Here is a 72089-nt window from a genome sequence, read left to right as displayed (position 1 = left end):
GCACAGGATTAGGGTCGCTGTTGTTGTCAAGAAGTGAATAGTGCCCTCCAAAGAGTGACTGGCGCAGGACCCCTTTTAGGCCATATTTTGCTGATACACCTAGTTTGTCAAGCCACCTGGAATAAAGATATAACAATCAACACTATTATATTACATGCACACACAGTGATCCTTTCTTAATGCTACCCGTGACGATCCAGGGGAAAAATAGGTCTTCAGCAACCCATGCTTGCCGTAAAAGGCGACTACGCTTGTCAAAAAAGGCGACTAACGGGATCGGGTGGTCAGGCTCGCTGACTTGGTTGATGCAGGTCATTTGCGTGGATCGATGTTCATGACGTCAATCACTTGATTGTCCAGACTCGATTATTTACAGACCGCCGTTAAATAGCTGGAATATTGCTGAGTGCGGAGTTAAACATCAAACCAACCAACCAACCTTTCTTAATGCGCCGTTTATGTAACAGGGAAAACCAAGTGAAAAATATTTGTGTTACACAGTCCTCATGGATATTATTAACGCTATATCATATCCATGTAAACTTGAACTTCTGCACGATTTACATTTGATTCTCGTTATATTGAGTTTCAACGGATCATAAACAATCAATCGTCACAATTTGACAAGTATAGGCAATATGCATCTACATCAACGTAAGCTTCACCAACTCGAGATGCTCCAGCTGACATTCGTATGCTGTATTAAATCTTTGATTGCTGTTCATTTAAGAAGTCAGAAACTTTTAAAGCAAGTTGATTTAGTTAACTTAAACGTAGAAATACTCACAGATTTCCGGCTATATATCTATCACCTATGCCAGGAGTGCCAGACCCATAGCCGGACGATGTCTCTCCTAACCACGCCACCAGACCATGATGGCTTCGGGTCGTATTCATCACTGTGTGTATTTCATGTACAAGAGTATCCATTATAGAATACTTCGAAAAGTCTTCCAGCTTGGCGGTTTGTCCATTAAAGTAATACCTGAAAAATGTAAGCTAATTCGTACGGAATTTTTTAACCACGCGTATAAAAAAAGATATGACATCCAGCTATACCAAATGTTCCTTTCAGTTTTTGTTCCACTCATTTGAAATTGAAAATGAAATGAAAGTAATTTATGTGGAGTGGAACTCAAACTAGAAAGATGATGTTTTCGCTAAACCGTTTTACTGTATTAACAACAATCAGCTATTATATAAATATTCCTTTATATGTTTTCAGCTCTCATTATTGTTTCATTAATACATTTCTGTTCTTGTTGGTATAGAAGTTCTACACAGAGGTTAGTCATCTATTTAATCCATAATCCATCCATATAGAAATCTAGGTAACTATCAGTTTTTAGCATTTACTATCCTATTTCCACTTCTACCTATCACTTCGGCATATATGTGTTATTATCTGCAATGTGTTGACTTTGTTCGGTGACCATTAAAACGTCATTGTAGCCTAGTCCCTGATACTTCACCCGGAAGGAAGTATACTCACTGATGAATGGTCAAGACGTCTATGACACTGGCTCCCCCATGGGACAGGAAGCTGAAATACACATTGGACAGATAGTAACTCTTTTAGAAATAAACGACCAATGGGAGTTGTTTATCCTACAATATAACACTGTAGGGAGAATAAATCATGAGATCCGAATATTCGAATCTCCAAAAAATAAAGTCATGATAGAACAAGGTTCTATCGTGAAATAAACCACGCTTTGTTCTTCATTGTTCTTTGCGATTTATGGCGTAGCTATCTCATATCAGGTAATATTAGCTGTTAAGCTATTGAGTTGTTCACGGTGTGACGGCTTGATGTGAGAGGAAAACCGGAAGTGATGCAGGTCGCAGAGGTTTACTGCTTTGGTGAAACCCACAAGCACGGGCAAGGTGCTGACAAACCTAAGGGACACAACTCTGCATAGCGGTTTGCAACGCCTTAGACAACTTGGTCGACCGTTCTCCCTTGTGCGCTATTGAATCAATTATTCGTTTAGGTTCTGACATATAGCGTGAGAATAACAGTGCACGCTTTGCAAAAATATGGCTAAAACTGAAAAAATACAACCTAACGCTCGGTCTGTAGTGAGTGAGTGTGTATGGTTTTACGCCGCTTTTAGCAATATTCAGGCAATATCACTGCGGAGGAGACCAGAAATGGGCTTCACACATTGTACCCATGTTGGGAATCGAACCCGGGTCTTCGGCGTGATGAGCGAACGCTTTAACCGCTTGGCTACCCGACTGCCCCACTTGGTCTGTAACCACAATGAAGCTTATTCCCTTGTTTAGGGGATGCAATGTGTAATATGTACATACTTATTAATAAACGTGTCTTTATAACCGGCTATGTCAGGTCCAAGGATGAGGCTGTCCTTATAGGTCGTTCCGTGGAGAACTTGTTTCAACTCCTTGTAGTCGCTTCCAATCTGAACATCACTGATAGTAGTTTTCCAATTTCGGAAATACCAGTTCGGTTCTCCATGAAAAATACGTACGACGATAATAAAAACATCAAGCATGACAGAAAAAAACTATCTATATACAAAAGTATATCAATTATGGCCCATTTAACACGAAGTGAGGTGAAATGGGGTTTAACGTCGCGTCCAAGATTATTGCACTTATATAACGACGTGCATGTACGTGTGTGTGTTTGTGTCGCTGCTTGTACTAGTCCGGACTGAAGCCGATTTATAGTGCTAGCTCACTGAGATACCATGCCGCAGTTTCATTTAACGCGAAGTGAATACATATACGGAGCATATTAATGTCGTCCTTCATTTCTTATCACTGACACTACCCTGTTGCATTTAATGTCAAAGTAAGAAGCAGATAACCCTGTATTTATATATCGCGTTTGCCTATTGTTTAACGACTCACAATTCTACACAATAATCGAACCAGACAAACAAATCATTAATACAATGTGCAACATCCGATGGCCTGGTCGTTGGGTCTGACCACATTTAGTCTTCTCATACACGTACAGGTTGTTGGGGACCCCTTCTGATCGGATTCCGTACTTGGATATTATTTATGTGTGATAGATGTGACTTATACATGGCTTCATACCTACCATTTCCTAGTTCAATCCCTGCAAAATGATACCCTTTGTCAGAGGAATATTTGAGCAACTTCTTAGCATTTGATGGGTCCCACTTTCTTCCATCGCGGAGCATTAGGTTGAGACCAATCACCAGTTTCAGTCCGGTCTTGTGAACAAACTTGTTGAACTCATCCCAGGTGTTTGCTGAAAATAGGAGTTTCTAAATCGGATTTGGCTACATTCAAACAACATATTGTTTCAGTTGTATATATTTTGATAATGAGTCAAACCTCACTTGCACGTGTCTGTATCCTGAATCGTGACGAATGGAATAATTCGTCAATCACAAGGTTATTACATACAGTGGCAAACCGTATCACCCGGTACTGTTTCCCGTTAAGCAAAGTCCAGATTAGCGATTTTAGGGGAACAAAAATGTTCCTTTCTTCACATATGAGCATCTTCAAAAGTAATGCTCGGAAGATTTGGCTTCCACATTAACGAGAATATTTCGTTCCAAACCGGTATTTCCAAATGTTGTTAGATATGGATTCGTTTGTATTTAGTAGCTCGGAATAGCCGTTATAACCTCTGTAGTAGAGTTTGGAAGTAGATTGGAAGTCTTTTTAATTATTTCTTTTCTTGGAAGACATAACAATCTTATTCAGCTGTCACCTTGGAGTTGAAACTGCTTCCCAGTAGCTATGTTGTGAGTCGGGTCAAACACCATTAGGTCCTGATATGTGCCTCCGACTCTCAGATATCCAGGTGCTAAAGCTTTTCCAAGAGTCACAAGTTTGTGAGAGCTGTTAAAACAGACAAGCTTTCTAAGGTTTTGATAGTATATACTAAAAGTCAGTTTGAAGTCCCTGGGTGAGTTGGATTTTACGCCGCTTTTAGCAATAATCATACAACATCCATGGACCCTGGCGTGGTGATCTACCTTCAGTTGTTGGTGATCTATAGCCTGCTTTTATGTTGTGTTGTAAAATGTTAATATTAATGTTAACAAGAATAGGCATTTTTAGCACTTGCAAAGGTATATGTCATGTGTTCTGCAGGAAAGTGCAACATCAGTTCAACCTCTTGCAGTTATACAGTAAAATCAGCTTGTATTACGGTTATATCACGGTGTGTCAGTGTGATGTCATGTCACTTTGGTGAAAGCAACGAGTACGTGTATGATGTTAACACGCCAAACATTATCAGGGCGAAGCTAGGAATCGAACCCACAACGATATGTTTCAGACACACGTAGGTGACACAACTCTGCACAGGGAAATAGCGGCGCCTTTGACGATTGATCCATAAAAGTCCATGGTGAGTAAGTGGGCGAATGTATACTCAACACCACACTCACTGATATTGATGATATATTTTCACAACCCATAAACAATCGAGTCTTCAATAAAAGTGAACGTGGTAATTAAATACAATTTGCAGTATAATCATTCAGGTTTCAGGGATAAACCTAGACAAAAAGTAAATCAGTGAGACGAAGGTGAATTGATTTTAAAACTGGGTTACGGACCCTCCAAAATATGTATTGAATTTCTATATTTATTTTTTTCCCGCCTACCTACAAGGATTTGAGCACAAACCCGTGAACCAATAAACATAATTTAGATAACATACCGATCAGACATATTTCTACATATGGTATATGTACCTGACGTTGTGATACTTCAGATTGTACTTCAGTTGACTGCTGTCGATGGTGACGCCAACAAACTTGTTATCAATTACCTGTAACACATGGTCAGTTTTTACCCTGATATGTTCTGTGTGCAGGGACACAGTGAATGGCTGTATCCATGCCAATCCAAATAAACACAAGACGATCCTATCCTGGAACATGCTGACTGTTTCTTCATGTAGAAGTATATTAGCTCTTATATCTGGCTGAGGTGCTGGAAGACAGCAGGTGCTGCCAAGCCTTGACAACAGATAAGGAAACCCATGCCAGACACGTCTATTTTGCAACCTGGATGAATTCCAAAGAATATATAGATCATGCTCAGACTATTTGTCCAGAAATGGGGCTTGTGTGTATCTGTTTATTGCATTTGTACCTTTTGTCACGGGGCACGGGTTGTCGAGTCGTCTAAGGCGCACGGGCACGCCACATATGAGTGTTGGTTCGAATCCCGGTTCGCCCCGATTATGTTATAGGTCTGTCAACACCATATCGTGCTCGTGGGTTTCATAAAAGTGGTAAACGTCTAAGACCTTCATCACTTCGGGCTTGCCATTAAGCTGAAACGACGTGATATTACTGGAATAAACTACTGCCTAAAAGTTCATCCCCTAACACGCGTTGAGAACGCGTGTAACACGCATGTGACACGGGTGTGCAACGGGTGTGCAGCGCGTGTGCAACCCGTTGAGCACGCGTGAGTCACTCGTTGCACATGCATGTGCCTTGCGTGTAACACGGGACCGGGTTTCAGTGGAAGTTGGAAAATATATCAAATGAATAGTGAGATAAATCAAAACAGTGAGATGTGAATCTTGAGTTAACGAGCCGCCATTGACCTGTGTTCACCAGACCATGAACACAAGTTCGGCCCGTCTTAATTAGTGTTCCGTTGCTGGACTTTTATTGCATGAACCATTCCACAAGGGTCCAGTCTGGCCATTGTGGCTACCCGACAGTAGAACAGTAGTGAGTTTATTGCTTGGGGAATCCCCGAGTTGACACGGTTGTCGTGGGTTGGTTAATGCTCGCCATTAGTGAAGTGATTGTTTGTGGATTGCGGACATATTCGTTTTAGGTTTTGCCCACGTGAGTCATTGAGGGTGACTATAAATATTATGTTTTTCGTTCGCCAAATGTATGCTTTAGATTTAGTACAATTATGATAGAACAGTCATCACTACTTATGTCTTATTATTTCACGTAGGAATATGTCCCATTTTCCCACACCCCACTTTCTGTTTGGTATTTTGTAAGAATTATTAAGAGAATGTTTAGTGTGGGACTTAACATTTATCACTAATTCTAAGAGGATATTGGAAAGGAATATGAACAGCCATGTTGTCTCACTGTTGATAGAATTTTAGATCTTCACAATGACCGGGTGTGACCATGCAGACAGAATCTCGTTAGGGTTTGTGATTTTTACATTTGCCCATTGACCATGGTGAATATTGTTTGGGATACCAAAGGTGATAGTTTACTATTAGAGGAAATTGGTTGTGAGTACGTATACCATTTGGATAGGATATCTTTATGATTTCAGTCCTTTCTTTCTCTGTGAGTAATCTTGTCACGTTGATGGGAGGAAGTCACTCAATCAACTCATGACAAAGGTTATGCGCAAAGCGCGGAATCGCGAAAAGATCACGAGTGGTGTTGATGGAGGCTGGACATGCAGCATACAGCATTTCCAGTGTAGGCTGGCACCTCGTCTTTGTTTCACTCGGTATTTAAAACCTTGACCATTCACAGGTGCATTTGTCTATTTACAATGAAGTTGTTTGGTGTTCCCAGTATTTATATACTATCTCACTAATTACTTGTTAACTGGTCACTGCAAGTGCCTTAATTATTTAACTTTCAGTGAACTGAGTTAATTCACATGTTAGCTTTCAAAGGTTGTGATAGATACTTGTAAAATCCTCAGTTGAATGTTCTCACTAACTACTGTGAGTGTTTTTGGCATGACTTCTGTGCTTGTATAAACACAGTAACTGCTAAAAGCGGCGTAAAACCATGCTCACTCACAGTAACTGTTAATCCTCTGCATTGTGCTGGCAAATTAGGGATAAACCTGTGACGATCAAACTTAGTTAGAATACTTGTTTATCTGTGACATCTCCCAACAGGTGACATTATAGTAAACTTGAAAAGTGAAGATGAAGTTTAATATTCATATTATTATAGTTTTTTAAATTGTAAATAAAACTTTGATAAAATTGTGCTACACTCTCTGGAAAAATGTATTGTCTGTGGGTATATGTCACTTCACATCAGCATTTGTTTCAGTTATATTGCGGCGAAATTATTGCCAGCTTTTGGGACTACATGTAACATGGCTGCTTTTATATTTCTTATACAGGTGTTTGACTGCCTCAGTAGTGCATGATAAATTAGAATTTTTATTGTGTAAACAAATCAGTCAAGATTGCAACAATGTATGACATAGAGACAGGCAGTCGATATATAACAAACGTTATGGTCCTGTTAAGACGATTGACAGTTAGAACGTTGGAGTAAATGACCCTATATTGTAGGGTCAATCACTTTTGACATGTTTAAACTGGCCGCCCTTATTACGTTCTTATGTTTGACAGATGTGATGTTTTACCTTGATGTTATTCTAATAAGCGAAAATGTCTTCCAAGTCCACAGTTTGTTTAATCGTACAAATATAAGTGTGTTAAAAATCAACGTTTTCTTTTATTGAACACAATATTTGAACTGTATTGCTGTAAATAATCTAGCCTGCTGCCTACGTAACTTACTTACTGATTTATGTATGATCTTCATATGCCACGGGGGGCACGGGGGGCACGGGGGACACGGGGGGCACGGGTGGCCAAGTCGCCTAAGGCGCCGCGAATCGCTGTGCAGAGTTGCGTCCCTTGGGCACGCCAGAAACCTATGATTGTGGGTTCGAATCCCGGTTCGCCCCAATTATGTTTCTAGGTTGGTCAGCACCATAACCGTGCTCGTGGGTTTCACCGAAGTGGTAAACGTCTAAGACCTGCATCACTTCGGGCTTTCCTCCCACATTAAGCTGACACGCCGTGATATAACTGGAATACAGTTAAAAGCGGCGTTAAACCCAACTCACTCACTCACTCATATGCCACGTCTTATGACCACTCCACATGGACCCTAGTATGGTGATATCCCTTTAGTTACTGACGATCTCTAGCCCATTTTTATCTTGTGATGTTCAATAATACTTATGACTTTTATATATTCTCAACTAGTTATAAATAGTCTCCTGTGATATTCTAGTTTTTGTACTATCCATAGTTGACAGCTTTTTCTTTACTCTAAATATATGTATTATTATTATACTTCTCGTCACGATGTGGCTGAAATACTGCCGATGTGACGTTAAATCTTAACTCACTCTTATGACCTCTTTTAACCCTGCTGACGCTATCATAATGTTCAATTTCAGTCTGGCACACCAAGCGTGAAAAAGCATTATACATGTGTTGATAAACCACCTGAAGCATATACATTTTTGTAGATATGAAACATTCTAGTTAATTGTGGATACACTGGGCACATATACATAAGAAAATACCGTGACAGATGAATTGGTACCTTGATATTCAACAAGAAAGAATCTTGTTTATTTCCAGGCCATTCTCATCATTACTCCTACTTCATGCATGGTTAGAGGCAAGATCAAAGGCGCCGCCCAGCATTTATTAGGCAACAGACAGGGTTGTCCGTTTCGCGTTGAACGAAAATCCCCCACCTGTCGGTAGGGGTTATCTAATCGGTGAGCACATAACTGTGTCCAGTCTACCGCGGGGTTTGATGCGGTGTCAGTGTCGAATGGTTTTGTGATAGTTGTGCAAAGACATATGTAAGACAGTACAGACTATGAAGCCAAAAGGTAATATGTCCAGAACGCATCTGCTATGTATAAGAGGATGTCTATGACCTGAAATGTTATAACGTTAGATCGCGAGGGCGAAACATAAATGTAGATACACGAGAGTTGGGACACTGGCTGTATAACACCAAGACATGCGGTGTGAAATCAGTCACCGACATAAGAGATTATGTTAATAAAACACACAATTTTGCTTTCATATGAAGCATTATGAGAACTGGGGAGCCAATATGCAAGTATTACACGCATTCACACACGGTAGGAAATTATAGTTGATATTGTATATATTTCAATCAATCTGAACACATGTATAGCAAAATAGCAAAAAAACAAGACCATGGAAAATGCTTTGTTGCACGTTAATGGTTTTTTTTTGCTTTCACTTAGACATTATACATGTATATCATAACAGAGAAAGAGAAGATTTGGGATTCCTCGTGCAAGTACTAAAATAACAACTGTTGTTTGCTGAACAGAGATTTTTTATGAAAAAAACATTGATAATAAATTTCTTCTCTCATTTTCCAATCTAGTTCACTTCAAATATCTTCTCTTTTTCTAAACTGTTAAGAAAAAATGTTAACATGATCCGAAGGTAATGAGCCTGTTGAATGTTACCTTGCGAGATCTGTCAAATCCATCACGGATTTGACGCTATCTACAGGTTCAGCCATTTCCAATTTCCTCCACTAGTTATTGGAAACGTTCAGGAAAATATTTCCTTTCTCCCTTAATCCCATCTGTCATGCATGTAAAACATATACTAAGTGAGAACTTTATATAATCCATACAATAAACTAATGTTCATTCATTATGATATTGACTGGTGTAGGGAACATTCCCTATGAATTGTATGATTTAAAACACACACATTTATGATAAGTTTGACAGATTATAATAATATGAATATAAAAAATCATCACCACTTCCCAAGTTTACTACCATGTGACCAGTGGGAAGTTGTCGCAGATTAACACGGATTCTGACCAAGTCTGATCTTTTTGTACCATGGAATGCATGAACTGGTTGAGTGACTTCTTTCCATCAGAATTACACACAGAGAAGGAAAGGGCTAAAAGTCCTGAAGATATCTTGTATAGATGGTATTAAGTTTTCACTACCAATTTTCTCTAATAATAAAATGTTCCATTTGACATCACTAAGCACCAATACTCAGCAGGATCATTTGGGCAAGACCCGTTAAGATCCGGGGTAGAATAGGACTTCAGCAACTCATGCTTGCCGTAAAAGTCGACATTGCTTGTCCTTAAAGGCGACTAACGGGATCGGGTGGTCAGGCTCGCTGACTTGGTTGATGCATGTCATCGATCCCAATTGCGTGTATCGATGCTCATGATGTTAATCACTGGATTGTCTGGTCCAGACTCGATTATTTACAGATCACCGTCATATAGCTGGAATATTGCTGAGTGTGGTGTAAAAAAACACACCAACCAACCAATCATTTGCGTAATTGTAAAAATCACCTCTAATGTGAAATCCCTAGTGATTGTTAAGATAACAAATCCTATCTGTAGTCAGACAACATGACAGTCTATATTCATTTCCAATATCCTCAAGTATATAGTGGAAAGTGTCCAGAATAACACCCTCTGAAAAATTACCTCTATTTCCCCACCAAACCACCTGTTATTAACTTTTACCATAAACAAACAAAAAGTGGGGTGTGGGGAAATGTCCAGTATTAAATATCAAGAGAACTATTTTGTCATAACGAAATACGTAATACCCTTATATACATCTTCTTGAAGACGTTTTAATTTCAACGGTTATATGCTACTTACGTTTAAATGTATCTAATTTTAACGTTAAAAAAGGTGTTGAAATAGGTTAATGTGTCAAACGTATTCGATATATCTTCACACGCAGCGCTTGTTGCATGAACATGCATATATTATCATCATCATCAAGTTTTAGGTTTCACGTCAACTTCACAGTCCTAAATTTCATCGACGGGATAGGTCGGGTTGAATAATAAATAATATGCTTAATAGATATAAACCACCGTACTCAATTGTAGTTATGCTGTTTTTCAGTATGAGGGGCCTGCTAAATAATGAAAAACTGAAGTGAACCCTAGCTTCTACATTCATATACTTGTATGTTAACATGTTTTATAGCGCTTGTACAAGAAACAAACTCTCCAGCAAAAGTAATTAAGCATTAAGAAACCTGACAGACACTTTTGACGTTCAATCCGTAATCTGTAGGTTTGTTCATAGAGACAGGACGTCAATCTTTCTGAAGCATTGGTTTCACACAACAGCCGATAATCCCTAAGCTTACTCTGCTCCATTCGCCTTATTCCAAAACATTCTGCGAGAGAAGTTTCAGCTCTAGTGACCAACTGCGAGGGTAGGCTTCTTTCCCGGGAATACCTCTGCCTTCTGGCTTCAAACGACCGGTAGCATTTATTTTGTAATCTAGGCTTAGTTCTAAAACTATAATCTGTGATATATTGCTGGTTGATGTACTGTCCTTCGATGACAGCTTTCAATATATAATATAAATGCATAACTTGTTCAAGTCACGATATGGCTGAACTACTGCCGATGTGACTTTAAATATTAACTCACTCACTCACTCAATAGACATATGAGACAAATACTTTGGATGAATAATTAATCAATGTATAATATGCAGACAGTTTTGATATATTGTTATCAGAAAGGTACAGCTCAATGGCAAAACATTGAATTTTGTCAAGAACCAAATACCACATATGATGCCAAAAGCTTTGGGAACAGGAACGACGACAGCACCTGGAAACTCCTTTGGATCATCGTCATCCCCGACGCCAACATAGCCGCATGCCGTTCACAAAGCCACGGTTCCATTATCAGATAACTGAACCAGCATTCTGTTTTCCTAAACATTTCAATAAAAGTTTTCCAGAAACGCCATTATGTTTGTGTTTTGATAAGGTAGGCATGTTAGGCGTCTTGAAATATGTTAGGCTATGGAAACTGCGAAAAACAATGAATACTTGACCTTAACGGAACAAAAGCTTTTCCAATTTGAAAGAACACAGATGAATATGTAAATACGTTCTGTTAACCCACATATTTCCCAACGTGAAATTCGACAGAAAACCACAGGGTGATATGATTAAACATTTATATTCGAACTTGAAACGAACTTCAAACACTGCAAATACAATAATATATTGTTGAATTAATGTGAATGGATGTTCTGGAGTCTTATAATGTACTTTGGTTTTCGACACCAAAAGGAGTTTCATACTATCCTGCTTACACATAGTCATATGCCACTTAACTGACCATTAATATTCAACTATGATACGTTTTATTTCTGTGTAACAAAATGAGTGAGTGAGTGAGTGAGTTGGGTTTAACGCCGCTTTTAACAGTATTCCAGTTATATCACGGCGTGTCAGCTTAATGCGGGAGGAAAGCCCGAAGTGATGCAGGTCTCTGACGTTTACCATTTCCGTGAAACCCATGAGCACGGGTATTGTGCTGACAAACCTAGAAACATAATCGGGGCGAACCGGGATTCGAACCCACAATCATAGTCTTCTGACGCAACCATGGACAGCGAATCGCGGCGCCTAAGAAGACTGGGCCACCCGTGCCCCCTCTTTATAATAATAGCGATACATGTACAAACTTTAGACGTTTACCACAGATCGGGGAGGGTACTGATCATACAAGGGGTGTATCTAGGATCGAGCATATGGGCGCAATTAGCGGATTCTGCCGCAATTAATCCTCTAGATCATCCGTGCCCATGATGATAAATAATGAATAGGATTTTAGAAAGTAGTGTTAAGTCCTAGTTCTTAATCACCTGATTTTGCAATCTTTTTGTCCAAATAAAAATGACAAAACACTTTCAGTAATCATAAAAACACATTGAGTCCATTGTACAAATCCGACTTTATCCTTAACATGTGTTAATTCATCACTAACGAGTGAGTGAGTGAGTGAGATGGCTTTAACGCCGCTTTTAACAGTATTCCAGTTATATCACGGCGTGTCAGCTTAATGCGGGAGGAAAGCCCGAAGTGATGCAGGTCTCTGACGTTTACCATTTCCGTGAAACCCATGAGCACGGGTATTGTGCTGACAAACCTAGAAACATAATCGGGGCGAACCGGGATTCGAACCCACAATCATAGTCTTCTGACGCAACCCTGGACAGCGAATCGCGGCGCCTAAGAAGACTGGGCCACTCGTGCCCCCTCTTTATAATAATAGCGATACATGTACAAACTTTAGACGTTTACCACAGATCGGGGAGGGTACTGATCATACAAGGGGTGTATCTAGGATCGAGCATATGTGCGCAATTAGCGGATTCTGCCGCAATTAATCCTCTAGATCATCCGTGCCCATGATGATAAATAATGAATAGGATTTTAGAAAGTAGTGTTAAGTCCTAGTTCGTAATCACCTGATTTTGCAATCTTTTTTTCCAAATAAAAATGACAAAACACTTTCAGTAATCATAAAAACACATTGAGTCCATTGTACAAATCCGACTTTATCCTTAACATGTGTTAATTCATCACTAACGAGTGAGTGAGTGAGTGAGATGGCTTTAACGCCGCTTTTAACAGTATTCCAGTTATATCACGGCGTGTCAGCTTAATGTGGGAGGAAAGCCCAAAGTGATGCAGGTCTCAGACGTTTACCACTTCGGTGAAACCCACGAGCACGGGTATGGTGCTGACAAACCTAGAAACATAATCGGGGCGAACCGGGATTCGAACCCACAATCATAGGTTTCTGGCGTGCCCAAGGGACGCAACAACAAATTACGGCGCCTTAGACGACTGGGCCACCCATGTCCAATAACTAATGTACGGATGACCAAGAGTACACACACAATCATGGTTGGAGGCCAACCCAGTTCCTGTGCTCCGTTTCAGAAGGTCACAGACATGTGGACCATACTTACTGGACGTCGATGGATCAGTTAGAACGTTGAAGTAAATATATTTGTCTAAGTACACACTGCTTTAATTAAGATCATGGAAAAAATCGATATGTATGTTTTATCTGAAACACTTTTGTTATTACTTACTCGAGGTATGGCTGTTACATATACAATCGTAGGGTAGAATATGTTCTTTAGACTGTTGCATATTCTCATATTCCAAGATTGTAGACAGAGTCTTTCGATCGTCTTTAAACATGTATATATACATTGTGTACCTGAATTTCAGTCACTTTGGTCAGTACATATTATATGACCAATTGTAGACAGTGACGGTATCTGGAAACTAACACGCCTCTGATCAATATTACGTTTACAAAGCCAATTGACATTGAGCCAAGTCAAGAAATATAATTTAGTCAATACACAAATATTATGTTGTTTTAACTTAAGTTTTTAATGCATCTGGGGTTGTGACTGGTGTAAACGTTTCTTTTGAGAGGTGGATGATTTAGCATAAAGCTTGTTCTGTTAAAAAATGTTCTAAAATATGTACTAAAAGTAGGCCTTTCCCATCTTAAATGCCACATCGGCTTTCGTCGATTGCTTGGTGGTTTTAAACATAGAGTAATCTTTCAGGTTTGCTACAGGATCCATCTGGCTCTATACCCATTCACTTCCAAACCATTCCAAATCTCAGAAGAAATAATTCTACAAATTCATAATATAATAATATTTATTAGTTGGTTGGTTGGTTTATTGTTTAACGCCGCACTCGGCAATATTCCAGTTGTATGACGGCGGTCTGTAAATAACCATTGCGTACAAAATTGAGTTTAAGACGACAGCAGCCATATTTATTGATGCAGGTTGAAATGAGTCGAAAAGGTACATGTTGATAATAACGTGACAGAACGCACATCGGGACCGAGTGGCCAATCTTCCCGGGTGGGAGAACCGTTCTGTCACTTATACGAGTCGATCTTCTGGCTGTCTCCAGACTTTCTCCAGGTTGTCTTCCTGACTGAGCATGTCAGTCGGGTTTTGTGGAGCGAGGTATTACGTAACGTGTGGCAAGGTCATTGTCCCACGTGTATGTATAGACGTAAGATCCGGCGACGTTAGGAGGTGTTAATTGAAATTTATAGATAGCGCTGGAGTTTAAGGGTCCTGCCCGGAGGGGCTTATGATAAGAGTTTGCTGAATATATTAAACAGACAGAGGGCATAGAATTTCGGTGCACTTGGAAACATATTGAACCAGTTAGGTATTTAGATAAATGAAATGTTAAATAAGTATTGAAATGGTTTGCACTATTTTAAATGAAAGTATTAAATGGTTTGCACTGTAACAATATCATGTTTGACAGTTCTCAAAACAAACATCTATTTGAGAGCCAGCTAATATAATGGTTGTTTTACGCCGCACCAAATAATCGAGTCTGGACCAGACAATCCAGTGATTCATGTAATGAGCATCGAGCCACGCAATCGGGATCGATGACATGCATCAACCAAGACAGCGAGCCTGACCACCCGAGCCCGTTTACCTACATATATACCGTACACACCCTCCCCGAAGGCAAATATTATTGGAAAGTAAGTCAAACATAACAAAATCTGGAAATTGAGGAATGAGGCGGTTCCTCAACAAATGGGGTGAGTGTGTGAGTTTGGTTTAACGCCGCTTTTAACAGTATTCCAGTCATATCACGGCGTGTCAGCTAAATGTTTGAGGAAATCCCGAGGTGATGCAGGTCTCAGGCGTTTACTACTTCGGTGAAACCCACGAGCACGGGTACACTGCTGGAAAACCTAGAAACATAATCTGGGGTGAACCGGATTCGAACCCAAAACCATACGTTTCTGGCGTCCACAGCGAATTGCGGCGCCTTAGACGACGGGGCCATTCGTGCCCCCTCCACACAAGTTAAGGAAGGAAGGACATATATTAAAGAGTTGTGTCGTACATCTTTTTAATAAATATTTGCAATGTATAGAAAATGAATATCGGCAAACACTACGGTTGTCAGCTCACTGGGACCACCAAAAACCTGTTTGAAATAATTAACAGTCATTTATTCCAGTTAAGGGGTACTTGAGGAGCCTGTCAAAACACTTTTGTGAGTTGAGGGTTCCACCGTTGGAGGACCCTTTTAGGTCACTGTTCTTAAACCCATGTAACCTCTTACATAATTACCTCTGACCTGTGCAAATTGACCTTAGTTTGTGACACCACACAGTAAGAGAATTTGATGTTGTGAATTTGCAGCTAATTTTGTGTTCATAGGCAAGAGGCCCGTGAAGATTCCGGGGTGGAATAGGTCTTCAACAACCCATGCTTGCCGTAAAAAAGTGACTATGCTTGTCGTAAAAGGCGACTAACGGGATCGGGTGGTCAGGCTCGCTGACTTGCTTGATGCATGTCATCGATCCCAATTGCGTGGATCGATGCTCATGTTTTCAATCACTGGATTGTCCGGTCCAGACTCGATTATTTGCAGACCGCCGTCATATAGCTGGAATATTGCTGCGTGCGGCGTTAAACAAAAAACAAACAAACAATAAATCATAGACAAGATGTCAACAAATGCGTTTCTAGGGCTGTTGTATTTTGTTGTGCGCCTAAATATGTTACATTTGCGGATGTAGGTGTTATGGTTTAAGCTACACTGAAGCCCGTGTCTGTTAGATATGAGTGAGTGAGTTGGGTTTAATGCCGCTTTTAACAGTATTCCAGTTATATCACGGCGTGTCAGCTTAATGTGGGAGGAAAGTCCGAAGTGATGCAGGTCTCAGACGTTTACCACTTCGGTGAAACCAACGAGCACGGGTATAGTGCTGACAAACCTAGAAACATAATCTTGGCGAACCGGGATTCGAACCCATAATCATCGGTTTCTGGCGTGCCCAAGGGACGCAACTCTGCACATCGAATCGCGGCGCCTTAAACGACTGGGACACCCGTGACGTCATATTAGGATGTTCTTTGGCGTCATGAAGTTCGCACATGCTTGTCAGACAATTCTTATGGGTTTTTACATGTCATCAATCTATATAATGTTTTATTCATGTATTGGAAATCATAAAGTGCCATAAGCCTGGTCGCTTTGAGTGTAATTATATGTCCGGTAGTCTAGTGTTATTCCCTAGACCTTTAATGTATGCCAACATCTTCCCAACATCCTGTAATGATGTTTCTGAGAATCTGGGCACTCTGACTGAAGATAGCTGACATGGCTTGAGCAATTTATCGGTGCTGTCCTATTTGAGTGTTTTTAACTGCAGGGTGATTGGTGGAGATTGGAGATCTAAAGTGCTTTCTGCTGCTGTATTGATATCCTTGTTCGTACATGTCGCTCATCGGATTAATGTTCCGCCTGTCACACCAGCAACCCAATTTTCGCCAGGCGCTGTTGTAGGCAGCCCTTGTGCCTTTTCTCCACGATTGAAGGAGAAGTTCGGCAGCGTTGTGTGAAACCCATGTTGCAGTGATGCGCTGCCTGATATTTTCCATGCCGCTCGTACGTTTGATCAGTGGATGTATTTCCCCCGATGTGGGTGTCAACAACTTCCTATGTAGTGGGACACGTGAAGATTCCGGGGTAGAATAGGTCTTCAGCAACCCATGCTTGCCATAAAAGGTGACTATGCTTGTCGTAAAAGGCGACTAACGGGATCGGGTGGTCAGGCTCGCTGACTTTGTTGATGCGTGTCATCGATCCAAATTTGGTGAATTGATGCCCATGATATCAATCACTGGATTGTCTGGTCCAGACTCGATTATTTACAGACCACCGTCATATAGCTGGAATATTGCTGAGTGCGGCGTTACACAACAAACCAACCAACCAAATCCTATGTGGTGGCAGCAGAATGGGTGTTTGGGTCATCATTGACAACAAAACCGGGTACCACCTCTATGTCTGATACGATGGCGTAATCATGATCAGTGTGCATTGTTCTTATTTTACTTTCGATTGGAAACAGCTTATTAAACAGAAAGACGTGAAGGCATATGCATTCTGCAGCTTCCATTCCGTCATAAATGCATTTATTTCAACTGCCCGTGGATCTAGTCTCCGGCTCATGTAGCGACTCTCCTGACATGTCAGTCTGTCGGCAAACAGATCTTATTCTATTGGTCACAGATCTGTTTTGATCGTTGTGTAAATCTCTGTCTGGAGCTGCCAGTTGCTTGAGTTGTGATGATGTCTGGATTCCCAGTCCACAATTGTGTTTTGTAACCCTAATACGAATTCCGCTGTAACAACTATATGTTTGTGTAAACAAAATTCCCACAGTTTCTGTGTACTGGTCAGTAATTGTATTGACTTTGTTCCATTTGTAAGCACCTGAGTGAGTGAGTATGGTTTTACGCCGCTTTTAGCAATATTCCAGCAATATCACGGCGGGGGACACCAGAAATGGGTTCCACACATTGTACCCATGTCGGGAATCGAACCCGGGTCTTCGGCGTGACGAGCGACCGCTTTAACCACTAGGCTACCCTACCGCCCCATTGTAAGCATCTGCAGGTGTCTCAGATAATGTGGTGCTGGAAGAACTGCTTGTACAGTCGAGTTCAATTTGCCTATCAATTGCGCTAGTTCTCTCAATGTGCAGTTTCCTCCTGATATGAGTCGTTGACAGTTCTCTGTAATCCGGGTTATCTTGTGGCAGGGACAGTGTCATTTGTATTGAGATGACTGTGAAGCCCAGGAACTGAATGTTTTATGTGGGTGTCTAGTGGGATTTCCCCAAGTTTATTCTGACACCTAGATTTTGAAGGATCCACAGCGTTGTGTTTCTCTCAATTAATATTTTGGGGGGATTCTGATTCAACACAATGATATGGTCCAGATAGATTATCAATCTGATGCCGATGCGTCTGAGTACTGCCATTACAGGCTTCATTAGTTTTGTGAAATGGTAGCCAGCGAAACTAATTTCAGATATGTTCTGTGTCTTGCGTGTATGCTGAAGCATGCATCTTTGAGATCTATCTTAATCATATAGTCTCTGTGTTTGATTAAGTCTTTCAGCATTGGCAACACTTCAATTTTGAAGTGTTTTTAGCTACTAACTGTTTAGTTGTTTTAGATTGAAAACCGGTCTGTGGCCTCCTGTTTTCTTTGACCTGACGAAAATGTTGCCCCAAAAAACTCCTGTTTCTGATTTCGTTGTTTCTACCGCCCTTTGTCCTATCGTTTTCCAGATTTCTATATCTGTTAGTTCTGTTTCTGCTTTTGTCATTTGCAATGGAGAAGGTGCCTGTAACTGGCTCGGTGTCTCTGTTAATCCCAGTTTGAGATATGTTACCATGTTTAATACAGTCTGATCTTTTGTGATTTTTTCCCAGTTTTGAACTTGTGGAGCAATACTTCCCCCTACCACAGACTGTGCTTGTGTCGTGCTTTATGTTCACCCCCATTGTAATATTTCTGGGTGTATGTCCCCCAGCATGTCTCTTTGAATGTTTAGGGTCGAAAGAGGATTTAAATAGTACAAACCTGCCACCATTGGCTTTTTTTCTCTTTCTCTATGTCTTCTGGATAAGTAATTAGTGCTTCTACCACTGGAGTAGCCATCACGTCCACGGGTCCCGAATCCTGAGCTGCAGTGTCCCCAAAACGCCATGACTGTTAAAGGGAGCCCTCTCGAAACTCTGTGACTTTTGCATGTGTGGGTTTTGTAGCCTCCGAGTTCTTTCTCCATTTGTCTGGTAAATTGTTTGTCTTGAGTTTGTCTCTTGAAGAGGTTATGGAACCCAGGGCCAAATAGTCATTGCTCGGCTTGCGAGAGCTGTGCAGCATTTCTCTTAAGTAAGGCCTGAGCTTTCTTTTGATCTTTCATCAGTTTACACACTATGTTCAATCTCCTGTGGTAAGAGATGGCCACATTTGCCTGTCCTAACATGGGTGCAGTCTGTTCCGTCAGAGACAGAAAACTGTCAGTGTTCACTTTTTGTTCACCATTCTTACGAATGTTGTCAAGTCTCTACCAGAGGGGGCACGGGTGGCCAAGTCGTCTAAGGCGCCGCGATTCACTGTGCAGAGTTGCGTCCCTTTGGCACGCCAGAAACCTATGATTGTGGGTTCGAATCCCGGGTCGCCCCGATTATGTTTCTAGGTTTGTCAGCACGTGGGTTTCACCGAAGTGGTAAACGTCTGAGACCTGCGTCACTTTGGGCTTTACTCCCACATAAAGCTGACATGCCGTGATATAACTGGAAAACTGTTAAAAGCGGCGTTAAACCCAACTCACTCACTCACTCCATTTGCCAGAGGTCCCCTAACATTGATGAATATCAACCTCTGGCACTGGGTTTTCCGTCCAAACAGAGGATTTTATGTCCTCTTTCCTTGATATATTCGCGGCCATGTGTATCCAAATAACGCTTCATGTCAGAAGATAAATCGTAAGCCACACTCATGTCATTGCCTGCTTTGAAACGTTCATAATCTTCACTGCATGAAGAAACTTTATCCATGGTGGAAACAGAGGAAGATAACGAAGTATTATCTGTCACAAATGACGAATCATTATGTCACCACGTAAGCCCGTTTGCGTTTATGTTTGCTAGGTTTAGATTTGGGGCGTTTGTAGCAGTCACGTTCACCCCGCTGAGGAATGTAGTAACCTTCCCAGTTCAAAAATTGTCATGGTGTGACTTCACTTTAACCACTGCATCAGTTACACTTGTCTTTTGGCTTTCGTTTGACTGTTGGCTGCTTGTGTTTGCCTCTTAAATGTTTGCATGTGGCTCTTGGCGTTCATCTGCCTCATGGCCGCTGACTGATCGTACCCGGCCGTCTCGCTCATCGCTAAGTCCTCCTTGAGAAAGGGAGTTTTGAGTACCCCTCTATTTGTTACATTTGACCACTTTCTAAATGGTCTTGTGCTTTCGGCCATGGCAGCCGTGCCAATTTGCACTTGTCAGAGGGGTACTCAAAGTACGTGATCTAGACTACCAGTTGTCGGACTTTCATTTTTGTGGAAGCCTCGGTGGCTGAATGGGTTAGATCGCTGACTTTGTGTGCTGGCGATTAGGTGCCTCACGCTGGCAAGTGTGGGTTCGAATCAACCCAAAGAAGTACGAGAATCTGTACTTTACTAAGAAAACGTTATCCCAAATATAACATTTGTTTAATCTCTAGATGACCAAAACTCATCCAACTAATCCTCCCTATCAAAACCTGCATCCAGAACATACACAGCTGGGAAAATAACATTCAACAAGCCAGGATGGGATTGATGCGGAAAACGTGTCTAGTCGCCGCGAAGCCGAAGGAAAAGATGGCGTATCTCGCTCGTTACCTGAGATCCCACTTTGAACGGCTTGAAGTGTACGAGAACCAAGGGACATAACCTGTTTATACCTTACTTCGGTGATGAAATAAAACTTAGTATTTTGCGTCAAGCGAGTGACGTCATATTATGGTGTTCTATGGCGTCATGAAGTTCACACATGCTTTTCAACCACGTGTTATTGGTTTGTACAAGCGATTACTCTACATAATGCATTATTCATGTATGGGAGGCTGTCACGGAGGTGTGCTTCAATGATAAGGTATGGCACTAAATAAGAATAACGTGATATATAACGTGGTAATAGGTTCACAGATTTATTGAATAACGAGTAATTATACTAATGGTTGACAATAACAAATAAATCCTATCTGCGCTCACACCGGTCACAAATTAATTCTATCAGCGCAAATATAAACCAAGTTTGAGCCAAACAACTATATTACAGCTATAATGAAAGAAGGATGCTATAACAAAACTTTGTCAAGATGTGGACCCGGTGAGTCGACTGCCAATTATGTCGGCTGCGCTTCATTAACACTTGAGTTAACTAACTCTACACTCTAATGAGTAAATGATGTCGGCTCAGTAAACAAAGGGGAAATAAACACCGATAGCTTATCCCTAAAATGAGTCACTTAGACTACAAAACAAGACGATTTCGTCTCAATAAAAACTAGTCTTAATCGACTGAAGTTCCTGAATGAGCAAGAAATACTAAAGTTCCCAAATAGAACAAGGATATACGAAAGTTCCCAAATAGAACAAGGATATACGAAAGTTCCCAAATAGAACAAGGATATACGAAAGTTCCCAAATAGGACAAGGATATACTAAAGTTCCCAAATAGAACAAGGATATACGAAAGTTCCCAAATAGAACAAGGATATACGAAAGTTCCCAAATAGAACAAGGATATACGAAAGTTCCCAAATGGGACAAGGAAATACTAAAGTTCCCAAATAGAACAAGGAAATACTCAAGTTCCCAAATAGAACAAGGAAATACTAAAGTTCCCAAATAGAACAAGGAAATACTAAAGTTCCCAAATAGAACAAGGATATACTAAAGTTCCTGACTTAACAAGGATATACTAAAGTTCCCAAATAGAACAAGGACATACTAAAGTTCCCAAATAGAACAAGGAAATACTAAAGTTCCCAAATAGAACAAATATATATACTAAAGTTCCCAAATAGAACAAGGATATGCTAAAGTTCCCAAATAGAACAAGGACATACTAAAGTTCCCAAATAGAACAAGGACATACTAAAGTTCCCAAATAGAACAAGGACATACTAAAGTTCCCAAATAGAACAAGGATATACTAAAGTTCCCAAATAGAACAAGGAAATACTAAAGTTCCCAAATAGAACAAATATATATACTAAAGTTCCCAAATAGAACAAGGCTATACTAAAGTTCCCGAATAGAACAAGGAAATACTAAAGTTCCCAAATAGAACAAGGATATACTAAAGTTCCTAAATAGAACAAGGCTTTACTAAAGTTCCCAAATAGAACAAGGAAATACTTAAGTTCCCAAATAATCACGTGAAAGTTGGTATCCACGGATTACTTGTAAAACAGAGTTTTGGAAACACTAGTCACTAAGCGCCTAGTCAAACACGGGAAGGCTGGTTATCCACGGATTACTAGAAAAACCCAGTATTACAAACGCAAGTAACTACGTTTAGTTCAGTACAACCAGACTAAGTCAGAATCTAGATGACAAAGCCCACTTACCGACGAATCCTTATTAGCGAGACAATCGTGAACGATTTAAGGTTACACACAACCAAATATTTTCCCATAGACTTCTATAGTAACGTCATATATTTTTTTTTAAATAACTAAGCATTCAACAGCTATAACCTGTACGTGTGTGCACAGTTTGGCCTTAAAGCAGCAATAAAAAAATAAAAATGACTAGCTTAGCCAGCTCCTTTTCCGAGTACCGGAAGCTAAACACACCACCCCCAGTTTCGCACCAAATGTCACCTACTTGAAAATAGCTGTGGTCACATTCAGCATAAGTCATCATTTTGAAAAAGACTAAATAAAGTAACTAAAAGTACTAAATATAGAAAAACATGGTCAGTTTTAATAACTGGATGGATGTACATTTGAAAGACATAAAAATCTTACAAAATATCCTCCAATCACAGCCTGCGGATGTCTCTCATTCTGCACTGAAGGCTACGAAAACCGCACCCTACGAAATCCGCACTGTCCAAACTGGTTCTGATTTGATGTAGTAGAACCTGTACGAAGTCTGGACGTCAGAGGAGACATCCTGTCGGGGAACACAACTGACGGGGCCAACAAGCTAACGTTTGTTTGTAAACCCGGGGAAAACACGAATAGCCAACTAACTACTATATCCCAACTGGAGAAGTAATTATCAACATAAGCTATCCAACGGTACCATTAAAGATTCCCAAAAGCTATGTACAATTATTGACGAGACAAAAATTACTATGAATAAATGAGAAATATCTGAAGGTAGATATAAATTCCCCTAATGTTTGCAAATCATAAATAGGCAACATCCACACTGGAGAAGTAATTATCAACATAAGCTATCCAACGGTACCATTAAAGATTCACAAAAGCTATGTACAATTATTGACAAGACAAAAATTACTATGAATAAATGAGGAATATATGAAGGTAGATATAAATTCCCCTAGTGCTTGCAAATCATAATTACAAAAACATTTTTAATACAAGAACATGGTAGTGAACATATGAGAGACAACATACACCCAGTCATTACATGGTTCGAGAGTGTCATGAGATTACAAGATAGAAAAATAGTTGGGCCACTAATTCTCTAACAACAAATGATCACACACTGTACAACAGCGACCGCCGGAGATTACCGGAAATAACGTCTGGGAACATTGCGGCACTGGACTGTGACATGAGGCCCGTGTACATTTCAACTTATAAATACAGTTAAACACTGGTGAGGCAATTGCATCAAAAACAATACTTAGGTATAATATTTGAGGTGCGTGGTAGTAGAGCTTCCTTCACAGTCGTCTAAGGCGCCGCGATTCGCTGTGCAGAGTTGCGTCCATTGGGCACGCCAGAAACCTATGATTGTGGGTTCGAAACCCGGTTGGCCAGATTATGTTTCTAGGTTTGTCAGCACCATATCCGTGCTCGTGGGTTTAACCGAAGTGGTAAACGTCTGAGACCTGCATTACTTCGGGCTTTCCTCCCACATTAAGCTGACACGCCGCAATATACCTGGAATACTGTTAAAAGCGGCGTTAAACCCAACTCTCTCACTCTCTCACTCACTCACTCACTCACAGTCATTTATATTATTTAAGAGACTGTGTAGGTATATAATTAACACATTGGTTGACCCATAACCTAACAGCAATATCCTTTGTCTGAAAGAGACTCAACACACAGCCCTGTCGGACGCTTTCAGTGATTCGAATAAACTGTAAGAGGAGTTTTTGATATCCTGACAGCCTTCTGTATCTGGAAGGATAAACCCTTGAAAACCACAAATAAACGACCATGTATTCCATTTTTTCATTTTTGAATACCACAAGAGCTTGATCGAATCGAGGGCTTATCGGAAATCAACAAACAATTTTATGGGTTTGTTCAAGTGATAACTGGTCAATGGAATGGCTAGCTTTGTTCCAGAAGGATCCATATATAATTACACGCGTCAGCTTGCCGCCAATCGCATTCCTTCATGACACTCGGAAGTCACTGATTGTTTGAGCATCCGCTGTTCAACCAGCATCATGCGTGCATTGAGACATCAAGTAGTATATCAAGTGGTATATCAAGTGGTGCTTCCGGAAATGCATATGACTCGTTTCAGATGTAGATGGTTTTAACTTGCAGTTCATTTGGGGAGATGCACAAATGTCCCATGAACTGAACGATTATCTAAATATTTTACAGAAAATGGTAGATCGTTTATTGAAGATGCATTTCATGAAATGCTTGTATGGGAGATGTTTTCAGCTCTAAGATGTATGTATCTTCAACAGTATATGAAGTCGCAAACAGTAACATTTGTAACGAGATATTTCATCCGAAAACTTTGACGTTGTATAAAACACATGTATATATTCGTATAAGGTCCAGAGAAACGTAATCAATCATTACACTGGCATGCATAGTTCCTGTAATCAAACAGTGTCTGCATTATTGGCCTAGAGCCTTTTACGGAATAAACTGTCTGTCTGTCTACACTGACTGATTACTCATGATATTACAAGTCAGCACACTCTATGAACCCTGACGCGAGCCTGACAGTGCAGAAGTAGCACCTTTGCGAGCTGTGCGCAGTCGCGACACAAACCAGGGATGTTATGGCATGCCTACGGGAAGTGATGATGTTTTATGCTTACATTTGCATATTTTGTATTCATACGCACTTTGCTCTCCTTATGAGCACACACAGACTTTTATGTAACTTTGTCAACTCATTAAAATTTATCGATGGTAATACATATAATGCAAAACTCGTTCCCATTTCATATTAAGTTATACACAGGTAGTGTGTAGCAATACATGCTTCCTCTTTGCTAGTTTAGTATGAGGTACACTTTAAACCCCAAGGCCTACCCCATGTCTGATCACCGTTCACAGGAAATATCAATATCAAGAAGTTAACTGAGTAACCCTGTACTCACAATTCACGCGAGGTGCACATTTGCATCTCTATTGCTATGGAACTGATTACATGCCTACTGTTGACATCCGAGAAACTGATGCCCGCTTCGATGATCACACCTAATATAGGTACAATGCCCAAACCCATTCTGCTGAACGTTCTAGAGTCATATGCAACCGTCTCAGAAGCTAACTGCAGCTTTGATCTTCTCCCAAAACTCCTCCTTATCATTTTCAACTGTTGGATACTTAATATAGGTGTCATAATTGATCTGGTCCCGGATATCTCTACTGAGGATTCTCGTGTCGGGTATGTCAGTATACCACAACACACACAGGACGTCTCTTCCAGTGTGGATGCTCTCCAGCTTAGCCATGTGGACTTCATAGTCACACCAGGCGCTCTTTGCAAAGTCCGGTGACAAAACAGCAATGGTCTTCCTGCTTGACTGAATAGCATTGATGATGTTGGCAGTTATGGCTTCCCCAACCATGAAATCACGGTGATGGATGCACAACCTCAAGCCATAGTGTCTCTCCAGTACAGTTCGCATGTCTTCGATAACGAACCCTCTGTCTCCATCAGCATAGGAAACAAAGGCATCATAAGTAAAATGGTCTTCACCTTCTCTCAGTCTCTGGTAGCCTCTGTACTTCCGTCTAGTGGTGTAGTATAGATAGCGCAGCTTCCATCGATATCGATATACCATACCAGCTCCAAATACGAACATGGAAAATAGTATTCCAACCACTGCTGTGGATATCAGAGGAATTACAATTTTACATTGTAGCTGGAGCTTCACTATAATGTCTTCTATATCTAGAAATGTAATAATTTCCCCATTTGAAAATCTGCATTGTGTACTGCCAGGTTCTTTTATGGAAATATATGGCCTGGTTATCCACTCTAATGAGTCCAGTGTCGTACAGTCACATTTCAAGATATTGCCCTTGATGCTTAGGTGAAGACTGTCGTTTCTATGAATCATTATTTGGTCAATTTGATCTGTTAGTTGTATTGGTATGTCTTCATATCTGTTTTCCGATATGTCTAAGGTATGGAGGTGCGTCATGTGGCTAATCTCAACAGTCCAAGAGGTCATCATGTTCCAACTTAAATCAAGAACCTGGAGTCTGGTAAGTCTCTTAAATATTGATGAAGGCAGTTCCCGAATAAGATTATTTGAGATACTTAGTACTTCCAAGTTTGTTTGGTTGAACAATATCTGCCCATTTCTGTCCGCTTGAAGAGCCATTGAGAGGTAATTTCTACTTATATTTAAGATTTTTAGGCCACTAGCAAACATGAAAAATGTGGGAGCTATATGTGTACAGTAATTGTCAGAGAGATCCAGGTATTCAACTGTGTGAGATTCATGTATTGGCCCTATCCACCTTGTAAAGACATTGTGGGATAAATCGACTGTTCTAAGTTGGTTTCTATGAAACCTAAGCTCACGGATGTCATAGTTCAATTTGCTGTTGCTGATGTTTGCATATGTTAAATTTGGAGGCAACTGTATTGTAACAAAATCTATAACATGTTCATATCCTGTATTATAGTAATAACTATCATAAAAGTTCCTGTACAAAGAGCTATTGGTACATTCTGCCTCACAGGCATGCGTGCATATTCGTGAATATTGAACCATTGGTTGAGCCTCAGAACGCAGCCTAGGATTCTTGGAGGGAGTTGGGGGTGTACCAGAATCAACAAAAGGGATATTAGATGCGTACTGGTTTTCAACATAGATTTGACGTAAATTTGTCAGTACATTGAGACTCAGGAGATAGGATCCAAATGTCACTCTATTGCGTTTGATGGATACCAGTTCTACTGTTTTCATCTGACTGAGGCACTCTTCATCTATGAGTTCCACTCTGTTTGAATCAATATAGATCTCCTTTACATTAAGATCAGTGAAATACCTGAAATTGTGTTGCTTTATGTGAACTCCTATGGCAAATGTTGCCACAATCCTGTTGATCTTTAATACTCTTAGAGATGAAAACCGAAGCCCATATACAGCTTCACCAAGGCTATCAAATCCTAGATACTGATTGTTGGAGATGTCTAGAGTATCAATATGCCTCAGTGGCCAAAATGCACTTGCTTCAATAGAGTCGATTCCACATTTGCTGATGTCCAGGTACCTGACAGATGGAATGTGAAGGAAAGATGTATTCAGCAGCTTCTGAATTGAACAGTTGCCCCTTTCCCCTGATACCGTAAGCTTAGTAAGATTCTTCAATTTCGAAAATCCATTCCCAAAAGTGGCATTACGTACACCATCAATGACAAGTGTCCGAAGAGCAGTAAGATCGCCCAGAGCTTTATCTGGGTACACTGAATCTGGGACCTTGCTGTTCTGTTCAATGTTCAGGGTACGCAATCTTTTCTGCTGTTTGAATATCCCCTCTGGATATGCTGTCTCGTTTAGCGGAAGACTGTTTCCATGGAGACTCAGTTGTATCAGGTTTGTAGCTCCGATAAAAGTGTCCACTTGTAAACGACTTAGTTGATTGAAGGATAGGTCAAGATGTTCCAATATTATAAACCGTTGAAACGAACGACCTGGCAGAGGATTAATTCTGTTATGAGACAAACACAGGTATGATACTGAATTTGGAATCGTTTCCGGGATGGAAGATAGATGTTTGTCTGAACAATTGGCGATTAGTTTTCCATTGGATGCCACACTACACACACAAGGCTTGCAGGTGATGTTGAGATGCCCTCCTTGAGACGGAGTCAGGCAGCCAAGGAACAGACACAGGACGGGAAGCAGCATCTTAGCTGAAATCAAGAAGCAAAAGCTGTCAATACTGATATGAGATGTACCCCATAATGTTTTCGTTTGTCATCTAGGATGCTCCGTCATAAATGCGGTTCTGTCATATGTTACATAATACACTCAATTTTTGTCACATTGCGGCAAAACCACGGAGAAGACGCCAGAAATGGGCTTCTCAGATTACATCCATGTGGGGGAATCGAACCTGAGGCTTCTGCGTGATTGGTGAACGCTTTAACCACTGTTCTACCCTAACACCATATTGTGTTGTAACTCGAATCTGATTTAGCAGGAACATAATACAACAAGCAAAACGTCAAAAGAAACGCGAGCCATCTTATCTACTAACAAAGGAAGAAACATCTCATAATTATTTCGGTTGTGAATTGGGATACCTTATGATTAATGTGTTACTGTCTTGTTTAATATATTACATAATTTGTAATGAGTGAGTGAGAGAGTTTCATATTCCGGCGTGTTTTGCAATATTGCAACAACATCAAGGCAGAAGACACAAGAAATGGGCTTCAAACATTGAACCCGTGTAGGGGAATCGAACCCGAGTTTTCTGTGTGATGAGTGAACGCTTCATCTACTATGCTACTAGGGCTGGGACGAGTCCAAATTTACTACCCGGGTACCCACCCCACTATTACCCGACCCTACCCGGGTACCCACTGTAGGTCTCAGGAGATGTCTCTAAATGTCCGAATGGGAACATCTTTAGGATAGCCCTAGCAAAACGTATTTAGATACATGTACAAGTATTATTAGTAGTATACAATCTGGTCATTCATACACTTAAGTTGCATTTAGTTATATCTTTATTCAACCATTTGAAAAGTCAGAAGGAATGGGTGCAGAGTCAGAAAGAAATGCGAACATGAGTGACTTGTAGTGTAACCATAGTGTTCTAGATAATTTTGGTCACCAAACAATATATCACGTGACTAACCACGGGTCTGGGTAGTCCTGTGGGTACCTGGGTCCTACTCAGTACCCACCCGACCCGGGTTACCCGTCCCAACCCTATAGGCTACCCAATCACCCCATATTTTGTTACAACACGAATCTCATTACGTAGAAACATGATTACAAGAAAAAAAACCTGTATAAGTAGATACTTTCATTGGGTCCCTACCTCGAACTTTATTCATCCTCATTTGTAAACTAGAATCGTGTAAAAAAAACCAAGCATATAAATAGATCACTTCCTTGTTGCTCTGTGCCCATTTATATTGGACAAATTATATGGGTCATATGGGTAGTTAAATAAGAACGGCGAATCAGTGCATGTCACCTTATAACAAGTGATAGCGTTCAAGTAAATGTTGTGTTTGCATGTGTGTTGTTTATCGCCACACTTACCAATGTTCCAGCCATATAACTTTGGTCTGTAAATAATCGATTCTGGATCAGATAATCCAGTGATTGTCATCATGAGAATCGATCTACGCATTTGGGTTACGATGATATGCATCAACCAAGTCAGCAAGCCTGACCACCCAATATTGTTCTTACGACAAGCATGAGTTGCTGATGACCGATTCTATCGTACTAATTTTGCTATTAATAAATTACTGAACTTCTTGTGAAAGATGGACAACTACTTGATAGCTACTTCTTATTGCTGACTTCTAATAGCACACGGGGCCACGGGTGGCACAACCATCTACGGCGCCTCACGCCAGAGGGTTCGAATCCCGGTTCGCCCCGATTATGTTTCTAGGTTTGTCAGCACCATACCTGTGCTCGTGGGTTTCACCAGAGTCTGAGACCTGCATCACTTCGGGCTTTCCTCCCACATTAACCTGACACGCCGTGATATGACTGGAATAATGTTAAAAGCGGCCTTACCCCCAACTCACTCACTCTTATTGGACATCGTTACTGCGATATTGGTGGTGTGGAAAGTTGGAACATCTTGTCGGGCGAGCAGCAAACGGGACAAAAATAATTCTTTTTAAAGTCAGTTGATTTGTAGCTTATCGACAGTCGATTGTATTTTTAATGTGAAATATGTTTTAGTTCTTCAATTTATACTTTATAATGAGCACCAAATGTGTAACCTCTGTCCGGTATATATGATATATATTCGTATTTAAAAACATATATATTTATTCACAACTAAAGAATGTTTTCAAACAGCAATTTTGTGACAATGTTATATGGATGTCCAGTTAGTAAATATATTTTCAAACTGACGGATGAGTGTGTGTTCCACTTACATCTGTACCAGGAAGTATACAGTTATGACTTGTGCTATAAACGTGTCACCCTTGCCCTGCCTCTTAATCTAGATATAGATACACCGGACATTGTCTTACTTATTGTCTATTGTCGCTTGTTGGTTGGATAGCATGGCGGCGTCGTCCAACGCGAAACAGTTTTTTACTTGAGTGTTTGTCTTTGTCATAGAAATGTTTTTATTCAATATTTAACTGATTGAAGACAGCTTGTAAACGATATTTCATTAAGGAAGTTGTTTTTGTTTGTTGCTAAGACAGTTGTTTTTAAGTCGTTACCATTATGTAAGTTCTCTACTAAATGTTTTAGGGCGGTCGGGTAGCCTAGTGGTTAAAGCGTTCGCTCGTCACGCCGAAGATCCGGGTTCGATTCCCGACATAGGTACAATGTGTGAAGCCCATTTCTGGTGACCCCCGCCTTGATATTGCTGGAATATTGCTAAAAGCGGCGTAAAACCAAACTCATTCACTCACTACTAAATGCTGTAACATGCATCCGTGAAGATCCTGTCGAGAATACGTCATCTGATGTTTGCTGAGAACTAAATATGTGAAATTCTGGACTTCTTCATAGATAAGATCCATGATCAAAATTAGTATAGGACTGATCCGTTCATATAAATTTCACTGCTTTCTTGCCTCTTACGCCCAAAGGAATCTGTTTCGTCGAATAATCGAGACTGGTTATGGTCTGGCCTTGACGTTTCATATTAAACAGAAATTTCTGTTTATAAAAAGGGTCATGTCGCTTATATTTATATCACAAGAAACAGCAAACTTTATTTCGGAGTTAACCAATCCGAATGAATTATTTGAAGCATGCATCCCTAAAAGCCAGTGAAATCATTCTTTCTTGATGTTACTGAATAATATTCGCTGAACAGAATTAAATACCTCAGTGGTGTGGGGATCCTATTATCATTTTAGTCCGCATAAATATTGATTAGTTTGCTCGCAAAAATAATCTTGGCCTCGAAATGATAAGTATGTATGTGCTTATGGTTTTCACTGACGTGACAAATGTCTGCGATTTTACACTAATTCACTTTCGTTGATCTCGAGAAATATATATCAATATTAGTTATAAAAAGAGGATATGTATATTTCACACATTTACCTAACTGATAAACCCATGCATGCCGTAAAAGGTGACTATGCTTGTCGTAAAAGGTGACTAACGGGATCGGGTGGTCAGGCTCGCTGACTTGGTTGATGCATGTCATCGATCCCAATTGCGTGGATCGATGCTCATGATATCAATCACTGGATTGTCTGGTCCAGATTCGATTATTTACAGACCGCCGTCATATAGCTGGAATATTGTAGAGTGCGGCGTTAAACAACAAACCAACAACAACAACCAACAACCTAACTGATATAATTGCTATATCTTAGTAAATCATCGCACACCAGATGTATATGTTTGTATTTAATATAATGATACGACTATGCTTATCGTAAGAAGGCGACTAAGGGCATCGGGTGGTCAGGCTCGCTGACTTGGTTGATGCATGTCATTGTCTCCAAATTTCGTGAATCAATGCTCATGACATCAATCTCTGGATTGTCTGATCTAGACTCGATTATTTACAGACCGCCGTGATATAGTTGGAATGCGGCGTTAAACAAAAAAACAAACAAACAAACAAATTTATCAATATTACACATGCGCACAGGTGTCTTGTTAGCCTATCATAAGGAAGATAAAAAAAGAAGAAGAAAAGTAAATACTAACCTGCAACTTGTGTTTCTACACACAGTCTAACAGTGAGCATGTGCGTGTTGCTGCTGTGGAGGGAGTCACGGCATCTGCGGGATAACTATCATGATGCGCAAACCATAGGGGACAGACCACGTGCCATCACACATCCGTTACCGGAACACATTGCTTGTGATTCGTTCCGGCCATAAAGCATTGGCGTTTGTGCCACTTAAGACAGTAGAAATGGGTGTTTCGTGTGAGCAATATGCCCTTTGTAAAATATTAAGTGTAGTTTACTGATGATCTGGAAAAGACTGAACCTGCTTATCGTTGTTATCTAGTATACATCGTTACATACATACGTATGTACATACACACACACACACGCACACACACATGCACACGCACACACAAACACAGACATACAACCCCCCCCCACACACACACAGACACACAGACACCCACACACACACATACATACACACACACACATACACACACGCACACACAAATGCACACACACACATGCACACACACACACACACACGCACGCACACACACACACGCACACACGCACACACACACACACGCACACACACACGCACACACACGCACGCACGCACACGCACACGCGTGCACGCACACGCATGCACGCACACGCATACACACGCACACACACACGCAGACACGCACACACACACACGCACACACACGCACACACGCACACGCACACACACGCACGCACACACGCACACACACGCACACACACACGCACGCACCCACACACACACACACACATTGTATAAGTTCTCCTTTAATTATTGTTGTTTAAAGGATATTGAATAACATTTTGCTAAATAATCTGTTTCGTACAATAACTATACTGAACAGCATTGAAAACGCACCAGCAATAAATCTTGAAATATTACAAAAACAACTTGAGCAATGACCGATGTTAATTAGAACAGACATAGACGGATTATTAAGAAAGACGACAAAGGAAACAGTAATATCACACAGTAATTACATTTACGTCATCAGTGTAAGGAAGACACATAGGGTTAAAATGAAAATTCAATATCTGGTATGTCCGCCATTGGCAGCAACACAGGCCATGCAACGTCTTCTCATTGATCGAATAAATCTGCGAAAAGTGTTCTGGGGCATTCCACTCTTGTTGTAGTGTATCTTCAAATTCTCTCAGGTTCTGTACTTGCGGACGACGTGAGAGGCGTTGACCCAGGTAATCCCATAGATGTTCAATTGGCGATAGATTGGGTGATAGGGCTGGCCATGGAAGCAGAGGCACATTATTGTTCGCTAGGTACTGTGTTGAAACAGGTGCTGTGTGCGCTCTTGCATTATCTTGCTGGAAGGTGTGCATATCCTGGTGCTGAGGAAAGAATGGGGTGACGTGATTTGCAAATAGGTTATTCCTGTAGTAAAGGACATTAACTCTTCCACGACAAACATGGTTATGACTGATGCCGCCCCACCACATGATCTCCCCCCCCCCCCCCCCCCCCCACACACACACACACATACACACACACATCAATCTATCTGTTCAACGCAGTCATCGTGGTAACGTTCTCCACGTCAACGCCACACTCGCAGTCGACCGTCAGCATTCCGTATATGAAAACGGGACTCATCAGAAAACAGCACACCATGCCACTGACGCAATCTCCAATGACGATGCCTTTTGGCCCAACACAGACGTTCATTTCGATGTCGATCAGTGTGTATGGGTCCAACATATGGACGTCGAGCACGTAGCCCTGATGAGCGGAGACGTCGACGTACGGTGTCAGCGCTGATCAATTCCGTCGGCCTTGTACGGTTGCTGCAGTCCTGGTAGCCGGAAGTGTACGATCACGAAGATGCCTACGAACAATATGGCGATCCTGACGTGGTGTAGTTACACGACGTTGACCCGGACGTGGTCGATCTCTGGTGGTTCTTGTCTGCTGGTATCTGCTCAGTAGCCTGAGGACTGTTACATGATGGCATCGAAACCGTTGTGCATCGACTCTACTTGTCGTACCAACTTGAAGCATGCCCAAGGCACGTTCACGTTCCTCTGCTGTTAATCTTTTCATTTCTTGTGTCAGTACCGTTCACGTCTGCAGCAACAAGTGATGTGGCTTTTAAAAGTCTGTCTTTTATAGCCCTATTCTGCATGCTTCCCGTAAAAACAAAACACGTTTTCCATGACGTGCACGCAATTTGTCTCGTTTTGGCGATTTCGCTCGCAAAAAAACTTGGAATGTGTTTTGACGAGCTGTTCTTACTCATGCTTTGTCCAGAAAGTCGTATATTACTCATTCACTTATATATTTTCATATGACTTAAGCCCGGATAAAAATACATCCATTGTCATGGTGGTGCGTTTTCAATGTTGTTCAGTATATGTTTTAAAATTGGAAGATTAAATTAGCGACTGAGATTGTTAGTGGCTGTATCCTCGAAGGGGGTTAAAGTACTAATAAATTATTGTCCCCCTGAGAGGATACATAAGTGCCACTTCTTTCAAAGTGAATTAGAACTATCAAATTTTTACTCGTAGTATATTTGTAACTTACTGGTGGTTCATATTGGCTACAATCGATAGCGACTGAAGGGATGGTGCAAATCCTGCTGGGGAGCCGTGCAGGTAGCAGAAGTATCGTAAGAACCCACGTCCCCTAGTGTGGTAGCCAAATTTGGTTGCTGGCGATTTATAACTCGTTTTTATATTGTGTTGTTGAGCTATAGTTTATTCTATTATATGCTCTCAAACTAGTATTAACTAAAATCTGTAATATTTTAGAAAAAATCATTCTTATTTAAGTGCGCGCACGTTAGCGTTTCGAACCAGCAATTTCATCATTGACATAAAACTGAATGGCGAATGTTAATATATGTCCTTCTTATCACAGTCGGAAGCTGTTGTAAATATTCTAGGTGGTTAAATAAACGTGTATTCGTGTCTACATTAACCATACATAACAAATATCTACGCAAGAAGTAGCAAAGAACAATGAAAAATGGTGGTTGCTTATTTCGCGATAAAACTTTGTTCTATCATGACGTTATTTCTGGAGATTCGAATGTGCGCTCGCAACTTGATGACGTCGTAAATTGAACGTTATTTTTGAGAGGGAAGTGTCCATGTGAGTTGCTTCCCTTAGATGTAACTGGGCAACGCAGATGAACGCAATTGCCGAACGATCACATTCAAAAGAGGGAGAGATATCACAATCGGTATTGGGAGAAAAGACAGAGATGATCGACGTGATAATTGTGAGACTATCCGAGAAGTAACAAACGTAGCCCCCTTGTCCGACATTGTTGAGATCGGATTATATTCAGGTAGTCATCACTTTGTAAATACGGGTAAGTAACTTGTAAAAAACTTGTACATAGAGGTTATCACGATTGTCTGTTCGGGGATGGTAAATATCCTGCATTAGGAATAAACATTGTATTTAGCGAGCTTTGGCGAGCTAAATACATCGTGTTTATTCCCAATACAGGATATTTACCATCCCCAAACACACAAGCGTGATAACCTCTTTATCATATAATGTCAATCTTTAATTCTGTGCTTCAAAATCGCTTTCCCTCTCTTACAAACATTACCGAAACATTGCGAGTTTTCCTGGAATGCGCGCATTAATATTTACTACGTCACAGGTTAAGTGATGTGTCAGTCGGACAGTGACAGTAGCCCATATAGTTCCAACCGAAATCTGTTTCTTATACATTGGCGAAGCAACATATACGCAAAACAACAATTGTTTTTTATTGCCTTTCGCGGCAATCCATTGGTCTGTTTGCTGGAGTAACTTTCCTTTGTCAAAGGGAAGCTACTCTAACCCTAGTCTATGAAACGTCACGGCCACGTTCAGACGTTGTTGACAGTCGGTCTGTCCTGTCATAACATGAAGAAGTCCAGTCTGATGTACACACAGCGCCAAAACGAAACAAGGTAACAATCCATACATATTTCGACTAAATCCAACTATTTTTATTTGTCGAAAAGGTGTCAAGCCGCAGAGGTCTACAGGGACAGATATGGCTACTGATCCCGCTTGACTAGTGCCCTTGCAAAACTGTTTCGAAATTTATATCTAAGTTGCCAAAACTTATAAAATGCCTCAGTTACGTCGCAGATCGACATTGATTTTCTGTATATAAGACGGTTAATAAGGATGGTTAATTATGACTCGATCGCCGAATGATAAGTGCGACGCCATGTTTGTTTATAAACACTGAACGTAGTCCCTACTTGACCTTTGCTATTTGCATCGCTAACCGCATATGATCCCAACGGATATCGTGTTTATCCGTTGGCCTTATCCTGCCGAGAAACATACCCATAATATGATAAATATCATTATCACTCTTGAAGGGGTTGTACAAAATGTTGATATATCATGTAAGAAAGAAACGACTCATGGTCGTTGTTTATCGTACAATAAAACACTGTAGTGTTTTATTTTACGATAAACAACTCAAATTCGTCGTTTATTTCAGCATTATCAGAGGCACATAAATCAACTGTCCCTAATGTACACGATATCATACTTAATGAAATTATTGGATTTTCTAGGTTTCATTCTTTTTATATTTAAACAATTGTACAATTTCACTTCCATATGCTGCAAGTGCCATTTGTTAAGCTCACTAAAAAAATATAAGTTTGATGTATGTGTTTTTTCGTTTACAAACGAGTATCATATGAGAGAATGTTTTTAAATCTTAAGCAAGAACTGAAATACATCCCTTGTCTCAAAGAGTTTCATACCCTAAATATTCTTTTAAATGTGTTTTAATCGCCTTCATATTTGAACCGTGTTTAGAAACAAAACATGTACAATAGTGTTTAATTCATAATTGGCATGTTTGACATCTTTGCCAAATGATTTACCTGGAGAGAAGCGCTGAGATGTTGTCGAAGGCAAGAAACCTGCAAAAGTGTTACGATAGGACAACATCAACACCAACGACAATCGGTAAGGATCTGTCCACAATTTATGAACGAAATAGTTTTTCAGAGAACCAAGTATTTAATGTGCACAAATATTTGGAACGGTAGGTATCATTAAAATATGAGTACATGTAAAAAACTTGGAGGTGAAGTGACATGGGCTTCAACGTCAAGATAGCGACGTGCGTGCGTGCGTGGCTGCTTGTACTGGTCCGGAAGAGGTCATTCTAAGACGATGTCGTATTGGACATTCCCTATACACCCACGAGTATTGACTGAAAGGGAAGGAAGCTCCGTTTTTGTATCTCTTGTGATGAGAGAATCATGTGCACGGTCAAGCATTTCCTGATTGACTGTATTGATTTTGCAATCACAAGGGATTAATATTTCAACGTTTCATCACTCAAGGATCTTTTTAACATAAACTCTCATTTAATTTTTGGATTTTTAAAAGAAATTGAACTGATTAATATATTTTGATGTAGAAAGTTATATATTTTACAAATTGGTTCCATATGGTTATGACCTGAGATTGTTAGTGGTTGTACCCTTGATGGGGATTGAAGTAGCGTAAAATTATTGTCCCCCTGAGAGGGTGCGTAAGCCCACTTCATTCAAACTTTTTTATATATATAAGGTTTTTAATCGTAGATTATTTGTTTGTTTTAATTTTGGCTAAACTTCTCTGCAATCACCGGTAACTGAAGAGATGGTGCAAATAATGCCTTGGTCCATGTAGGTAGCAAAGGTACTGTAAGTCCCCATGGTCCCGAGTATGGTGGCCTACCTTTAGGTTGATGGTTATATATAGCCCAATTTTACATGGTATTGTATGAATCGTCAAGTTTTATGGTCATTTACTAGTTTTAACCTTCATCTGTGATAATCTAGTTCTTTTACTGTCCTTTGTCGGCAGGTTTGTATTCTAAACTGATGTATTATCAAATTTGATATAGTCACTATATGGCTGAAATAATGCCGATGTGACTTAAAATATTACTCACCCACTCACCCATTGTACTGGTCCCTCTAATGCTGTTTTATAGTGCTAACCCACTGACATACCATACAGCAGTTTAACATGAAAACCCCACTCAGACACCGTATACTGAACCCCGAGCCGGGAAGTCCTTGGTTTAGCCCCTTAATGGCGCACGCAGGTAACGCCTTTTAACGTCTTTTAACGACTTTTTGGTATGGTGCAGCCGCTCTCTGGGCAGCCGCTCTACCACTTGGCCACGGAGGCGGCCTACATGTTTATGAAAGACGACTTAAAGTATAAGCTTCATACTTGAAAATACGTGCACCATAGATCAACAAGTTTTTCCCTGTTGTGCACGACTTAATTGTCTTGTGATGAACCTTCCCCAAGGCAGGTCGTAACAGAAATACTGTTCAAAGTGACCTGAACCAAATGTCCGCACCCCACCCCCACCCCCACCCCCCCCCCACCCCCCCCCACCCCACACACACACAGACACATACAGACACATACATCACTCGCACATACACTCAGACACTCATACACTCACACACACCCACATTCTCTCTCACTCACACACACACACACACACACACACACACACACACACACACACACACACACACACACACACACACACACACACACACACACACACACACGATTACACACTGACACACAGACACACACGACCGCCTCCATGGTCTAGTGGTAGAGCGTCCGCCCGGAGAGCGGAAGGTCCGGGGCTCGATGCCCGGCCGCGTCATACCAAAAGACGTTAAAAGATGGTACTTGTTGTTACCCTGTCTGGCGCTCGGCATTAAGGGGCTAAAACTGCGGCATGGTATCTCAGTGAGCTAGCACTATAAATCGCCATCAGTCCGGACTAGTACAAGCAGCCACACAAACACATACACGTACATGCACGTCGCTAAATAAGTGCAATAATCTTGGACGCGACGTTCAACCCAATTTTCACCTCACCTCACCTACACACACACTTACACACACACACACTAACACATACACACATCAGGCTGCTCATGAATGATATACGAACCCAGATCGGCAGTGAATACACAAGTGACGCACTTCCTTGACCCTTGAAAGGAAGCTATTCTCCATTATGTCCCCGGGCCGGTCGGGTAGCCTAGTGGTTAAAGCGATCGCTCGTCACGCCGAAGACCCGGGTTCGATTCCCGACATGAGTACATTGTGTGAAGCCCATTTCTGGTGTCCCCCGCCGTGTTATTGCTGGAATATTGCTAAATGCGGCCTAAAACCATACTCACTCACTCACTGTTCCCCATTTTAAGTGATCAACTTTAGATTTTGTACATAGTTCTAATCAAACCTTGAGCGAAAAATGTTCTGCTCTGTTCTTGAAGTGATTGATATGGATCGTGTAACACGTCAGGCTCGTTGATTTGGCTGAATGCGTGTTATTGTAACCCGACTGCGTTGATCATAATATCAACTGCTGGTTTGGCTGGATTATTAAATGCTTACGAAGATAGACAATTACATGTACCGTTGGGGATAGATTACAACGAGACATGGCTGGGGTCCGTGCAGGTAGCAAAAGTACTGTAAGTCCCCATGGACCCAAGCATGGTGATCTCTCTTCAGTGGCTGGCGATCAATAGCTCATTTTTATCTTGTATTGTTACGTATGATGTTATATTTTGATGGCTATCTACTAGTTTTAAATATAATCTGTGATAAATCTAGTTATTTTACTGTCCATCGTTGACAGATTTGTATTCATTCTAAATATATGTATTATTCAGGCTCGTTGACTTGGTTGATGCATGTCATCGTATCCAAATTGCGTTGGTCGATGTTCATGATGTCAATTACTGGATTGTCTGACTCGATTATTTACAGACCGCAATCATAGAGCTGGAATATTGCTGTGTGCGGCGTTAAACAACCAACCAACCAAACCAATCAGGACATAGACCATCAAGTTCAGGAAAACCAGGGTGTGTTGACACACCTCCTAACATAGCACATGCACATACTGTAATTCAGTGGACGCGACGGCAACATGTAGCCATTTAGAGTAAACACAGATCCAGAGCAAAGCGAACAAACACATATCTATGTGATATCAGACAGATCTCACCCGAGTGTCTTTTGATATCAAATACATATACACGAGTCGATGAAAGTTTAACACTCCGGGGCTTGCCGGGGAATTTCAAACTTTTATTGACGAGTGTTGATATATTTGATATCAAAAGACACAAGGGTGATATTCTGTTTATCATCCTACATCATTCTTCCAACTTGTTCCGTTTGTAGACAGTAATAATCATTGTCTTAAGTGTAAAAATACTGCTACGAGTAGCAGAGCCATTAGTGATTATATTATATTATATTATAGATATCGCTTGATCTCACCCAAGCGATATCTCCTGTGGGAGCCAGTTTTGGATGATAAATAAATATCTTCTAGACGCTGCCTTAGTAATTTACAAAAGAAGAAACATTTACGTTACAAGGTGAAACCACACATGGTAAAAGCCATTCGCTGGCAATACAGACTTAACTCTACAATACCAGTTGTTCATGTGATTACCTGTCGTCGTATAATTTCTTTTAAAATACAGTTTGCAGAAGACCAATATTTAACCATTGCATACTTGACGTTGGACATTCAATGGAACTCTCCCCAACTCCCACATACCTGCACATTACTAGTACTATCCTCTACACCCAGAATCAATTTACAAAATTTACGATGTACTCTCTCAATACAATCAGCCTTTTACAATCCCGATACTTCATAACCATGAGTGAGTGAGTGAGTATGGTTTTACGCCGCATTTAGCAACATTCCAGCAATATAATGGGCGGGGGACACCAGAAATTGGCTTCACACTTTGTACCCATGTCGGGAATCGAAGACGGGTCTTCGGCTCATAACCATGCTGTAATACTGGTAACACACCTGTGTCTAGTAGTTCTGAAGAAGATTATACGTTTAATTTGTTTTTATCACACTTATTAAAGCATTACATACCCTTAATCCCGTTTCTGATAACACTTTGATAGCTTGGGTATGATTACAATTGGAAACCAATAAAAAAACAAATATTTAAACTGTTACTATTTGAAGTGGCACTAATTCTTATAAAAAAACTGTATGTCTACTGGTTAATGTGATTTTCTGAAATTATAACTTTAGTTTGGTCAATATTGACAGTCAGCCCCCATTTGTTACAGTAATGGGCAAGTTTTTCAAGTTCAAGTTTCAAGTAAGTAACCAATACAGAGATACATGTTTCTCTATAGGTCCTAAGTTGTTTTGTCTGACTTAATCCAGACAAAAATGTCTTGCAATGATTTAACTAATGTTATTCCTTTCCTGTGGAGTTAGCCCGCTATCTCCTGTCTACAACTACCCTGGGGTATTGATCAGAAATTCCAAAATTGCTGCCCTTTTCGATTTTCTCGAATCTTTGTCAGCTGATATGGGAAAGTATGCACCCAATATCACTATATAATCAGCATTCTGTAAACAACTCGGAGTCAACTGAACAAACAAAATTCTAGAGTTGTTTTTAACATATTTTATTTCACAAATGTGTATAACTGGATTGGTAAACAAGAAAAGACGTGAATACGGCTCCAGTTGAAATTAAATGTCATCAATTATAATATACAGTCAAGTGTAAATAATAATGTAATTATTTTTCTAAAAACACAGCCGTCAACTCCGAAAATGCTGCAGTATAAGCAAAAATCAGATACATGAGAGACAATATGATAGTTCGCACTTAGATAAAATTAGAAATCTGCCAGGGGTTTGTTTATATGAAATTTTAACAGTTTTTAGCATTCTAAATTAATCTTTGCTGTAACATTTACATTTTTATAAAGAATGGAGTGTAGATTAAAACTACATGTTTCCTCTTATGCCAGTGCAGTTGGTACAAGTAAAGAAATAGTGAACTAGCCACAAGAATAATTTTGATTAGCTGATATAAACATTTGAAACCTGCCACCATAGAGGTCAATGGAGCCAAGTCTCAGGTGACAGTGCACAATTTAGTTGAACCTAGGACCATAATTAAATCAAATTTGTTGCAATGCATTTCATCACATTTTATCATCCTTTAAAATCATTCAATGTACTGTCATCAGTATATGCAGTAGGCAAGGAATTCAAGAATATCAGAAAGAAAACTTTAAGACTTTGCATAGCTTGCTGTTCTGCAATGTAGATTCTGTAATTTAGATCTATTCCTTAGGCTGTAGTCATTAGATCCTGCTACTTTAGGTGGGACGAAATCAGAGAGATAGTCAGGTGCAAGGTTATTGGACACGTACACCATACAAACACAGATCCATAGCCAGTTGTACAGACACAAATAGTGAACCATCTCTACAAACGCTGAACTGGAGTCAACAGAACAAACACAGACCATGCGCCAGCTGTATAAACACAGAGTATGAGCCAACTGTTCCAAAAGATCTTCAGGCACAGTGAAAACATATATGTTTGAGTGAACTGCACAAACATATCTGGAGCCAGTTGTATGGGGACAGTGCCGTTTGACGTCGCCTGTTTAATAGATGCAGGTAGGGAAGAACTCATATATTTCATGTTTTCTTCTTTGGTGTTTTGTCTCACTGCAGGGAGCAAGACCTGCGAAACATTATGACATACGTGTGAATGTTGACCGCTCACAGTCTTTGCCCCCAACACAGCTGAACTCGGTGTTTGTGTCGTTATCCACCTGACACCTCGAATAGCAGTTGTTCTTGTAAAACGGTGTCCAGGTAAGGCGAAATCTTTGTAACCAAACACAATACCAGCGCAGTAATCCACAGGGTACCACGGGGCTGCGTGTATCTGTAAAACATAATGAAGTTATTAAAAGATATTGAACGAAAATATATTTTGGGAGTATTCTGGTTTTAACTACATGTAGGAACACACCCAACACTAACCCACGTAAACATAATACCAACCCGTTTGTTACCTATTTGTTTTCTACAGCCTAAATAATGTATTGCATTTTTTTATTAACGATATACCTCCGATTTAAGCCGATACTAGATGATTGATAATTTGTTCTGAGATAATTGTGCCCCGTGTCCAGTGGAACCACGTATCGTGTAATCATGTTACCAAAGAAGTTAAAATTGTACAATTTTTGGGGTCTGGTACAAAGCTTACCATGGAGTTGGAAAACACATGATTCTGACTGATCAATCAGGGGTTTCAAATAAAAATAAACACTTATAATTGTTACAGCTGATTTGATGACCGCATCACACCGGAAGCTAATATTAATAGCAAATGCTTTGGTCAGAAAATATCGTAGAAATCGACAAAGAGAGTGTATTTCAAGTTTTAAGGCAAGCTGAGTTATTGAAACCTTTGTTGCAAAACGAATATATTTCTTAAATTTGTCTCTCTTTTCTAAGTAGTAGAATCTCTGCATTTGTACGCAGCAAACGTGATTCGAAACTAACATATTTTGGTGTTTCGTTTTAATAAAATCAGCCAACGTGGTAGCGTGTCATTAGATCGTCTAATCACTATCACTGGACTGCCTGGTCAAAATTCGATTGTGTGCAGGCTGCTTTCGAATGGCAGGATTTCTGCCTCAGGCAACAAACATACACTTATTTTTTATGCAAATTATTTGAGTGGCTGGTGCTACTGGTGGAGCAAGGTATGCGTACCCTTTTCGCGAACACCTGCTGTCAACATATAATGTTCACCGCTAGTTTGTTGCCTTTCACGCCCAATGGAAAAGAGGTTTCTGCTGAATGGGCTGAAGTCCCCTTGTTTCAGCATGAGCTCAGTAGCATTTATGTATTTATCAATTATGCCAAATTACATGTTTCAAACTGCACACTCCAACACACACACACACCCCCCCCCACCCCCCACCCCCCCACCCCCCCACCCCACCCCCCACACACACACCAATCTCACCCGAAGGTCTTTTGATATCAAACATATCAATGAGTGTTGATATATTTGATATCAAAAGACATAAGGGTGAGTTTTTATTTATCATCCAACATCATTCTTCCAACTTTTACAGTTTGTAAACAGTTGAGTGTTCATTGTAAAACGTACTGCTAGCAGCTTCAGTAGCAGAGCCATTGGTGATGTCATGTGATTGTGACGTCATGGTAACCAATGACCTTACCATTGTCTACAAAGCATTGTGATGCAATTTCATTTAGCGATATCTACAGTGTAGATATCGCTTGATCTCACCCAAGCAATATCTCCTGTGGGAGCCAGTTTGGGATGAAAAAATCTACCTCCGACTGTGACTCGTGTCTTTTGCGAATCACATATGCGAATAAAGCGTCAAGATTTAAGAAACGCTGTGTTTGAGCAGATACCGCACCATATATTGTCTACTTGCTGGGTGTACACTTTATGTTAGCTTATGAAGTAGCTGTGCTGCACACTCTCAGTGTTAGATTTTTACATCTAAATTCGAATGCATACAGCTTCGTACTTTGTCTAAAGTCTATTGTCGGTGGTTCATTAATTCAGAGCAACAGCCAACTTCAACATTGAACACAACCCATTCACTCATATCATTGATAATACCAAAGTGAGTGAGTGAGTTTGGCCTAACGCCGCTTTTAACAGTATTCCAGTCTTATCGCGGCGTATCAGCTTAATGTGGGAGGAAAGCCCGAAGTGATGCAGGTTTTTAGACGTTTACCACCTCGGTGAAACCCACGAGCACGGGTATGGTGCTGACAAACCTAGAAACATAATCGGGGCGAACCGGGATTCGAACCCACAATCATAGGTTTCTGGCGTGCCCAAGGGACGCAACTCTGCACAGCGAATCGCGGCGCCTTAGACGACTGGGCCTACCGTGCCCCCGATAATACCAAAGAGTTCAGGTTTCATGTTATCATCATAAACACAATGTGTTTTCAGTATAGAACTGGGTTACTTGTAGATTTAACCGCGCTGAAGGGCGTCGTATCTGGATCATTTGACTCACCTCGATGATGGCTCTGTGCAACTTGTTCCACATTATCAGGCAGCACAGAGCTTGTGACCAGCCCCACACACAAGATCAGCACCAGGAGACTCCACGCAGCTGTCATTGTCCAAATGGTTGTGATGTTTCGATGTCGTAAAGGCATATGTGTATCCACTGGTGGGTGGCAGTACTTATAGGAAAAGAATCGTGACGCTATGTATAGTCTCCACACAACCTGTTGAACATGAACTGACGCAAGGACACGGATTTCAAAAGAACGTATTAATAGCACACAAGTATATATTACCGTGTGTATCCTTTATACATCCTATTGAAAATGGCTGAACAATTCTCATTGGTTGAGATGTAGAAAAAGGAAGTGCGTAAAGGTTCACTTAATAATATAATGACAACTCTCGTCTTTTCATATTGCAGTCACGAAGCACACAAGCAACTTCTCTTTGCAGATACACCGGCTTCTATCTAGAGCACAGTTGGATGGCTTTATGCAACGTTTGAGATAAATCCATGTGAACCTTTTATCGTCGAGTTGGTATTAAATTACAAAGCAGGTAGCACGATGTTTAATATGTCAGAGTTGCTATTTTAGTTGTCTGTTAAGACATGGATTGGGGGTGCAGATCTGCGTTGAATTAATTAATAACTAACAATATGTCTGTAGGAGGAAGTTTAACAATTATGTAAAAACATGTGTCAAGTTGAATTTAGGTTTGTGTTTTCTTTTGAAAGATAAGAATAAAAGTTATATAATTAATAATTAGCCTACGATTTAAAATAATGAACCCACGAGCTTTCCTGTGACTCTTGTCTGCAGAGAGAATGACAAACATTAGTATAATTACGTTTTACTTGTTATAATGTGATTATAATAAATAACTCACTAATAATCTACAGAACCATTTAAAAATGAATTATCCGCCTCATGATATACGTATAGACGCCAAACTGCAACTTAACGGGGCATTCGCCGGACGTCGACCTGTTGACCCAAACTATTTACACGTCCCAGTGCGATATCCTTTGATTCTTAATCCGCTTAACTGTTGTTATTTTCACGGATTAAAACTTGTGAATTTAATCAAACATGGGTTCGATTCCCGACATGGGTACAATGTGTGAAGCCCATTTCTGGTGTCCCCCGCCGTAATATTGCTGGAATATTGCTAAAAGCGGCGTAAAACCATACTCACTCACTCACTCACTCACTCACTCACCATCCTCCAATAGAGAGTTTGATTGGTAAATAAAATTTTAGAACGTTTGTGAAATAGTACATTAATTAATTGGATAATATTTGAGATCGTACAATCAAGGTCTCAGCCCTGCCTGAGTATTTAGCATCAAAACCCGACGGTGAAATATTTGTGTGTCAAAATAAGATATATCATGCAACTACCATCATATACACCATTTATATATGTTACTCATAGTATGAAGAGTGTCAGTTGTAATTTGACAAGCAAGTGACATCAATGTATGACGTCATGATATCTGTAGAGACAGGCCAACCAACCGGGTTTCTAGTGGGTGAGTGAGTTGGGTTTAACGCCGCTTTTAACAGTATTCCAGTTATATCGCGGCGTGTCAGCTTAATGTAGGAGGAAAGCCCGAAGTGATGCAGGTCTCAGACGTTTACCCCTTCGGTGAACCCACGAGCACGGGTTTGGTGCTGACAAACCTAGAAACATGATCGGGGCGAACCGGGATTCGAACCCACAATCATAGGTTTTTGGCATGTCCAAGGGACACAACTCTGCACAGCGAATCGCGGCGCCTCAGACGACTGTGCCACCCGTGCCCCCCAACCGGGTTTCTAAGTCTGATCGCTACATATAGATAATACGACATGATTCTTGACAATTAAGAAATTAACCTCATATTATTAGTTGCTTGTTACGTTTAGCTTCGAAGATCTTTACGTCACAGACACTTACATCATTTTAAGGAAATGCATAAATCAGGAAGTCCGAGGCGAACGTGGGAGGGCTCGTAACAGTATCAAACAATACCCTTATACACGCTAACACATCTTCCTGAATTTTATGACCCGTGAAGATCCGGGGTAAAATAGACCTTCAGCAACCCATGCTTGCCATAAAAGGCGAGTATGCTTGTCGTAAGAGGCGACCAACGGGATCAGGTTGTCAGGCTCGCTGCCTTGGTTGATGTCATCGATCCCAATTGCGTTGATCGATGCTCATGATATAAATCACTGGATTTTCTGGTCCAGATTCGATTATTAGCAACCCGCTGTCATATAGCTGGAATATTGCTGAGTTTAAACAACAAACCAACCAAAACCTGAATGAGCATAAGGATAATGAATTGATGACATATCTCCTCAATTCAGAAAACATCGATGCATTAAATCCAGTGCTATGTGCTTAATACATTTCTATAAGATGAAAATGTTTAATAAGTCCACGTGTCCAACACGCATGTAAGACAAACTGTACAGTGGGTCATATGGCATGGAATATTGAATAAAATATTGAGATTAGAACATAGAATTCCATATTTAATCACTAATTGAGTGTGTTATGTCCAAACAAGGTTTACTATGTTTCAGCTTTTAGCATTAGTGTTGATAACTTAATTATAAGATTGCAATCCATAAATGATGGTGAACATTAAGACACAAACGCGCATCTGGACAATCCATTTGCGACAATAAAACCCTCATCCACACAATAAGCAATCATGCAAGAAACCTATTTTATCCTTTCATATCCTATTATACAAAGCTGTTGCTTGAATTCTGCTCTAGAGAAACATTACTGCATTTAGTTCATAGCCTTGTTCCGTGTAATATAAGGGGCGTATCAATCTCATTAAAATCAAATCTTTATACTCGCTACCGCTAAACAAAGATCTGAGGACATCCCATTAGGGGTCACGTCAGAACGACCTTTCATCCGACCAATCAGAGTGTCGCTTACCACATCATGAAAGTGACTGTCGGGACGTGTTTTCTAATCATGAATTATTTGACACGGGGTATTCCGAACGACAGTTACGGGGTTTATGATTATATCCATACAATGTAGGCCATCTATAAGCCATTCCAGAGTTTTCGTCTTATCAGTTTTAATTTTTTTAATCGAGAATACGTCAAAATATGTTTCGAAGCGTAGTCGCCAGTTTGAAACTAGTGTGGTAAAGTTCAAGAAAGCTGCCTTCTGATTGGCTAATGTCGATTTCTTGTCAGTCATTTCATTGGTCGGTCAAAAAGGTGTTTCCAAGCAACGATGCCACTAACTATGCTAATTCGTATGGACTTCAATTTCTACAATATATTTGTTGTCGACACGGACACAATATGTTTCATAACGGAACACACACAATATGTATTGATATAGACACAACACAATATATATCAATAATAACACAACATGATATGTATTTATGACGACACAACACAAAATGTATCAATGACGACACAACACGATATGTATTTATGATGACACAACACAAAATGTATCAATGACGACACAACACGATATGTATTTATGACCTCACAACACAAAATGTATCAATGACGACACAACACGATATGTATTTATAACCTCACAACAGAATATGTATCAATGACGACACAACACGATAGGTATTTATGACCTCATAACAGAATATGTATCAATGACGACACAACACGATATGTATTTATGACCTCACAACAGAATATGTATCAAAGACGACACAACACGATAGGTATTTATGACCTCACAACAGAATATGTATCAATGACGACACAACACGATAGGTATTTATGACCTCACAACAGAATATGTATCAATGACGACACAACACAATACAAGCTTCGCGGCACTAGTTTCAAACTGGCGACTTCCATTCCAGACTTTGCTTTTTAAGATATGTTGAATCAGTCAAACCGTAGTTTTGTGTTCAGCTTTAGAGGTTGATGTGACAAACAATGTGAATATTTCATTTTTCATTTTCTATTACAATGTGTTTGTATCGTTATCTATCGTGAAGTTGTTCGATTTTCGATCACGAACGCTGATACAACTTAATTTCGTTTATCCGACATCATCACATGCAACCAAACATGTCGGATTAACGGGACTTGACTATATGTATCAATGACGACACAATACACAATGTATCAATGACGACACAACACGATATGTAATTATGACCTCACAACAGAATATGTATCAATGACGACACAACATAATTGGTATTTATTTTGACACAACACGATATGCCTCAATAACGACACAACACAGTCTATATGAGACCACCTCAGATGAATATAGACTATGTGTGACATTCGGTCAGATAAGACAAGCCAGAGACAATGAAGGTAACACTGTCAGCGCTCCTCCTGGTCACCACCTTCATGTCCTCCACATCATCGGGAGCAGTCAATGTCAGTGTCACGGTGTCCACAACACAAGCAGTGTCATTTATTGATGAACTATTTGTGGGCGTCACACTTGACTCTCATCTCTTGCCGACCCCACAACACTGGGGAGGACTGGACTTCACGTAAGTCGGCCAAGGTGATCGCTATGGAGGTCAATAGATATCAAATTATTGTGGATACCTCTCATATGAAATTAATCATTTGTATTCTGGACATTCTTTCAGTTGAGTTCTGGATACATCATATTCATAGTCTTAATTCATGAACAACATTGAGATGAAACAGACAAGTTCAAATTTGCATAATAGATTTATATACACATTAGTGAGTGAGTGAGTGATTAGGTTTTTTAGGCGCTTTTAGCAATATTCCAGCAATATTACGGCGGGGGACACCAGAAATGGGCCTCACACATTGTACCCATGTCGAATGTCGAAAATCGAACACGGGTCTTCGTCGTGACCACGAGGCTACCCGACCACCCCCTATACAACATTGGTAATAACGATGATATCCAGACCGTTTATCACAGAACAAAAATATTATATGTAAACATAGGCTGTCATTTCTCTTGTATGATACGTTGTCAGTTATCCTTTTAGATTTTTGGTACTTCAACTTTATGTTTTTTTCTTCACGCGAAGAAATACATATATTACTTGCTCACCTAGCAATTAAGTATGTGCTTTTATCAAGCTATTGTTTACCTTCAGATCTCAGAAAGTCCAGGCACTGGCTAAAGGCTTGTCTCCATGTTATCTGAGGATTGGAGGAACTGTAGGTGATGGCCTGACCTTTGACCCTACCGGTCATGGCACAGCAGATGTCAATCATTCATTTACAGGTACGTATATCTACTAAAGATACACTCTCCAAAACAAGAAACGCACAGGTAGATTTTTGTGCATTTATTCTACCTTATAAAGTTGATATATTTCATTATAGTCGATATCATACATACAAATATGAAATTTTGGAGCTCAATAGTCACATGCTGTTGTTGTACAAAGACACTGAAAACTGTTCGTTGTCATTTCACATAAGGCCACACGGTGGCGATGAACTCAGTAACTCGTGTGACCGCCCCAGGCAGCAATCACGGCTCTGCATCTCCTCGGCACTGACTGGATAAGTGTACGAATTCTGTACTGCGGAATTCTGCGCCATTCTGCTTGGCGTTGGCCAGTTGTGAGAGTGTCTGCGGCGTGTTCTGACGTTGACGTATACGTCGATCGAGTTAATCCCAGAGGTGTTCCATTTGGTTGAGATCTGGATATTTCGCCGGCAAGGGCAAGACGTTGATGTTGGCATTATGAAGGTAGTCTATCGCGAAACGAGCTGTGTGCGGTGGAGCGTTCTCCTGTTGAAACTGCTGCCTCTGGTGCTCAATGAATGGAAGAAGGTGAGGTTGAAGAATTTGATTCATGTAGCGATTTTCTGTCAGATTTCCCTGAACCACAACCAAGTCAGATCTCGTGGTGTAGGATATGGTCCCCCACACCATGACACTACCGCCGCCGAAATTGTCGAATTCACGTACACATACTCATTTCGACGACGATAAACACGTTGTCTTCCATCTCGCTGGTGAAAAAGAAACTGTGATTCATCGCCAAACCACACTCGTCTCAAGTTTTTCAAATTTCAAAGCTGTAAGGTATGGCACCAATGCAAATGTCGATGGATCTGTTGCCAAAACAGGGACGATTACTGGCCTTCTGGGTCGGATTCCAGCCTCGCGAGGATGGTTCCTTACAGTCTGGTCCGATATCCTCCTCAAACCAGGGTTGCGTCCTGCAGTCTCCGTAGCTTTGACATCGTGATGACGTAGGTTGAACAGTCGAATGTAGCGACCATTGCAGGGGTGGTAACTCTTGGTCGGCCGGTTCACAGACGGTCTGCAGTGGAATTAAAGTGTGTGTATCTGTCATAAAGGCGGAAAATGGTGCGGTGGTGGACGTTGAAGTGGCGTGCAACAAAAACGTGCGATTCCCCTCTTTGGATACGTCATATGGCGATGTTCCGATCGGCAGCGCTGCGTCTCGGCATTTTCGTACTTGATAAATGTTGATAATTGAATGACGAATGATTGGCTTATGCTTGTCTTTTTATAGCTACTACCACGAGTTACTTGCACGTGCATTTTGATTTACTGTTTACCTCCATGACATTTTTCAATAAGTGTGAAAAATATTCCGTTTAAGACACGGCAAATCGACAATGGCTGCGTTTTGACGCACCGTTTGTCGAATATAAGGCAACCCACATTTTCCAATAATATATATCCAATTTATATACAGGATTTTTTGTGTAGTCAGGTTCAATGAACAACATACTACTTGCGCGTTTCTTTTGTTGAAGACTGCATCTATAGTTTGTCATATTGTGGTACTGCACATGTATAAACCTACGCATGCCAAGGGTTTTACTATCACTGAAGTAGAATAAGAGGTGGTTCAAATATTAGAGCATCAGATGTGTTTGGGTGCTGTTACTACAGTTGTATCTGCAGGAGCTACCTGATGTGTTTGGGTGCTGTTACTACAGTTGTATCTGCAGGAGCTACCTGATGTGTTTGGGTGCTGTTACTACAGTTCTATCTGCAGGAGCTACCTGATGTGTTTGGGTGCTGTTACTACAGTTGTATCTGCAGGAGCTACCTGATGTGTTTGGGTGCTGTTACTACAGTTCTATCTGCAGGAGCTACCTGGGATGCAGTAAATACATTTGCCCAGGACGTGAACTGGAAGTTTATATTCGGTCTGAACGCTCTCAAGAGGAAGGAGGGACAGTGGGATCCTACCAACGCAAAAGAACTGCTGCAATACAACAGTGCGAAGGGGTACCAGCTGGCAGGGTTTGAACTCGGAAACGGTATTTACACAACCATATTTACACAAGACACATATGATTGAATTTCATTATTATATTTCTTCAAAAGACTCAAAATTCAATATACAAGTGTTAACCGGTCAACATGAGTGAGTTAGTGTGTGAGAGAATGAGGTTTTACGCCGCTTTTAGCAATATTCCAACAATATCGCGGCGGGGGACACCAGCAATGGGCTTCACACATTGTACCCATGCCGGGAATCGAACCCGGGTCTTCGGCGTGACGAGCGAACGCTTTAACCACTAGGCTACCCTGCCCCCGGATAGCATGAAGTGTGCCTAGACGTTAAATGTGACTCTAGGAACTTATCTTTCCATGAATTTGAGAAATTAAGTTTTGTCCCTAATTGCCTACTTGTGTTCCTCAAATAAGAAATATCTCAAAGATCTTTACAAGTATTCATTGCTCAACAATAATATTTCTAGTAGCATTTATTCAGAAGTGTAACTGGTTACAGAACCTGACATATTCCCTGAGAAATATAACATCACTCTGAGCGGCAGCCAGTTAGGTGGGGACTTCTATACCTTCAAGAAGCTGCTCCGATCGACACCAGGGTATGAGGTGACACCAGTTATCGGACCTGACATGGCCTCTATAACTGGGGCAAAATCACAGTTCTTTGCTGAGTAAGTACGTTGAATTCACAACAGTGTCATTGAATTTACCTAAGAGTCATAGACATACAGTTCACATGAGCCATATCGCATTATATTATTTACAACCTGTGCTCATCATAAGACAAAGGAGTCAATCCCATTATACTTATAATAATATTGAGTGAGTGAGAGTGTGTGGGGGATGGCGAGAGAGAGTATGTGTGTGTTGCTTATTCGACATTACATCAACTCAACACAACCTCTTTGTGAAGATATAACACATCACAGCAACTCAACACAACCTCTGTGTGAAGATATAACACATCACAACAACTCAACACAACCTCTGTTTGAAGATATAACACATCACAGCAACTCAACACAAGCACTGTATGAAGATATAACATTACGGCAACTCAACACAATCGCTGTATGAAGACACGACAGATTACAGCAACGCAACACAATCGCTGTATGAAGACACGACAGATTACAGCAACTCAACACAATCGCTGTATGAAGACACGACAGATTACAGCAACTCAACACAACCTCTGTGTAAAGATATAACACATCACAGCAACTCAACACAACCTCTGTGTGAAGATATAACACATCACAGCAACTCAATACAACCTCTGTGTGAAGATATAACACATCACAGCAACTCAACACAAGCGTTGTATGAAGATATAACATTACGGCAACTCAACACAATCGCTGTATGAAGACACAACACATTACAGCAACTCGCACAGTACTTCCCATTTCACTCTACTTTGTTTCCTCAGTTTCTTCACAGGAGGGGGAGACAAGGCCGTGGACAGGATAACTTTTCACCAGTAGGTTGTTCACTTTGGAATCTATGTATCTATGTATGATTTAATATTATACTCGTAGGCCTTGATATAATTCTATTGAATACACGCTTAGAATACTGAAACATCGCCAATCTCTTTCCACAATTGCTCATCTACATATGAAAATGACTTTCTGATATAAAACCCATTTCATCAATCTTTTAGGTCTATCAGTACTGAAGGTGTAACATCCATTTATTAGGCAGATCACCAAGTAACTTTACGTTTTACATGTTTGTGACATTATTGACCAAACAAGATAGATGAAACATTGGATTCAAGCCATTGTATCTTACAGATACTACACCAATGGCCACACTGCACACCTCTCTGATTTTACCGATACCGCCTTGATGGACCACCTGGTCACTTATATAGAGACAGCGATGGATGTGACAAGACGCACCAACCCTCTTACCCCAGTCTGGCTGGGAGAAACATCCTCCTGTTATGACGGCGGTGCAAAGGGAATCTCAGACAGATATGCCGCTGGGTTTCTGTGCGTACAACTTTAGCATATACACTTCTTACCTTGGTCAACTGTACTCGCATACTGATAATGAATATTGGTTCATAATAATTCTTTCTTAAGTAATTTTCAAAAATTAAGTCAACCAAGATAACATTTATCTTCAGTTGCAGACGGTGACGAAGCCTAGTGGTGAAAGCGTTCGCTCGCCACATTCGGGTTCGATGACCCACATGGGTCCAATGTATGAAGCCCTGGTGTCCCACGTCGTGATATTGCTGGAATATTGCTAAAAGCGGCGAAAAACCATACTCACTCACTCTTTGGTTGTAAAAGACTTTTGTGATGTAACAGATGTTTAGATGCAACATATACACCGCTTGTTGAAAGTGTACCCTGTTCAGGTGGCTGGACAAGCTTGGTGTTGCTGCTCGGATGGGATTGAAAGCAGTTCTTAGACAGGATTTCTATGCAGGAAGCTATGGACTGATTGATAATGATACCTTTGAGCCATTGCCTGTAAGTATAGACAAGACCAGTTATCTTATTTCTATCGTGAATATGCATTTACACGATGTCTAGACAGTTCAATGCACCTGGTGAGTGAGTTAGTTAGTTGGGTTTAACAACGTCCAGCATTGACGTTCTATATTTATGGTATGAGTGAATCACGATTATGTATTTTTGTCATGATGCGGTTTGATGCAATAATCAATATCACTTGATGTCATGGAATTTTCATCTTCTTGGACATATAGACGTCTATGCCAACAACGACTTATCTTCGGTATCACCTCATTTGGCAAACCAGTTTCTGAGATATCGGTGACAGATAAATATTTTCTCAAAATTATAACATGGCCAAAGATAGGTGCTGATAATGGTGCCTAACGGAATTAAAATTAATCACAATGACTGAGCTGAAATGTTGAGTAGATGTTCAATGATCTGTATGTGTCATCTTAGTCATTGTGATGTCGTTTTTCCTCTCCCGAGACACACATTTATGAACATGTCATCAGCTAAATACCTCAAGAAATATATACAAGTAGGCGTTTAACATAGCAAAATGTAGAATTCTTTGTTTGCTAATTTATCACATCTATATTAATGACAAATAATGATGAATTTGTTTCATTCAATCTGTGTAATGTCTCTAATTGCAGGACTACTGGTTAACCGTCCTGTATAAGAGACTCGTGGGAGGCGCCGTGTTTTCAGTAGAGACGACCGTGGACAACAGCACCATCAGGGCCTACGCCCACTGCACAAAGCCTTCCATGTAACTTGACAACCAAAATCACAACTGCAGCCAAATATCGTAATGCATCAGGCTGCAAATTTTTACGAAAATGCATAACAAAAACTACTGAATGAGATGGAGGTGAGGTGAAACACCATGAAGTGGGATTCAACGTTGTGGGCAAGATTTTTGCACTTTTACGTATAATGCCGGTTGTACAGTGCTTGCACTCTGAGGTAGCCATGATTAATATGGATACCCCTTCAGACACAGTGTAATCCATCAAGTCCTTTAGCCCCTAAATGCCGAGCGCCAGGCAGGGTAACAACAAGTGCCATCTTTTGACGTCTTGTATTATGACGCGGTCGGGGAAAGGATGGAAGCGCCAACATTGTTGATGACCATTTGTCCTCATTATCCTTTATTTGTACTTCACGTGGTAAAATAGTTCTCAATCTTGAATACAACATACTTGTTACTGAAAAGATGAGTAAAATGTAATGTGTTAAGAAATCAAGTAAGTTCATTTTCGTGCAAAGTGAATTAGTCCGCTAATACTTAGTGTTGTGTTTTAGTTCCTATGGCTACATGCCCGGCGGTGTGACGATGTACTTCCTGCTGACCACAGACAACAACACCTCCATAACGTTCCCACAGTTTCCCGACCAACCTGTAGACGTGTTCTGGTTGACGCCAGTCGATGGACTCACTAGCAAGTAAGACCCCAACCAACTTTTCGACGTCTTCTGGTTCACTCCAGTCGATGGATTCATCAGGCAGTAAGTTCCCCAACCAACTTTTAGACGTCTTCAGGTTCACTACAGTCGATGGACATACCAGACAGTAAGTCCCGCAACCAATTTTCAGAGGGTTCACTCCAGTCAATGGATTCATCAGGCAGTAAGTTCCCCAACCAATTTTTAGACGTCCTCTGGTTCACACAAGTCGATTGACTCACAGGTAAGTAAAATCCCAACCAACTTTTAGGCGTCTTCTGGTTCACTCCAGTCGATGGATTCATCAGGCAGTAAGTTCCCCAACCAACTTTTAGACGTCTTCAGGTTCACTACAGTCGATGGACATACCAGACAGTACGTCCCGCAACCAATCTCCAGAGGGTTCACTCCAGTCAATGAATTCATCAGGCATTAAGTTCCCCAACCAACTTTTAGACGTCCTCTGGTTCACACCAATCGGTGGACTCACTAGCACGGAAGTTCCCCGACAATCCTATAAACGTCTACTGGTTCATACCAATCAGTAGATTCACTAGTAAGTAATATCCAATCCAACCTTTAGACTTTTAGACGAACTTGTTGCAGGTGGAAAGTGTAGCTATGTAGTTTCTTCTCTAATGGCCACAGAAAACTATTCCTGAGGTAAACATATATCGGTGGCTCACCATAACAGTATGTGTATTTTTACATGCAACTATGTCACAGGAAAGTCACTCACTATAATCGGTCATAAAGTAACATGCGACGCTTACGTGTAGGTTCTCTGTTTTACCATGTTAGGAAGGTGGCCTTGAACAACAAGCAGCTTGACCTTGTCAATAATTCGCTGCCAGAGCTGAAACCTTACAGGACAGAAGAAAACACCATCACCTTCCCCGGGAAGTCATTCGGGTTCCTCGTCTTCCCTGAGGCTAATGTAGCCGCCTGCAGTAGCTAGTTATGACTTTCAGAGAATGAGAGGACAAACCTGTATTGTCTGCGCTTGCTATGGAAATAAATCTGAATATTCTTGATTCACTTATCTGTTTCTGTAATGGTAGTCCGAACGAATCATTGCATTGATCTTGCAAATATTGTAATCTCAATAGTTACCAAATTTGATAAGGTAATTGTAACAGGCAATATTGAAATTGCCTTTGTGTATCCATTCATCCTTATCTTTACATAACGAAAGTATGCAAAGGGCATGAATATGTTTAAATGTTCGCTTTTGACTCAGCTGCGAACCTCTATATATCGTCCTTTGAGGAAGTCACTAATATCAACTAGTAGTTGAGACTTTGGGGTAGTGGTTTAAGGGTCCGTAAGTCAGGCCGAAGGTCCGGGTTGATTTTCCTCAAATGGATACAATGTGTAAAAACCCATTCCTGTTGTACCCCGCCGTCATATTGTGGGGACATTGGTAAAAACGGTGTAAAACCTAACTCATTCAATTACCTATTTATTGATAAATGTCTTGTATTGACAGAGTTATACGCGCAACGAGTTAAGCATATCTCAACATATATTGCATTATCCGTGTGTGTGTGTGTGTGTGTGTGTGCGTGTGCGTGTGCGTGTGCGTGTGTGTGTGTGTGTGTGTGTGTGTGTGTGTGACAATGTCTACGATTATTGTTTCATTGTGTGACAAAAAAAATAGACTGTCGGGAAAACCATAGTATACACTTGAATAGTGGATTTGACCAAAAACATAAAAAATACAAACGTGTTTTTGTCGAAATGGGTATGGTTCTGACAAACCTACACTTTTTAGGTTGTGAGAATATATTTCATTGTAAAACTTGTTTCTACTTCACCTGAAGTGCAGACGCTTGCGAAAGCATTGTGTGTATGCTGCCTGGGGATTGACGGCACACCTGAAGACTTAATGACCTTTGACCCAACAGGTCATGGGGGTACAAGAGCAAACTCTACTTATTCTGGTATGTTCCTATGAATTGTTTGCTTTGGTGTATTCAATGCCTCATGGGAGACATGAATGATGTTGAATTGGTTCGTGACGTTCAATATTTCTTTGCGAACCAATTCACTATGTAATTTGTGCTGAATCTTGACTTTATCTGCTTTGAAAATGTTACATGCAGACAATGACATTGATTGTGCCCGTAAATAAAGGGCACAGACAACTGCACCATACCTCTGCCACATGTACATGTAAGTCAATGGTAGCCTAGTGGTTAAAGCGTTCACTCATCACGCCGAAGACCCAGGTTCGATTCCCCGCATGGGGGCAATGTGTGAAGCCTATTTGTGGTGTCCCTAGCAGTGACATTGCTGGTATATTTCTAACAGCGGCGTAAACCCATACTCACACACTCACTCACTGTAAGCCAATGCCTCTGCAATACATTTCCTTACAGGAATATGTTGTTGTTGTTGTTGTTGTTGTTGTTTTTACCATACAAGTCCACACATGTGTGATAACCTCTTTGTCATATAATGTCATTCATAAGTCTATTGTGGAAATAAATATTCTCCTCTCACAAACGATTCCTAATCAATTTAAGTTTACCTGGATCGTGCGCATTAATACCTCACGTTACTTGGTCGGTAATTAGTTCTGCGGTAGTGTCACGGAGGGGGACACCACAAATGGGCTTCACACGTTGTACCCGTGTCGGGAATCAAACCCGGGTCTTCGGTGTGACGAGCTAACGCTTTAACCACTAGGCTACCCGACCGCCCCCCACAATTATAAGTTTCTGGCGTGCAATTCTGCACAGCGAATTGCGGCGCCTTAGACGACAGGGCCACCCGTGCCCCCGTTAATGTTAATGACAAGCTGTCCTTTGTTATGTGACCCCAAAGTGTCAAAGAGCAAAGGAAGGAATAGTTCCACTGTGGAGATAACATATATTTATTTCCATTCATCGATTTGCAACACATTAATTTCCTAGCTTTACCCATGTTTGGCCAATGTCAAATGAAACCTATTAAAAATTGTGATGGGCAATTTACCACACAGAAATCGGGAACAATGGAGTGTGACGGAATAAACACAAAATCATAATATTACTGAACTTCAAAACAGGTAATAAATGAAGAATAGGAAAACTGATTTTTGTGAATTATTAGCGGATAAGATAATACAATTCGTAATGTCAGCTGGCAGTCTGGTAATCCAGAAGTATAGGAACACGGCCTCTGACCTCGTCGTGCGGTTCTGTCTTATCTCGTTTTCCAGCCAAACAATGGCTGCAGTAGTCATGTTACTACTGGCGACGTTCAGTCTCTACGCCTTGTCCGCTGTCTGTGAAACGACGTCTGAGTCTGTTGAAATCCACACCGATTCGGTCCTTCATACAATAGACGACAGGTTTGTTGGTGTCACATTTGATGCCATCCTGATTCGGAATGGATTCCAACAAACTGGTGTTGATTTTAGGTAAGATAATTACGACTACAAGTTGTGGCGCCTTGATATCACTGAACTACTTTTCAAATCGGAGTTAAACCAAACTGACTCAGAGGACATTATTGTTATTTTGTGATAAACGTTACGTGCGTACACGTATATGTTACCGTTGTTGCCGGATTGGGATGGGTAGTGTAAGTGTGACATGCTTTCAGGCATTATTGATATTGATGACCTGATGTGTTTCTACTACAGATTCCATTTTGACATTCAGGTCGCCACAGTTAAAGACCCTTGCTCGAGCATTTTCTCCCTGCATACTCCGCATTGGGGGCACGGATGCTGATGGTGTAACGTTCACCCCAAGTCTGCAGGCACCAAATGAATCTAACAGTGTACTCACAGGTGACCAGTGCACGTAATTAACTCAATAACAAAAGACCTATTTTGTGCTCACATTGCTACCAACGCTTTTGTCAATATTAGCCGTCCAGTAAGCATATGCAACATCCTTCTATATACTGCTAAAAAATACCATTTGGATAACTATATAAAGGGATATACTGATAGCGGTTCGTTCCCAACAAAATCGGCTTGGCGAGCTCTTGTAATTAGACGGTCTATCAGAGAATGAACAGTACATCTGGAGAGAGAGACTAGCACAGAGACCGGATCTTTCACGATACCATAAAATTCATAAACGGTTACAAATGCATGTTCTTTATAATGTAATGTATCTCTATCCACATCTAAGACAACCCCTGCAACTTTGTATTAAAATCGGATCAAGAGCAAAAGTGTCGAAAGAATGTAACCATTGCAATAGACATTGCTATGACTATGATTGCCATATTATTTTGCACTGTGAAATGTTTATGCCTGACAGAAATAATTTCTTCTCATGCCTGATTGATAAACTTGATGTAGATGTATACGTGAAAATAGATATGCTTGACGATGATGATATGCTTTCATTCTTTCTCGGTGCAGATGTCCATGACTTGACTAACGAACTTGATTACGATACTTGGCAAAGCATCATAATGACTTTCTACCACTTCATATGAAATTTAAAGAAACACCTTATGTATATCTACTAGACACTTTACTGCTCTCAAAATGTACATCGTAAATTATTTATTCATAGCAGTGTATAACATGATTTCATTGTATACAGTCAAGTAATTTCATTGAGGTATTGTAAATAATGTATTTGCCCATGTAAAATCTTCGGATTCAACTCTGGAGGAAATTTCATTCATTCATTCATTCATTCATTCATTCATTCATTCATTCATATTCAATTCAAAGAAGAAATACGGACGAACATCCTCGAATACCCAGTATTCCGCCATTGGCTAGCTAACATCCATGTTTGGTTGTTAGGTAATACACATGCATGTATGTAATGTCTTATTAATTCACTTTTCAGGTCATGTTTGGGACGAAATAAACAATTTCACCAAAGAAGTAGGCTGGGATCTCATCTTTGGTCTTAGTGTGTTACAGCGGAAGGATGGACACTGGGACCCAAGCAATGCAGACCAACTGCTCGACTACACCAGCCAGAAAGGATATGACATCTACGGCTTTGAACTGGGCAATGGTATCACAATACATTACACATAATATTTAACAAACTGAATTTGGTAATTCACCAGCTTGTACTGAGAACATGCGAAGCTATTGTAAGATATAGATATCTCCCATCCAACATGGCATCTCGATTCATGACCTGTTTTATAGAAATAAAAAATATAAAAATTCAAGATGTGACCAAAAAGAGTAGTATGACTTAAATACCATATCACGCAAATTTTTTTTATTATATTGCAAGGTGAGGTACGAGGATGTAAATAAGAAATATCTATCCATGTTGTCAAGAAACATGCTTACATGTTTTACGCGTAATGTACATACTGATACATACCTTGTTTGCCGGTGAACCCAAATATCACCTGAAGTCCAAAAACTTGTATGATACATTGATGTAATAATTTCCGTTTACTGTAAGCATGTCCATGGGTGTTCTTGTTCTACAGAACCTATCAACCTTCCTGATCATTACAATACAAGCATTGCTGGCGCCCAACTGGGAAGAGACTTCCTCACCTTTCACGACAATCTACGAAAGCGTCCCTACTTTAAGGATACGTTGATACTCGGACCTGACATATTCCACATTGACAAAGGGATTTCATTCATGAGGGAGTATGATTGTCGTTACCATCAGCAAAACATCCCTAGCTTACACGTATTGTATATGATCAATAACAAACGAAGCAGATGGTGGTGTATGCTTAAGATTCAGTGTATCATTGTATGTACGTGTTTAAATGAATAAATAACTTGCAGAGTAATCAAAGACACATACAATGTTTCTATTCAGTTTTCATGATACATTCCACAGCTTCCTGACATCTGGAGGAGCCCGATCTGTGGATGCCATTACATTCCATCAGTGAGTGCTAGTCGTGTACTGCAATATATACATTAATTATACTATACATGTATGTATATATGCTGGAGCCATGCGAATGTGTCCTCATGTATACGTATATTTCATTTGCAATCGCCATAACGTTCGATGTTGACCAATCTCATGAAAAGTGGAAAGCAGCTTAATCTCATCATTGTCTCAAACATGCATATCTATTGAAGGTGAATTTTGCTATGTTTGGTCACTGGGTGTAACGAATGACCCCAGCGTTCAAATGCACAACAGAAAGCGGAAAATGTGTTCGAAGCTCAAATTCGCCGCATTCAATTGTCAACACAATGTGCCTGTTTGTGATTAATGACATGAGTCACATAGTCTTTCAGTGCATGTTAATCTGACATGCCATGATATTACTGAAATAAAGTTCAAAATGGTAAAAGCGTAATTTTACAGTAATACTGTTCAAAACGGAGTTCGGAAAGAGGTATAAGATCCACCTCTCTAACTCTGAACTGAACTTTCTGATCACAGCTACTTTGGTAATGGCACGGAAGGCAGACTTGCTGACTTCACAGACCCTGTGTTTATGGATAGGCTGAAGGTGACCCTAGACACTGTACGTAACGCTACATCAGACGCTCCCGCTGGGACGCCCCTTTGGCTTGGAGAGACGGGGTCCTTCTTTGATCATGGTGTGATGAATATGACTAATACATATGTGGATGGATTTCTGTGAGTGTACATTTTTAGATAATGTTAGTATCAGATTAAATCTAAGCATATGCCGTACGGATGACAGCGAATATTGGTCAAAACAGATTACAAGCACAACCGAAAGAAATTACTACACAAGCCTTCACGTTTCAAGTGTATTGAGTTGACAATTCATCAGCATATTAAGTTGTGACCATCAGTTTCACTTGTATTCCATAAATGTACATATTTTCAGTTAGTCACGTAATGCCATGTTTTAATACCTTATTATTCACAATATGCATAATAAGAATAATATAATAGTAAGAATAATAACATTGTGTTTCTAAAGTACGTCAGTATATGTAAGAATATACACTGTAACTGGATTCATGAACGACCTCAAATGTTCAGATGGTTGGACAAACTGGGTCTCTCAGCCCAGTCAGGCATCAAGAAAGTTATCCGTCAAGATTTCTCTGGTCCTGGTTGGGCGTTTCATAACTTGATCGAACCTTACATCAACTATCCAGAGACGGTAAACTCCACCAATCTTATGTGTGTGAGTGTGTGTGTGTGTGTGTGTGTGTGTGCGTGAGTGAGTGAGTGAGTGTGTGTGTGTGTGAGTGTGAGTGTGAGTGTGAGTGTGTGTGAGTGTGAGTGAGTGAGTGAGTGAGTGTGTGTGTGTGTGTGTGTGTGTGAGTGTGTGTGTGTGTGTGAGTGTGTGTGTGTGTTTATGTGTGTGTGTTTATGTGTGTGTGTGTGTGTGTGTGTGTGTGTGTGTGTGTGTGTGTGTGTGTGTGTGTGTGTGTGTGTGTGTGTGTGTGTGTGTGTGTGTGTGTGTGTGTGTGTGAGTGTGTGTGTGTGTGAGTGAGTGTGTGTGTGTCAGATCGAGTTAATGTTTAACGTCACACGGCATTATTTCAGCCATATCCAGACGAACACCAACCTTAAATGCAGTTTCGTTCGAATAGCGTATAGTGACAATGTCTTCGATTATTGTTTCATTGTGTAACAAAACAAAGACTGCCGGGAAAACTAAAGTAAACACTTGAATAATGCATCTGACCAAAAATTAAAAAACGTTTTTTGTCGAAATCGACCTGGTTCTGACAAACCTAGAAACAGAACTCGCACAACGCCACTTCTCTGCTATGTGAAATTTGTGAGACCGTCTGGATTGTCAAACCTGTAGACGTCGTCATGCACCACAGAACCGTCAACAGCCGAAAGCTGCATGGGAGAGACGAATGGCAATGGATTCGCAATGACGTCGTCAGACGGCTTACACTATCAATGCATTTGTGCTCGGGCTTGTCATATTTGCTTTTGAGAATTCTATCTCTGAACCAACCCCAACATCTGCTTCACTCTGCTCACTACTGTGTACTGTGAAATTACGACCGCATGTTCCTTGAGACGTCATGTGCACGTCACCTGTTGTGTGGTGCTGATAAAATGCATGTAATGTCGCCTATGATATTCGTATTAAGTACGTCACCATCGAGTAACTATACCTTGTGTGTTTCATTGTTAGCGTCCATCAAACATGGGTGTATACTTCCATTTGCCCGGCAGTTTAACATACACTTTGTTTCACCTATGAGTGATGGGAATTGTTGAATGTGTTCACAATTGTATGCTTGAAGTCGGCTGTTGCATTAAATGTCCTAATACTATAAATCAGTTCTGTTTCTCTCCTAGGACTACTGGCTTACTCTCATATACAAGCAACTGGTTGGCAATATCGTATTTGGCACAAAGGGCTCACACAACATCAGAATATATGCCCACTGCACAAAGAACAAGAAGTAATGTTCCTCACAATAGTGAGTGAGTGAGTGAGTATGGTTGTACGCCGCTTTTAGCAATATTCCAGCAATATCACGGAGGGGGACACCAGAAATGGGCTTCACAATTTGTACCCATGTCGGGAATCGAACCAGGGTCTTCGGTGTGACGAGCGAACGCTTTAACCACTTGGCTACCCGACCGCCCCCTCTCAAAATAAGAAATAGGGGGCTCATATTAGAATATTACTTTGGTGGAAAAAACAGTTGAAACATAAATTTCGTGGTTTATGCTGACAGTCTGAACTGTTTATATACGACAGATACATTTTTCCAGAATATAAATGCCCATAATTAAGGGTGCATATAACACACGAGTGCGTATTATACACGAATAAATAAATCGTGTGTACCTTGATTAATCGGAAGGGGGGCTAATTGGGATTGTTCACTAGCCAATATATTAGCAAATATCGCCGTGGGCGCTTATTAGAGCGGGGCGCTTATTACGTCGAATACGGTATTATATTGTGATATAATGATCAACAATTTCTGAGTATCCACATTAACAAAATCCCTTTATATTACCATGATAAAATAAATAACTTGTTTAAAGCACGTATTTCAATCTTCCTTCAGTAAATATGGCTATCCATCTGGAAGTGTCACGGTCTATGCAATGAATCTTGACACCAAAGCAGCGTCCGTCACCTTTCCAAAATCCTTAAACAGTCGCATGGAGTTGTTTTGGCTGTCCGCAGTCGGTGACGACCCCCGAGCAAAGTAAGTGGTACAAACACAATTTTATTAAAGTCGATAGAACAGTTTGTAATTTTCAAAATGGCATAATACGCATTCACTCACTGTGGAATGATCCTTAATTGAATTCTGCAATTCTAGCGACTACTATCCTCGCGAAACAGAGCTAAGTCATGGGAGCATCAATACAGTATCAAATCAATGCAGTCAAGTCACATTTTCCAAAAAACATCCTCTCATATTATTGATTGTAAATGTATTGCATCTAGGAATATGTTTTGTAAAAGGTTTTTACATTTACCTTCCTGTTCCTATACAGGAATGTACTTCTGAACCGTGTACAGTCTCTATATATGGTGAACAACAAGATCCCTGTATTCCGTCCTCGATCCAAGACAGGAGGACCACTCCTCCTGCCCCCGCGGACGTACGGCTTTGTTGTCTTCCCTGATGCTGACGTCGCTGTCTGTCACTGATGAGTGACCGTAAATAAAACATCTCTTGCATGACACACCCGTCTTTCTCGTCTCGTGACTGCACACCCTTCCTGATGAAAAGAGTGTCACCTCATAGATACAGCCCCGTAAAGATCCGGGGTAGAATAGGTCTTCAGCAACACAAAGGGGCGACTAACGGGATCGGGTTGTCAGGTCTGCTGACTTGGTTGATGCATGTCATCGATCCCAATTGGATCGATGCTCATGGTATTAATCACTGGATTGTCTGGTCCAGACACGAGTATTGACAGACTGCCGTCATATAGCTGGAATATAGCTGAGTGAGGCGTTAAACAACAAACCAACCAACAAACCAACCTCATGTGTCACCTCATAGATACTGTTCAATGTAATTTTCTCAACACCTGTATGGATAATATCATGTTGTAATAGCTACAGACTGATATTATGGCATATGTTTCCGAGAAGCCAGTTAGAGATGTTGACAGGGATGAGATAAACTGATAAATGAGCTGCAGTTAAGAACCTGCATAAAAAGGACAAATTACCAAAGTAAACACACGAAAATATGATACCATGCCTCTGTATGACTGCCTATCATGTTCCACTGTTACGAAATGGGCTACTGAATTTAAGCGAGGCAGAAGAACCACAGAAGCAGACCCTCGGTCTGGTCATCCTAATTATAAAGATGCCAAGTTTGAGTGGTGGTTTCCGACGGCGTCGTTATATAATACTAAGACATTGTGGTGAATGTTTGGACAAACGAATAGTTTTACCTCTCATAATCCAAAACGAAAAACATGTCTATTCAGACAACACACATCTTCAGAATGTTCTATCCAATCGTTGGGCAGGGAGTTAATTATCCAATGTCGCCATGAGGGTCATTTTTAATGTCCATGATGGGTTTCTAGATAAGTATCTTAGAATTTGTTCTTTGTGAAAACACTATCATTTGACATTTCGCTTGCTACAGATCAAACTTTATTGTTTTACACGTGATCGTCAGATGTACACAAGATGACATTTTATGAATGGTTTGGGGGTTGAGGATGTGACTTATTATTTGGTATTAACAACATACCATCAAGATATTGATATAACTAATTTTCGCTGTCATTTTCACTTCACTCATTTTGCGATATCTCTTTTTGAACAACCTTTTATTTTGTTATCTATACTGATACACAAATACTGATTACTAAGTCCTATTCAATCTATGATTTATCAAATATGCATTTATGCCGCGAAAGACTTTCTCGAGCGACCAGCGAAGAGGCGCGCTGAGAGATTTGTGACATGTCATAGGGAGGTGCGTGCGCAACTGGACGGAAACAAGTTTAATGTTTACATTCCAGCTTCTGGCTTCCTCTTAAACGTGCGACTAGACGTGAGGGTATGAGAGATACCCATTTGTACGACTGAAAACAGACTAAAACATGCATTTATATATTTTGGAAACTACACCAGCTGTATTTCTTTCTTTATCGATATTGATGCTGGATACTAAAAATGTAGATACATAAACAAACTAGACTGGGAATTACTGTTTGCTGCACTTTCTTCTACCAGTGGGCGTATGACAAACCATCTTTTGTACTTGGTTACTCATAACCAGATGAAATTGAAAGGAAGTGGGAGAGCGTAGACATATGGAAAATTAACAAGCTGCATTTGTTTCGACATATTATTGTACTTTTTTAAGATATGTGCAAAATATGATTGTGTGAGTGATCATTACCTCACAGCTTCGTTGGATCATAAATATGCAGGCAGATGAATGGGTACAGACACTGATGGACAGGGCACTAGTTGGAGAAGAGAAACGTGTATTTCCTTTTAATAATCAGAGGAAAGAGACCACTATAGAAAGATTCCGACTATTATAACTTTTTCTTCACATGAAGCTTTCATTAAGAATGTAAAACACACATATGTTCATTCGTTTTTGTGGAACAATATTCAAACATTTCAGTGCTTTTCAGTCCAGTATTAATATCTATCTGCAAATGGTGACATACCATCAACTTGCCACTGAAAATAAGTAAAGTACAATTAAAGAGTGTCTCCAGAGATCAAACTGGATCCATACAATGTTCGCTGATGTTTTATTTTGTCTTACAGCATCAAGATTTGATGTTAATGAGATTTTTGCATAATAAATTTTCTCATTTTATCAACTTCATCATTTTGAAATTGTCTAAATCTGAAAGCATACGTAAACATTTGACTAAATGTAAGTTCATTCTGACATGGCAAGAGAATTCAGGGTTAGAACTATGTTTGTTGTAACGAGGGCAAACACTCTGTCCAACACGTAGCAAACCAAAAGAGAACACAGCTTATGACACAACAACAGGACAACGTGTGTTGTGTAACTCGGCTGACCCTGTATTTTACGACAGAGTATATCTCACATTCTCATATTTCCTCACACACTGAATAATAGATGCGACAAAATCCTTTCCATATTCAATAGAAATCTCTGTTGAAAGCCTAGTCGATTGTACAATTCCGACTATTCATGATCATGTGTTTATGAATCACTTTCAAATAGTGATGATACCAGGTGTTCGAGAAAAGGTGAGTGTATCCTGCACCTGTCACAAACACATACAACGGCAAGTCAATTGTTCATCAGAAAACACACGGGAACCTATGGTACAAGTCACTATAAGGACTTGCATCAGTCATTATTTTTGTCACTGATGCGCCGAATGTGGAAATGTCCCCCATGGGTCTACCATACAACGTTGTGAAAGCCTTTCTCAGGCTTTGAAAGATGTAACCGGATCAAACAACTTCTGAGCTCTCTTACACATTGGAAGAAAGAGCATGCTCGATTGTATCTCAAACGTTTTGAAATGTAAACACCAAAGACGGAATTGCTGAAATATTGCTCGCCATGAAGGGGAAGTTGACTTTTGGACATTGGAAGTCGATCCCTCTTGTCATCTTAATGCATAGATCTAAATGTGAAACAGATGAAGCGGCCTCACTGGCCGCCTGTATTTCTAGTTCAGGGAAATAAATCAGTGGAAGGAATTGGCTATTTATATGGCTATTGAACGATATCAGATCCTGGATATACCTGAAGCTTAAGTAATACCTCTTGGCCAAATACGTCAAACTTGGAAATGTTCTCTACATGTCTACCATAATGTTTATGAAAGCTTTACTGGGCCTTGAATATGCTGAAACCCTGACCAAACAACATAGAGCAAGAATAGTATGAAGCTTTTCCATATCTTCATAGAAGAGCATCTTCAATTGTACCTCAAACGTTGTGACATGTATACACTAAAGGCTGGAGTTCTGTTTCCTCTTTTTGTTTTCCTCAATTTGTTCATTCGTCCAGTGGTAACATCATGCATTACTCGTTCTGTTCTGTAACAATGTAACTCGTCCTTGCCCTGATAGATGTAACTAACTGACAAGTGTACACACAAAGAGGCAATATTGTAAACCCTATCTCTGATACATTCACCTCTATAACATAGATACAAGTGTAAACAGATAGATACATAATGTGAGACCTATTGGTGAGATACAAAGCTGTATAACATAGATACAAGTGTACACACAGGCACATGATGTAAACCCTATCTCTGACACATTCAACTGTATCACATAGATAGAAGTGTACACAGAGACACATAATGAAAAAATATCTCCGATACACTTAGCTATATAACATAGATACAAGTGTACAGACATACACATACTGTAAAACCTATCTCTGATACACACAGCTGTATAACATAGATACAAGTGTACACACACAGACAGATAATGTAAACCCTCTCTCTGATAATCAGAGCTGTACAACATAGATACAAGTTTACACACAGACACATAATTTAAAACCCCTCTCTGATACTATCAACTGTATAACATAGATACAATTGTACACACAGATACATAATGTAAAACCTATCTCTGATACACACAGCTGAATATCACAGATACAAGTGTACACACAGACACATAATGTAAAACCTATCTCTGATACACACAGCTGTATAATATTGATACAACTGTACACACAGAAACATTATGTAAAACCTATCTGTGACACATTCACCTGTATAACATAGATACAAGTGTACAAACAGACACATAATGTAAAACCTATCTGTAAGATACACAGATCAAAAACAAAGATACAAGTGTGCACATAGATACATAATGTAAAACCTATCTCTGATACACACAGCTGTATATTATTGATACAACTGTACACACAGAAACATTATGTAAAACCTATCTCTGACACATTCACCTGTATAACATAGATACAAGTGTACAAACAGACACATAATGTAAAACCTATCTTTGATGCACACAGCTGTATAACATAGACACAAGTGTACACACAGACACATTATGTAAAACCTATCTGTAAGATACACAGATCAAAAACAAAGATACAAGTGTGCACATAGATACATAATGTAAAACCTATCTCTGATACACACAGCTGTATATTATTGATACAACTGTACACACAGAAACATTATGTAAAACCTATCTCTGACACATTCACCTGTATAACATAGATACAAGTGTACAAACAGACACATAATGTAAAACCTATCTCTGATACACACAGCTGTATAATATTGATACAAGTGTACACACAGACACATTATGTAAAACCTATCTGTAAGATACACAGATCAAAATCAAAGATACAAGTGTGCACATAAATACATAATGTAAAACCTATCTTTGATACACACAGCTGTATACGATGGATACAAGTGTAGACCCAGACACATAATGTAAAACGTATCTATGATACACACAGCTGTGTAACATAGATACAAGTGTACACACAGACACATAATGTAACAACTATCTCTCATACATTCACCTGTATAACATAGATACAAGTGTACACACATACACATAATGTAAAGCCTTTCTCTGATACACATAGCTGTATAACATAGATACAAGTGTACAAAAAGAAACATGATGTAAAACCTTTCTCTGACACAATCACCTGTATGATAGATACAAGTGTACAAAGAGGCACATAATGTAAAACCTATCTCTGACACATTCACCTGTATAACATCGATACGAGTGTACACACAGACACATAATGTAAAAGATCTCTCTGATAAACACAGCTGTATAACATAGATACAAGTGTACACATAAACACATAATGTAAAACCTATCTGTAAGATACGCAGCTGAATAACATAGATACACACATAGACACATAATGTAAAACCTATCTTTGATACACACAGCTGTATAACATACATACAAGTGTACACATAGACACATAATGTATAACCTATCGCTGATACACACAGCTGTATAACATGGATACAAGTGTACACATAAACACATATTGTAAAACCTATCATTAAGATACACAGCTCAAAAACATGGATACAAATGTACACATAGACACATAATGTAAAACCTATCGCTGATACACACAACTGTATAACATGGATACAAGTGTACACACAGAAACATAATGTAAAACCTATCTGTGAGATACACAGCTCAATAACAAAGACATAAGTGTACACACAGACACATAATGTAAAACCCATTTGTGACATACACACAGCTGTATAACATAGATACAAGTGTACAAACAAACACATAATATAAAACCTATCTGTGAGATACACAACTATATAATATAGATACAAGGGTACACACATACACATAATGTAAAGCCTGTCTCTGATACACACAGCTGTATCACATGGATACAAGTGTAAACACAGAAACATAATGTAAAACATATCTCTGATACACACAGCTCTATAACATGGATACAAGTGTAAACACAGAAAGATAATGTAAAACCTATCTCTGATACACACAGCTGTACAACATAGATACAAGTGTACACACAGACACATAATGTAAAACCCATTTGTGACATACACACATCTGTATAACACAGATGCAAGTGTACACACAGACACATAATGTAAAACCTATCTCTGATACACACAGCTGTATAACATGGATACAAGTGTACACACAGACACATAATGTAAAACCTATTTGTGACATACACACAGCTGTATCACATGGATACAAGTGTAAACACAAAAACATAATGTAAAACCTATCTCTGATACATAAAGCTGTATAACATGGATACAAGTGTACACACAGACACATAATGTAAAA

The 72089-nt window shown here is 40.2% G+C and overlaps 4 protein-coding genes and 1 long non-coding RNA gene across 7 annotated transcripts in view; 2 read left to right on the top strand and 3 right to left on the bottom strand.

The window, feature by feature from the left end:
* LOC124125351 (heparanase-like) overlaps positions 1 to 4910 on the bottom strand; it is a 94445-nt gene extending 89535 nt beyond the window's left edge. The window contains exons 1-5 of one of the 3 annotated variants that reach the window (XM_048394581.1): positions 4716 to 4910; positions 3722 to 3852; positions 3077 to 3250; positions 2317 to 2476; positions 1493 to 1543 (exon numbers count right to left, since the gene is read on the bottom strand). In XM_048394581.1, coding sequence (XP_048250538.1) covers positions 1493 to 1543; positions 2317 to 2476; positions 3077 to 3250; positions 3722 to 3852; positions 4716 to 4903 — 704 coding nt within the window. In that variant the 5' untranslated portion in view covers positions 4904 to 4910. The remainder of the gene's footprint in view (positions 1 to 1492; positions 1544 to 2316; positions 2477 to 3076; positions 3251 to 3721; positions 3853 to 4715) is intronic. The other 2 variants (XM_048394584.1, XM_048394582.1) reach the window with 2 other exon arrangements.
* Positions 4911 to 25515: 20605 nt separating this feature from the next.
* LOC125378659 (toll-like receptor 4) lies at positions 25516 to 32361 on the bottom strand. The gene is made up of 2 exons (XM_048394563.1): positions 32296 to 32361; positions 25516 to 28316 (listed from the first exon to the last, which is right to left on the bottom strand). Exons 1-2 carry the CDS (start codon positions 32333 to 32335, stop codon positions 25702 to 25704), a joined length of 2655 nt encoding a protein of 884 aa, XP_048250520.1. The 5' UTR covers positions 32336 to 32361; the 3' UTR covers positions 25516 to 25701.
* Positions 32362 to 42180: 9819 nt separating this feature from the next.
* On the bottom strand, positions 42181 to 45611 carry LOC125378674. The gene is made up of 2 exons (XR_007220461.1): positions 45224 to 45611; positions 42181 to 43083 (listed from the first exon to the last, which is right to left on the bottom strand). It is a non-coding gene; the product is annotated as an uncharacterized LOC125378674 (long non-coding RNA).
* Positions 45612 to 49516: 3905 nt separating this feature from the next.
* LOC124125344 (heparanase-like) lies at positions 49517 to 57434 on the top strand. The gene is made up of 10 exons (XM_046488648.2): positions 49517 to 49738; positions 50330 to 50460; positions 52317 to 52490; positions 52967 to 53138; positions 53900 to 53950; positions 54267 to 54467; positions 54842 to 54956; positions 55604 to 55719; positions 56256 to 56396; positions 57198 to 57434. The coding sequence occupies exons 1-10, from the start codon at positions 49548 to 49550 to the stop codon at positions 57352 to 57354; spliced, it is 1449 nt and encodes a 482-aa protein (XP_046344604.2). The 5' UTR covers positions 49517 to 49547; the 3' UTR covers positions 57355 to 57434.
* A 2159-nt stretch (positions 57435 to 59593) lies between these two features.
* LOC124129102 (heparanase-like) lies at positions 59594 to 65965 on the top strand. Its single transcript, XM_048394559.1, has 10 exons — positions 59594 to 59802; positions 60047 to 60177; positions 61205 to 61378; positions 61815 to 61983; positions 62183 to 62233; positions 62744 to 62944; positions 63320 to 63443; positions 64610 to 64716; positions 65335 to 65478; positions 65774 to 65965. The coding sequence occupies exons 1-10, from the start codon at positions 59609 to 59611 to the stop codon at positions 65928 to 65930; spliced, it is 1452 nt and encodes a 483-aa protein (XP_048250516.1). The 5' UTR covers positions 59594 to 59608; the 3' UTR covers positions 65931 to 65965.
* The last annotated feature ends 6124 nt before the right edge of the window (positions 65966 to 72089 follow it).

This window comes from Haliotis rufescens, unplaced genomic scaffold (assembly GCF_023055435.1).
Source record: "Haliotis rufescens isolate VD_foot unplaced genomic scaffold, xgHalRufe1.0.p SCAF_13, whole genome shotgun sequence".
Classification (NCBI taxonomy): Eukaryota; Metazoa; Mollusca; class Gastropoda; order Lepetellida; family Haliotidae; genus Haliotis; species Haliotis rufescens.
The sequence above is the reverse complement of the archived record's forward strand: the minus strand, read 5'-3'. Positions and strand labels throughout refer to the sequence as shown.

Excerpts from the sequence above, each read along its gene's own strand:
- LOC124129102 (XM_048394559.1), top strand. The coding sequence starts at position 59,609 with ATGGCTGCAGTAGTCATGTTACTACTGGCGACGTTCAGTCTCTACGCC. Across the intron at positions 62,234-62,743 it reads GATGCCATTACATTCCATCA|CTACTTTGGTAATGGCACGG; the intron begins GTGAGTGCTAGT and ends TTCTGATCACAG. Across the intron at positions 65,479-65,773 it reads GGTGACGACCCCCGAGCAAA|GAATGTACTTCTGAACCGTG; the intron begins GTAAGTGGTACA and ends GTTCCTATACAG.
- LOC124125344 (XM_046488648.2), top strand. The coding sequence starts at position 49,548 with ATGAAGGTAACACTGTCAGCGCTCCTCCTGGTCACCACCTTCATGTCC. Across the intron at positions 52,491-52,966 it reads AGGGTTTGAACTCGGAAACG|AACCTGACATATTCCCTGAG; the intron begins GTATTTACACAA and ends AACTGGTTACAG. Across the intron at positions 53,951-54,266 it reads GACAGGATAACTTTTCACCA|ATACTACACCAATGGCCACA; the intron begins GTAGGTTGTTCA and ends TGTATCTTACAG.
- LOC125378659 (XM_048394563.1), bottom strand. The coding sequence starts at position 32,335 with ATGCTCACTGTTAGACTGTGTGTAGAAACACAAGTTGCAG. Across the intron at positions 28,317-32,295 it reads TGTAGAAACACAAGTTGCAG|CTAAGATGCTGCTTCCCGTC; the intron begins GTTAGTATTTAC and ends TCTTGATTTCAG.